General features: G+C 59.7%; 10 protein-coding genes across 10 annotated transcripts; all 10 read right to left on the minus strand.

The window, feature by feature from the left end:
* Nucleotides 1–1,674: 1,674 nt before the first annotated feature.
* Nucleotides 1,675–3,160, minus strand: LOC136140417 (metallothionein-1E-like). Its single transcript, XM_065898517.1, has 3 exons — nt 3,133–3,160; nt 2,481–2,546; nt 1,675–1,766 (listed from the first exon to the last, which is right to left on the minus strand). Exons 1-3 carry the CDS (start codon nt 3,158–3,160, stop codon nt 1,675–1,677), a joined length of 186 nt encoding a protein of 61 aa, XP_065754589.1.
* Nucleotides 3,161–7,073: 3,913 nt separating this feature from the next.
* LOC136140419 (metallothionein-1E-like) lies at nt 7,074–8,559 on the minus strand. Its single transcript, XM_065898518.1, has 3 exons — nt 8,532–8,559; nt 7,880–7,945; nt 7,074–7,165 (listed from the first exon to the last, which is right to left on the minus strand). Exons 1-3 carry the CDS (start codon nt 8,557–8,559, stop codon nt 7,074–7,076), a joined length of 186 nt encoding a protein of 61 aa, XP_065754590.1.
* A 3,906-nt stretch (nt 8,560–12,465) lies between these two features.
* Nucleotides 12,466–13,955, minus strand: LOC136140416 (metallothionein-1E-like). Its single transcript, XM_065898516.1, has 3 exons — nt 13,928–13,955; nt 13,272–13,337; nt 12,466–12,557 (listed from the first exon to the last, which is right to left on the minus strand). The coding sequence occupies exons 1-3, from the start codon at nt 13,953–13,955 to the stop codon at nt 12,466–12,468; spliced, it is 186 nt and encodes a 61-aa protein (XP_065754588.1).
* Nucleotides 13,956–17,856: 3,901 nt separating this feature from the next.
* Nucleotides 17,857–19,342, minus strand: LOC136140415 (metallothionein-1E-like). The gene is made up of 3 exons (XM_065898515.1): nt 19,315–19,342; nt 18,663–18,728; nt 17,857–17,948 (listed from the first exon to the last, which is right to left on the minus strand). Exons 1-3 carry the CDS (start codon nt 19,340–19,342, stop codon nt 17,857–17,859), a joined length of 186 nt encoding a protein of 61 aa, XP_065754587.1.
* A 3,901-nt stretch (nt 19,343–23,243) lies between these two features.
* Nucleotides 23,244–24,729, minus strand: LOC136140407 (metallothionein-1E-like). Its single transcript, XM_065898500.1, has 3 exons — nt 24,702–24,729; nt 24,050–24,115; nt 23,244–23,335 (listed from the first exon to the last, which is right to left on the minus strand). Exons 1-3 carry the CDS (start codon nt 24,727–24,729, stop codon nt 23,244–23,246), a joined length of 186 nt encoding a protein of 61 aa, XP_065754572.1.
* A 3,902-nt stretch (nt 24,730–28,631) lies between these two features.
* LOC136140485 (metallothionein-1E-like) lies at nt 28,632–30,117 on the minus strand. The gene is made up of 3 exons (XM_065898616.1): nt 30,090–30,117; nt 29,438–29,503; nt 28,632–28,723 (listed from the first exon to the last, which is right to left on the minus strand). Exons 1-3 carry the CDS (start codon nt 30,115–30,117, stop codon nt 28,632–28,634), a joined length of 186 nt encoding a protein of 61 aa, XP_065754688.1.
* A 3,901-nt stretch (nt 30,118–34,018) lies between these two features.
* On the minus strand, nt 34,019–35,504 carry LOC136140533 (metallothionein-1E-like). The gene is made up of 3 exons (XM_065898678.1): nt 35,477–35,504; nt 34,825–34,890; nt 34,019–34,110 (listed from the first exon to the last, which is right to left on the minus strand). The coding sequence occupies exons 1-3, from the start codon at nt 35,502–35,504 to the stop codon at nt 34,019–34,021; spliced, it is 186 nt and encodes a 61-aa protein (XP_065754750.1).
* Nucleotides 35,505–39,415: 3,911 nt separating this feature from the next.
* On the minus strand, nt 39,416–40,901 carry LOC136140640 (metallothionein-1E-like). The gene is made up of 3 exons (XM_065898810.1): nt 40,874–40,901; nt 40,222–40,287; nt 39,416–39,507 (listed from the first exon to the last, which is right to left on the minus strand). Exons 1-3 carry the CDS (start codon nt 40,899–40,901, stop codon nt 39,416–39,418), a joined length of 186 nt encoding a protein of 61 aa, XP_065754882.1.
* A 3,911-nt stretch (nt 40,902–44,812) lies between these two features.
* On the minus strand, nt 44,813–46,298 carry LOC136140683 (metallothionein-1E-like). Its single transcript, XM_065898854.1, has 3 exons — nt 46,271–46,298; nt 45,619–45,684; nt 44,813–44,904 (listed from the first exon to the last, which is right to left on the minus strand). Exons 1-3 carry the CDS (start codon nt 46,296–46,298, stop codon nt 44,813–44,815), a joined length of 186 nt encoding a protein of 61 aa, XP_065754926.1.
* Nucleotides 46,299–50,213: 3,915 nt separating this feature from the next.
* Nucleotides 50,214–51,699, minus strand: LOC136141054 (metallothionein-1E-like). The gene is made up of 3 exons (XM_065899196.1): nt 51,672–51,699; nt 51,020–51,085; nt 50,214–50,305 (listed from the first exon to the last, which is right to left on the minus strand). Exons 1-3 carry the CDS (start codon nt 51,697–51,699, stop codon nt 50,214–50,216), a joined length of 186 nt encoding a protein of 61 aa, XP_065755268.1.
* Between the last annotated feature and the right edge of the window lie 12,066 nt (nt 51,700–63,765).

Here is a 63,765-nt window from a genome sequence, read left to right on the forward strand (position 1 = left end):
GTTCCTATCCATCTCTGCCCTCACCGTGAGCTTGCTCGCAAACCAGGGAGCCTTTCTCCAGGAGCTTGTGGGGAGCTCAAGGATTCTCTGTGCACAAATGTCAGTGTGGAGAGGGCGATCGTACAGGACACCGTTCGGGAAGCCCGAGCTAGGAGCCAGGCCACTATCTCGCTTATTGCCCCTCCTTGAAATGAATCTTTTGTATGGAAAGGAGGAAATGAAATCTCAGAGAGTATCAGTGACTTGCCAGGTCAGGAAGTGGCATGGCGGCTGTGAACCTGAGTGCCTGACACCAACGCCCACGCACGCAGCACGGGCCGGCTCCCGAAATGCCCTCTGCACTCGGAGCACCTGTGGCCGATCTTGGTCCTGACTTCTGAGCCACGTGTCTCCTCTTTCTCTCGGAGTGCCCATCAAATAGGAGTTCCCTCCCCAGACCGCCAGGGGGCCCAACACCTGAAATACACTACCTGTTCCCTCAGCACACACTTGTTGCTAATAAACCCCAGCAGGCACCCCACCCCCCCCCCTCCCCGCACTGCAGCACCACCGTCACTCTGCAGAGGAACACATGAAGTCCTTCTTCTGAAACCAAGTCTCAGGGAAACAGCTGGGAAATTCCCACCAAATCCAAATCACTTTCTTTCGGGATGTCAGGTAGCCACGGGCTGGGTTTTGAGGGAAGGGAAGATGTCAGCCTGACCTAGGGAGGAACTTGCGAAGATTCAGAGCCAAGCCCCCGCAGGGAGCTGTCACGGGTGCCCGTAGCCCTGGGCAAGCCAAGACTGATGTTCCCTGTGGGGAGGCAGGGGGCAGAGCTGCTCCAGGCGTGTGTGGTCCACACAGTGGGGCATCTGTGAAGTGTTCCCAGGACTCGGGCGCACTTTCAATGTATGAGCAGCATAGGAGAGCGCCCAGTTTTCAGAATTGCTCCTCCACGTGTGAAGGTGGTTTTACGTGTTGCAGGGAGAACTGGGTGTCACATATCGTGTCCTTTGACACGTTTTCTTGGCGATCCTTTTTACTGACCAGGGTTAAAGCTGTGGCAGAAAATACAGAGAGGTCTTTCCAGCGTGTTTTAGACGCAAGCCCCGTGCAGAAGTCACACAAGAGGGGTGTGGGATTCCATCCCCTCTGGGTACTTTCCAGGCTCTCGTCACCGAGGACTGAGTTTGGCAGGGGCCCCCAGAGAAGGAAAACGAGAAATGGACAACTTTCTCTGCAACCCCTACTCCTAAGGGCAGTAGAGGGAGTGTGTCCCCTGTGTGTCCAATGCCCTATGTCATCGGGCGAGGGTATCCTGTGGAGCTGAGAAACGGGAGCTCCAATTAACCTAAGCGGCTAAGGGGCTCAGTGTGTGTGTGTGTGTGTGTGTGTGTGTGTGTGTGTGTGTGTGTGTTGGGGGTGTGGGGTGTGCCGGGGTACTCTCTGGTCCAGAGCCGAGGTCTCCGCACGTCCAGCCCAGTTCCCCACGCCAGCCCTGATGGGCACGGAGTCTCTTTGTCCAAGACAGACCAAGGAAGACAGAGCCAGAATAAAGTCAACAGCTTTTATTACAACTCACATATTTCATAGAAAAAGGAATGTAGCGTCAGGTCCGGTTGTGTGAAAAACGGTCCAATGCAGGTTTGTCCTGCTTGCTCTGTTGACACCCGGGGCAGGCTCTCCGCGACATCAGGCACAGCAGCTGCACTTGTCCGAGGCCCCTTTGCAGACGCAGCCCTGGGCACACTTGGCGCAGCCCACGGGGCAGCAGGAGCAGCGGCCTGGGGAGGCAAGGGCAGCGTGCAGTCGGACCACGCGTTGTCCGGAACCACCCTTCCCAGCAGCAGGCCTGGCCCCAGCCGCCCTCAGGCCCAGACCCTGAGTTTACGATGGTGTCCTCTGTCCTGAGGTAATTGCTCTCACACACTAGGTTCAGGTTGCCCGGCCCATCTGCGCCCAGGACAGGGCACACGGCGCCTTTGGAGAGGCAGTGAGCAGGGCCTCTGGGGACAAGAGAAAGCCAGCCCCCAGCACCACCAGTGATGTGAGCCAAGTCCTCAGGATCAAAGTGGAGGCAAAGCCCTCACAGAGCAGCTCCCGCTCGGGATAGGGAAGCTCTGGGCTGCTTCGACAGGAAGGGGCTGCACCAGGTCCGAGAAGCCACGCACGGCCACTGGTTCATGTCCCTAAAGTGCTTCGGTCCCTGAGAGGATTCAGAAGCGTGACTCAGGAGGCAGGAGGACTAGTTCTAGTGACAGGTCTGAGGTGGTTTGTTGGTGACCCGTCTGGGCCTCAGTCTCCCTGTTCTCTAGTGCGCGCCTGGGTCTCGGTCATGCCGAAGGTGATTCCAGCTCTGATTGTGAATCCCTTCCTGGTGAGGGGGGGTGCCGGGAAGTTTGGTCACTGTCCTGCTCCTGCCTGCCCGCTGAGCTCTGGGCTCCCTCCTCGCACTCAGCCCAGACCCCGCATTCCCAGAGAAGGCCCCGCACACTCACTCTTCTTGCAGGAGGTGCATCTGCAGGCTTTGCAGGTGCAGGAGCCAGCGCAGCCGCAGGAGCCGCCTGCCGGGAAGGGAAAGGCCAGCAGTGAGCGGGGACAGGGATGCAGGAGCTACAGCAGACGGTCAGCGATGCCTCCCTGAGCCCTCCTCCTCTGTCAGGACCCAGCCCTGGGAGCTCGTGTCCACTCAGGCGGATAGAGAAGCCCCACGTCCTCTCTTCTGGTCCAAGGAGAGTAGGTCCCCTCCTGATGGGACTCCACAGGGAAGGTCCCGGGCTCCAGACCCAGCCCAGGCCGAATGGGGCTGGGGGCTGGAGGCCGGGGCCCATGGCCTGAACCCCAAAGAGGCAGCGTCCGCTCCTCCCATCAAGTCCTGGCAGCTCCGAGGCCTCCTCCAGACACTGGGTCCCGGTCTAGCAATCCCCTGGCCTGCTGGGTGACCTCAAGAAGGACAGCCTGGAGCCTCCGTGCCCTCAGTGTCAACAGAGAGGCAAAGGGAGACTGACGTGCCCTCAGGAGCCTGGCTACCAAGAAAGCCCTGGACCCGTGACAGGAGTCCTCCCGAGCTCAAACTCAAAGCCCTCCCTTCTCGTCCTGTGCCTGGGAAGGGGGCATCCTAAGGCTCCAAGCCAGGGAGGGCTCCCTTACCAGTGGGGCAGGAGCACTTGGGGTCCATCTGGAGGAGCAGTGAGGCCCGAGGTCCAAAGCAAGGGGCGAAGCCGCTTCAGGGGTCCGGTGGGGGCCGTGTGGGAGCGAGGAGCCCGGGGGCTCAGTTATAGGCCGAGGAGGCGGCCCGGGCGCAGAGGCCCCGTCCCCGCCTTGCGCCCGCCCCGCGGATCCGCGCCGGCGCCGCCCTCCGCGCCCTGGGCCGGGCCGTGAGCAACAGGCGGGGCGGAGCGCACGATTCCACCTCGGTGCCGGCCGGAGCGGAGGGACCGGGTGCCGTGCGGTAAGCGGTGTCCCAGCCCCCTGGCCGCCCCTTCCCAATGTGCCCGACGGGAGCAGCCACCGTGTTGGCGGGTTGTGCAGGAATCCGGCTCCCGCGTCCTCCGGCCTTCCCCGCCCCAGGCCCCGCCGCCGCCGGCCTCCGGGTCGCCGTTTCCTGCAGCCTGAGAACAGCCCCCGCCTCCCTCTCGTGTCCCCTGGCTTGGCTGGAGCCGGGGAGCGCTGTCAGAGAGCGCAGGCGGATGTGACCCTCACCACCGTTTCGCCGACCCCATGTGTCCCCAGGCGTTGCCACCACGGTCCTTTGGAAGCATTTTTCCGGTACCGCCTCCTGTAACCGCAGCGCGGTGAACATTGGCTTCAGCCGCGAGTCGCCACTTGTGTTTTCCTTTCCTGGAGGGGTCCTGGCTCATTTCTCCGGGGGCTTCTTTGCCTAAACTTTCCAGGGGCGCTCCTCACTGTAGCCGGCCCACCCCCACGCCAGGGTGGAGGTTCCCTAGCCATGGGACGCTTCCCCAGGGGCGGCATCATTGTAGGTGACAGGCAGACCTGGCGTTGAATAACAAAGCGAGACGAGTGCATAGTTCCCTTTGAGTAGTCCTGACAGTTATTCACCGTGGAGTCCATGCCAAGCCTTGTTAGTCACTTTTGCTCTTTGAGTTGTCACACCAACCGGGAAGGGAGACGGCAGTCAGGAGCCCGTTTCCCAAAGGCCAAAGTACCTACGGTACAAGGAGGCTGCTGAGGCAGGCACACAGTGCTGGGGAGTGGTGCCCTGCTTCTGTGTTTTTGTCGCTTCGCAGCTGAAAGAGGGAGTCAGTGAGAAAGCTCCCCTTTGGCCCAGAGCTGTGTCCTCAGCCCGTCTCCACCACGTCCAGCTCAATCCTGGGGGCGACCAAGGTGACCCAGTAGGAGCGTATTTATGATTCTGTGGCTACCTTCTGACTCTCTCCTTCAGTAGTGTTCAAGAGGTTTTTTTTTTTATTTTTTGGTATAACGTATTTCACAAAATCACTGAAAAGAAAATGGTAAGGAAATCCTGATGCAGGTGACAGCAGAAGTGACAGGATCCTTCTGTGTCTGTGAGGAGGGCACGGACTGTGTCCCTCACGGCTTTCTATCTGTAGTGTGTCAACGGCTCTTTGCGTGAAGGCAGGATAACCCTCTCGGGGGAACTGGTCCCACGCTCACAGGGTTGATGGGGACGGCCCAGAGCACAGAGCTAAACACACCGTCCTTGCTTGCGTGTCTGGAAGGAGAACAATGTCTCCTAGGCTGATGATAGCAAATAAATAAATAGATAAATAAATGAATGGGCGATGTGGTAGATTACTCACTGAGTGCCCAGTGTATTCTGACCTTCTTTGCATGTATTCAGTTCTTTAATCCCGAGAGCCAGACACTATTACTTTGCCCTTTAGGGCACAGGAGACTGAGCCACAGACAGGTTATGTCACGTGGCTATATGTGACACAGATGGGACTGGCCCTCCTGCAGGCTGACTGCAGCCCCGCGCCCAACCGGACACCACGTCATCCCATGAAGGGTGAGAACACTGAGCACCTGGCACAGAGGCAGCAGTGGGAAAGCCCTGAGCCGGCACTCAGAACCCTCCGCACAGCTCTGTGACCTCTTTGGGCTCCAGCCGCCCACCTCTGCAGCCAGGAGCACAGCTGGACTGTCTGCGAAGACCCTTGCAGCCCTGAAAAAGGAGAGGCCGGATTCAGCCTCCCGTGATGTCATAACCGGCACCGTGTGGCCGGGAGGTGAGACAGCTGCAGTGTAGGTTTAGTCCTCTGAGTATAGGCTGTGTGCCCTCGGGTAAGTTGCTTAACCTCTCTGGAGTTGGCACCATCACTCCAGACCACGCAGGTTCACCGAGTCTGTCCAAACGCTGTGGCGGTGACTCGTTGCACGGGGCTTGTTGGAGGACATCCCCACGCCCTCTGGCACTGGATAAGCAAGGTTCCTATCCATCTCTGCCCTCACCGTGAGCTTGCTCGCAAACCAGGGAGCCTTTCTCCAGGAGCTTGTGGGGAGCTCAAGGATTCTCTGTGCACAAATGTCAGTGTGGAGAGGGCGATCGTACAGGACACCGTTCGGGAAGCCCGAGCTAGGAGCCAGGCCACTATCTCGCTTATTGCCCCTCCTTGAAATGAATCTTTTGTATGGAAAGGAGGAAATGAAATCTCAGAGAGTATCAGTGACTTGCCAGGTCAGGAAGTGGCATGGCGGCTGTGAACCTGAGTGCCTGACACCAACGCCCACGCACGCAGCACGGGCCGGCTCCCGAAATGCCCTCTGCACTCGGAGCACCTGTGGCCGATCTTGGTCCTGACTTCTGAGCCACGTGTCTCCTCTTTCTCTCGGAGTGCCCATCAAATAGGAGTTCCCTCCCCAGACCGCCAGGGGGCCCAACACCTGAAATACACTACCTGTTCCCTCAGCACACACTTGTTGCTAATAAACCCCAGCAGGCACCCCACCCCCCCCCGCCCCGCACTGCAGCACCACCGTCACTCTGCAGAGGAACACATGAAGTCCTTCTTCTGAAACCAAGTCTCAGGGAAACAGCTGGGAAATTCCCACCAAATCCAAATCACTTTCTTTCGGGATGTCAGGTAGCCACGGGCTGGGTTTTGAGGGAAGGGAAGATGTCAGCCTGACCTAGGGAGGAACTTGCGAAGATTCAGAGCCAAGCCCCCGCAGGGAGCTGTCACGGGTGCCCGTAGCCCTGGGCAAGCCAAGACTGATGTTCCCTGTGGGGAGGCAGGGGGCAGAGCTGCTCCAGGCGTGTGTGGTCCACACAGTGGGGCATCTGTGAAGTGTTCCCAGGACTCGGGCGCACTTTCAATGTATGAGCAGCATAGGAGAGCGCCCAGTTTTCAGAATTGCTCCTCCACGTGTGAAGGTGGTTTTACGTGTTGCAGGGAGAACTGGGTGTCACATATCGTGTCCTTTGACACGTTTTCTTGGCGATCCTTTTTACTGACCAGGGTTAAAGCTGTGGCAGAAAATACAGAGAGGTCTTTCCAGCGTGTTTTAGACGCAAGCCCCGTGCAGAAGTCACACAAGAGGGGTGTGGGATTCCATCCCCTCTGGGTACTTTCCAGGCTCTCGTCACCGAGGACTGAGTTTGGCAGGGGCCCCCAGAGAAGGAAAACGAGAAATGGACAACTTTCTCTGCAACCCCTACTCCTAAGGGCAGTAGAGGGAGTGTGTCCCCTGTGTGTCCAATGCCCTATGTCATCGGGCGAGGGTATCCTGTGGAGCTGAGAAACGGGAGCTCCAATTAACCTAAGCGGCTAAGGGGCTCAGTGTGTGTGTGTGTGTGTGTGTGTGTGTGTGTGTGTGTGTGTGTGTGTGTGTTGGGGGTGTGGGGTGTGCCGGGGTACTCTCTGGTCCAGAGCCGAGGTCTCCGCACGTCCAGCCCAGTTCCCCACGCCAGCCCTGATGGGCACGGAGTCTCTTTGTCCAAGACAGACCAAGGAAGACAGAGCCAGAATAAAGTCAACAGCTTTTATTACAACTCACATATTTCATAGAAAAAGGAATGTAGCGTCAGGTCCGGTTGTGTGAAAAACGGTCCAATGCAGGTTTGTCCTGCTTGCTCTGTTGACACCCGGGGCAGGCTCTCCGCGACATCAGGCACAGCAGCTGCACTTGTCCGAGGCCCCTTTGCAGACGCAGCCCTGGGCACACTTGGCGCAGCCCACGGGGCAGCAGGAGCAGCGGCCTGGGGAGGCAAGGGCAGCGTGCAGTCGGACCACGCGTTGTCCGGAACCACCCTTCCCAGCAGCAGGCCTGGCCCCAGCCGCCCTCAGGCCCAGACCCTGAGTTTACGATGGTGTCCTCTGTCCTGAGGTAATTGCTCTCACACACTAGGTTCAGGTTGCCCGGCCCATCTGCGCCCAGGACAGGGCACACGGCGCCTTTGGAGAGGCAGTGAGCAGGGCCTCTGGGGACAAGAGAAAGCCAGCCCCCAGCACCACCAGTGATGTGAGCCAAGTCCTCAGGATCAAAGTGGAGGCAAAGCCCTCACAGAGCAGCTCCCGCTCGGGATAGGGAAGCTCTGGGCTGCTTCGACAGGAAGGGGCTGCACCAGGTCCGAGAAGCCACGCACGGCCACTGGTTCATGTCCCTAAAGTGCTTCGGTCCCTGAGAGGATTCAGAAGCGTGACTCAGGAGGCAGGAGGACTAGTTCTAGTGACAGGTCTGAGGTGGTTTGTTGGTGACCCGTCTGGGCCTCAGTCTCCCTGTTCTCTAGTGCGCGCCTGGGTCTCGGTCATGCCGAAGGTGATTCCAGCTCTGATTGTGAATCCCTTCCTGGTGAGGGGGGGTGCCGGGAAGTTTGGTCACTGTCCTGCTCCTGCCTGCCCGCTGAGCTCTGGGCTCCCTCCTCGCACTCAGCCCAGACCCCGCATTCCCAGAGAAGGCCCCGCACACTCACTCTTCTTGCAGGAGGTGCATCTGCAGGCTTTGCAGGTGCAGGAGCCAGCGCAGCCGCAGGAGCCGCCTGCCGGGAAGGGAAAGGCCAGCAGTGAGCGGGGACAGGGATGCAGGAGCTACAGCAGACGGTCAGCGATGCCTCCCTGAGCCCTCCTCCTCTGTCAGGACCCAGCCCTGGGAGCTCGTGTCCACTCAGGCGGATAGAGAAGCCCCACGTCCTCTCTTCTGGTCCAAGGAGAGTAGGTCCCCTCCTGATGGGACTCCACAGGGAAGGTCCCGGGCTCCAGACCCAGCCCAGGCCGAATGGGGCTGGGGGCTGGAGGCCGGGGCCCATGGCCTGAACCCCAAAGAGGCAGCGTCCGCTCCTCCCATCAAGTCCTGGCAGCTCCGAGGCCTCCTCCAGACACTGGGTCCCGGTCTAGCAATCCCCTGGCCTGCTGGGTGACCTCAAGAAGGACAGCCTGGAGCCTCCGTGCCCTCAGTGTCAACAGAGAGGCAAAGGGAGACTGACGTGCCCTCAGGAGCCTGGCTACCAAGAAAGCCCTGGACCCGTGACAGGAGTCCTCCCGAGCTCAAACTCAAAGCCCTCCCTTCTCGTCCTGTGCCTGGGAAGGGGGCATCCTAAGGCTCCAAGCCAGGGAGGGCTCCCTTACCAGTGGGGCAGGAGCACTTGGGGTCCATCTGGAGGAGCAGTGAGGCCCGAGGTCCAAAGCAAGGGGCGAAGCCGCTTCAGGGGTCCGGTGGGGGCCGTGTGGGAGCGAGGAGCCCGGGGGCTCAGTTATAGGCCGAGGAGGCGGCCCGGGCGCAGAGGCCCCGTCCCCGCCTTGCGCCCGCCCCGCGGATCCGCGCCGGCGCCGCCCTCCGCGCCCTGGGCCGGGCCGTGAGCAACAGGCGGGGCGGAGCGCACGATTCCACCTCGGTGCCGGCCGGAGCGGAGGGACCGGGTGCCGTGCGGTAAGCGGTGTCCCAGCCCCCTGGCCGCCCCTTCCCAATGTGCCCGACGGGAGCAGCCACCGTGTTGGCGGGTTGTGCAGGAATCCGGCTCCCGCGTCCTCCGGCCTTCCCCGCCCCAGGCCCCGCCGCCGCCGGCCTCCGGGTCGCCGTTTCCTGCAGCCTGAGAACAGCCCCCGCCTCCCTCTCGTGTCCCCTGGCTTGGCTGGAGCCGGGGAGCGCTGTCAGAGAGCGCAGGCGGATGTGACCCTCACCACCGTTTCGCCGACCCCATGTGTCCCCAGGCGTTGCCACCACGGTCCTTTGGAAGCATTTTTCCGGTACCGCCTCCTGTAACCGCAGCGCGGTGAACATTGGCTTCAGCCGCGAGTCGCCACTTGTGTTTTCCTTTCCTGGAGGGGTCCTGGCTCATTTCTCCGGGGGCTTCTTTGCCTAAACTTTCCAGGGGCGCTCCTCACTGTAGCCGGCCCACCCCCACGCCAGGGTGGAGGTTCCCTAGCCATGGGACGCTTCCCCAGGGGCGGCATCATTGTAGGTGACAGGCAGACCTGGCGTTGAATAACAAAGCGAGACGAGTGCATAGTTCCCTTTGAGTAGTCCTGACAGTTATTCACCGTGGAGTCCATGCCAAGCCTTGTTAGTCACTTTTGCTCTTTGAGTTGTCACACCAACCGGGAAGGGAGACGGCAGTCAGGAGCCCGTTTCCCAAAGGCCAAAGTACCTACGGTACAAGGAGGCTGCTGAGGCAGGCACACAGTGCTGGGGAGTGGTGCCCTGCTTCTGTGTTTTTGTCGCTTCGCAGCTGAAAGAGGGAGTCAGTGAGAAAGCTCCCCTTTGGCCCAGAGCTGTGTCCTCAGCCCGTCTCCACCACGTCCAGCTCAATCCTGGGGGCGACCAAGGTGACCCAGTAGGAGCGTATTTATGATTCTGTGGCTACCTTCTGACTCTCTCCTTCAGTAGTGTTCAAGAGGTTTTTTTTTTTATTTTTTGGTATAACGTATTTCACAAAATCACTGAAAAGAAAATGGTAAGGAAATCCTGATGCAGGTGACAGCAGAAGTGACAGGATCCTTCTGTGTCTGTGAGGAGGGCACGGACTGTGTCCCTCACGGCTTTCTATCTGTAGTGTGTCAACGGCTCTTTGCGTGAAGGCAGGATAACCCTCTCGGGGGAACTGGTCCCACGCTCACAGGGTTGATGGGGACGGCCCAGAGCACAGAGCTAAACACACCGTCCTTGCTTGCGTGTCTGGAAGGAGAACAATGTCTCCTAGGCTGATGATAGCAAATAAATAAATAGATAAATAAATGAATGGGCGATGTGGTAGATTACTCACTGAGTGCCCAGTGTATTCTGACCTTCTTTGCATGTATTCAGTTCTTTAATCCCGAGAGCCAGACACTATTACTTTGCCCTTTAGGGCACAGGAGACTGAGCCACAGACAGGTTATGTCACGTGGCTATATGTGACACAGATGGGACTGGCCCTCCTGCAGGCTGACTGCAGCCCTGCGCCCAACCGGACACCACGTCATCCCATGAAGGGTGAGAACACTGAGCACCTGGCACAGAGGCAGCAGTGGGAAAGCCCTGAGCCGGCACTCAGAACCCTCCGCACAGCTCTGTGACCTCTTTGGGCTCCAGCCGCCCACCTCTGCAGCCAGGAGCACAGCTGGACTGTCTGCGAAGACCCTTGCAGCCCTGAAAAAGGAGAGGCCGGATTCAGCCTCCCGTGATGTCATAACCGGCACCGTGTGGCCGGGAGGTGAGACAGCTGCAGTGTAGGTTTAGTCCTCTGAGTATAGGCTGTGTGCCCTCGGGTAAGTTGCTTAACCTCTCTGGAGTTGGCACCATCACTCCAGACCACGCAGGTTCACCGAGTCTGTCCAAACGCTGTGGCGGTGACTCGTTGCACGGGGCTTGTTGGAGGACATCCCCACGCCCTCTGGCACTGGATAAGCAAGGTTCCTATCCATCTCTGCCCTCACCGTGAGCTTGCTCGCAAACCAGGGAGCCTTTCTCCAGGAGCTTGTGGGGAGCTCAAGGATTCTCTGTGCACAAATGTCAGTGTGGAGAGGGCGATCGTACAGGACACCGTTCGGGAAGCCCGAGCTAGGAGCCAGGCCACTATCTCGCTTATTGCCCCTCCTTGAAATGAATCTTTTGTATGGAAAGGAGGAAATGAAATCTCAGAGAGTATCAGTGACTTGCCAGGTCAGGAAGTGGCATGGCGGCTGTGAACCTGAGTGCCTGACACCAACGCCCACGCACGCAGCACGGGCCGGCTCCCGAAATGCCCTCTGCACTCGGAGCACCTGTGGCCGATCTTGGTCCTGACTTCTGAGCCACGTGTCTCCTCTTTCTCTCGGAGTGCCCATCAAATAGGAGTTCCCTCCCCAGACCGCCAGGGGGCCCAACACCTGAAATACACTACCTGTTCCCTCAGCACACACTTGTTGCTAATAAACCCCAGCAGGCACCCCACCCCCCCCCCTCCCCGCACTGCAGCACCACCGTCACTCTGCAGAGGAACACATGAAGTCCTTCTTCTGAAACCAAGTCTCAGGGAAACAGCTGGGAAATTCCCACCAAATCCAAATCACTTTCTTTCGGGATGTCAGGTAGCCACGGGCTGGGTTTTGAGGGAAGGGAAGATGTCAGCCTGACCTAGGGAGGAACTTGCGAAGATTCAGAGCCAAGCCCCCGCAGGGAGCTGTCACGGGTGCCCGTAGCCCTGGGCAAGCCAAGACTGATGTTCCCTGTGGGGAGGCAGGGGGCAGAGCTGCTCCAGGCGTGTGTGGTCCACACAGTGGGGCATCTGTGAAGTGTTCCCAGGACTCGGGCGCACTTTCAATGTATGAGCAGCATAGGAGAGCGCCCAGTTTTCAGAATTGCTCCTCCACGTGTGAAGGTGGTTTTACGTGTTGCAGGGAGAACTGGGTGTCACATATCGTGTCCTTTGACACGTTTTCTTGGCGATCCTTTTTACTGACCAGGGTTAAAGCTGTGGCAGAAAATACAGAGAGGTCTTTCCAGCGTGTTTTAGACGCAAGCCCCGTGCAGAAGTCACACAAGAGGGGTGTGGGATTCCATCCCCTCTGGGTACTTTCCAGGCTCTCGTCACCGAGGACTGAGTTTGGCAGGGGCCCCCAGAGAAGGAAAACGAGAAATGGACAACTTTCTCTGCAACCCCTACTCCTAAGGGCAGTAGAGGGAGTGTGTCCCCTGTGTGTCCAATGCCCTATGTCATCGGGCGAGGGTATCCTGTGGAGCTGAGAAACGGGAGCTCCAATTAACCTAAGCGGCTAAGGGGCTCAGTGTGTGTGTGTGTGTGTGTGTGTGTGTGTGTGTGTGTGTGTGTTGGGGGTGTGGGGTGTGCCGGGGTACTCTCTGGTCCAGAGCCGAGGTCTCCGCACGTCCAGCCCAGTTCCCCACGCCAGCCCTGATGGGCACGGAGTCTCTTTGTCCAAGACAGACCAAGGAAGACAGAGCCAGAATAAAGTCAACAGCTTTTATTACAACTCACATATTTCATAGAAAAAGGAATGTAGCGTCAGGTCCGGTTGTGTGAAAAACGGTCCAATGCAGGTTTGTCCTGCTTGCTCTGTTGACACCCGGGGCAGGCTCTCCGCGACATCAGGCACAGCAGCTGCACTTGTCCGAGGCCCCTTTGCAGACGCAGCCCTGGGCACACTTGGCGCAGCCCACGGGGCAGCAGGAGCAGCGGCCTGGGGAGGCAAGGGCAGCGTGCAGTCGGACCACGCGTTGTCCGGAACCACCCTTCCCAGCAGCAGGCCTGGCCCCAGCCGCCCTCAGGCCCAGACCCTGAGTTTACGATGGTGTCCTCTGTCCTGAGGTAATTGCTCTCACACACTAGGTTCAGGTTGCCCGGCCCATCTGCGCCCAGGACAGGGCACACGGCGCCTTTGGAGAGGCAGTGAGCAGGGCCTCTGGGGACAAGAGAAAGCCAGCCCCCAGCACCACCAGTGATGTGAGCCAAGTCCTCAGGATCAAAGTGGAGGCAAAGCCCTCACAGAGCAGCTCCCGCTCGGGATAGGGAAGCTCTGGGCTGCTTCGACAGGAAGGGGCTGCACCAGGTCCGAGAAGCCACGCACGGCCACTGGTTCATGTCCCTAAAGTGCTTCGGTCCCTGAGAGGATTCAGAAGCGTGACTCAGGAGGCAGGAGGACTAGTTCTAGTGACAGGTCTGAGGTGGTTTGTTGGTGACCCGTCTGGGCCTCAGTCTCCCTGTTCTCTAGTGCGCGCCTGGGTCTCGGTCATGCCGAAGGTGATTCCAGCTCTGATTGTGAATCCCTTCCTGGTGAGGGGGGGTGCCGGGAAGTTTGGTCACTGTCCTGCTCCTGCCTGCCCGCTGAGCTCTGGGCTCCCTCCTCGCACTCAGCCCAGACCCCGCATTCCCAGAGAAGGCCCCGCACACTCACTCTTCTTGCAGGAGGTGCATCTGCAGGCTTTGCAGGTGCAGGAGCCAGCGCAGCCGCAGGAGCCGCCTGCCGGGAAGGGAAAGGCCAGCAGTGAGCGGGGACAGGGATGCAGGAGCTACAGCAGACGGTCAGCGATGCTGACCGTCCTGAGCCCTCCTCCTCTGTCAGGACCCAGCCCTGGGAGCTCGTGTCCACTCAGGCGGATAGAGAAGCCCCAGCTCCTCTCTTCTGGTCCAAGGAGAGTAGGTCCCCTCCTGATGGGACTCCACAGGGAAGGTCCCGGGCTCCAGACCCAGCCCAGGCCGACTGGGGCTGGGGGCTGGAGGCCGGGGCCCATGGCCTGAACCCCAAAGAGGCAGCGTCCGCTCCTCCCATCAAGTCCTGGCAGCTCCGAGGCCTCCTCCAGACACTGGGTCCCGGTCTAGCAATCCCCTGGCCTGCTGGGTGACCTCAAGAAGGACAGCCTGGAGCCTCCGTGCCCTCAGTGTCAACAGAGAGGCAAAGGGAGACTGACGTGCCCTCAGGAGCCTGGCTACCAAGAAAGCCCTGGACCCGTGACAGGAGTCCTCCCGAGCTCAAACTCAAAGCCCTCCCTTCTCGTCCTGTGCCTGGGAAGGGGGCATCCTAAGGCTCCAAGCCAGGGAGGGCTCCCTTACCAGTGGGGCAGGAGCACTTGGGGTCCATCTGGAGGAGCAGTGAGGCCCGAGGTCCAAAGCAAGGGGCGAAGCCGCTTCAGGGGTCCGGTGGGGGCCGTGTGGGAGCGAGGAGCCCGGGGGCTCAGTTATAGGCCGAGGAGGCGGCCCGGGCGCAGAGGCCCCGTCCCCGCCTTGCGCCCGCCCCGCGGATCCGCGCCGGCGCCGCCCTCCGCGCCCTGGGCCGGGCCGTGAGCAACAGGCGGGGCGGAGCGCACGATTCCACCTCGGTGCCGGCCGGAGCGGAGGGACCGGGTGCCGTGCGGTAAGCGGTGTCCCAGCCCCCTGGCCGCCCCTTCCCAATGTGCCCGACGGGAGCAGCCACCGTGTTGGCGGGTTGTGCAGGAATCCGGCTCCCGCGTCCTCCGGCCTTCCCCGCCCCAGGCCCCGCCGCCGCCGGCCTCCGGGTCGCCGTTTCCTGCAGCCTGAGAACAGCCCCCGCCTCCCTCTCGTGTCCCCTGGCTTGGCTGGAGCCGGGGAGCGCTGTCAGAGAGCGCAGGCGGATGTGACCCTCACCACCGTTTCGCCGACCCCATGTGTCCCCAGGCGTTGCCACCACGGTCCTTTGGAAGCATTTTTCCGGTACCGCCTCCTGTAACCGCAGCGCGGTGAACATTGGCTTCAGCCGCGAGTCGCCACTTGTGTTTTCCTTTCCTGGAGGGGTCCTGGCTCATTTCTCCGGGGGCTTCTTTGCCTAAACTTTCCAGGGGCGCTCCTCACTGTAGCCGGCCCACCCCCACGCCAGGGTGGAGGTTCCCTAGCCATGGGACGCTTCCCCAGGGGCGGCATCATTGTAGGTGACAGGCAGACCTGGCGTTGAATAACAAAGCGAGACGAGTGCATAGTTCCCTTTGAGTAGTCCTGACAGTTATTCACCGTGGAGTCCATGCCAAGCCTTGTTAGTCACTTTTGCTCTTTGAGTTGTCACACCAACCGGGAAGGGAGACGGCAGTCAGGAGCCCGTTTCCCAAAGGCCAAAGTACCTACGGTACAAGGAGGCTGCTGAGGCAGGCACACAGTGCTGGGGAGTGGTGCCCTGCTTCTGTGTTTTTGTCGCTTCGCAGCTGAAAGAGGGAGTCAGTGAGAAAGCTCCCCTTTGGCCCAGAGCTGTGTCCTCAGCCCGTCTCCACCACGTCCAGCTCAATCCTGGGGGCGACCAAGGTGACCCAGTAGGAGCGTATTTATGATTCTGTGGCTACCTTCTGACTCTCTCCTTCAGTAGTCTTCAAGAGGTTTTTTGTTTGTTTGTTTTTTGGTATAACGTATTTCAGAAGATCACTGAAAAGAAAATGGTAAGGAAATCCTGATGCAGGTGACAGCAGAAGTGGCAGGATCCTTCTGTGTCTGTGAGGAGGGCACGGACTGTGTCCCTCACGGCTTTCTCTCTGTAGTGTCAACGGCTCTTTGCGTGAAGGCAGGATAACCCTCTCGGGGGAACTGGTCCCACGCTCACAGGGTTGATGGGGACGGCCCAGAGCACAGAGCTAAACACACCGTCCTTGCTTGCGTGTCTGGAAGGAGAACAATGTCTCCTAGGCTGATGATAGCAAATAAGTAAATAGATAAATAAATGAATGGGCGGTGTGGTAGATTACTCACTGAGTGCCCAGTGTATTCTGACCTTCTTTGCATGTATTCAGTTCTTTAATCCCGAGAGCCAGACACTATTACTTTGCCCTTTAGGGCACAGGAGACTGAGCCACAGACAGGTTATGTCACGTGGCTATATGTGACACAGATGGGACTGGCCCTCCTGCAGGCTGACTGCAGCCCTGCGCCCAACCGGACACCACGTCATTCCATGAAGGGTGAGAACACTGAGCACCTGGCACAGAGGCAGCAGTGGGAAAGCCCTGAGCCGGCACTCAGAACCCTCCGCACAGCTCTGTGACCTCTCTGGGCTTCAGCCGCCCACGTCTGCAGCCAGGAGCACAGCTGGACTCTGCGAAGACCCTTGCAGCCCTGAAAAAGGAGAGGCCGGATTCAGCCTCCCGTGATGTCGTAACCGGCACCGTGTGGCCGGGAGGTGAGACAGCTGCAGTGTAGGTTTAGTCCTCTGAGTATAGGCTGTGTGCCCTCGGGTAAGTTGCTTAACCTCTCTGGAGTTGGCACCATCACTCCAGACCACGCAGGTTCACCGAGTCTGTCCAAACGCTGTGGCGGTGACTCGTTGCACGGGGCTTGTTGGAGGACATCCCCACGCCCTCTGGCACTGGATAAGCAAGGTTCCTATCCATCTCTGCCCTCACCGTGAGCTTGCTCGCAAACCAGGGAGCCTTTCTCCAGGAGCTTGTGGGGAGCTCAAGGATTCTCTGTGCACAACTGTCAGTGTGGAGAGAGCGATCGTACAGGACACCGTTCGGGAAGCCCGAGCTAGGAGCCAGGCCACTATCTCGCTTATTGCCCCTCCTTGAAATGAATCTTTTGTATGGAAAGGAGGAAATGAAATCTCAGAGAGTATCAGTGACTTGCCAGGTCAGGAAGTGGCATGGCGGCTGTGAACCTGAGTGCCTGACACCAACGCCCACGCACGCAGCACGGGCCGGCTCCCGAAATGCCCTCTGCACTCGGAGCACCTGTGGCCGATCTTGGTCCTGACTTCTGAGCCACGTGTCTCCTCTTTCTCTCGGAGTGCCCATCAAATAGGAGTTCCCTCCCCAGACCGCCAGGGGGCCCAACTCCTGAAATACGCTACCTGTTCCCTCAGCACACACTTGTTGCTAATAAACCCCAGCAGGCACCCCACCCCCCCCCCTCCCCGCACTGCAGCACCACCGTCACTCTGCAGAGGAACACATGAAGTCCTTCTTCTGAAACCAAGTCTCAGGGAAACAGCTGGGAAATTCCCACCAAATCCAAATCACTTTCTTTCGGGATGTCAGGTAGCCACGGGCTGGGTTTTGAGGGAAGGGAAGATGTCAGCCTGACCTAGGGAGGAACTTGCGAAGATTCAGAGCCAAGCCCCCGCAGGGAGCTGTCACGGGTGCCCGTAGCCCTGGGCAAGCCAAGACTGATGTTCCCTGTGGGGAGGCAGGGGGCAGAGCTGCTCCAGGCGTGTGTGGTCCACACAGTGGGGCATCTGTGAAGTGTTCCCAGGACTCGGGCGCACTTTCAATGTATGAGCAGCATAGGAGAGCGCCCAGTTTTCAGAATTGCTCCTCCACGTGTGAAGGTGGTTTTACGTGTTGCAGGGAGAACTGGGTGTCACATATCGTGTCCTTTGACACGTTTTCTTGGCGATCCTTTTTACTGACCAGGGTTAAAGCTGTGGCAGAAAATACAGAGAGGTCTTTCCAGCGTGTTTTAGACGCAAGCCCCGTGCAGAAGTCACACAAGAGGGGTGTGGGATTCCATCCCCTCTGGGTACTTTCCAGGCTCTCGTCACCGAGGACTGAGTTTGGCAGGGGCCCCCAGAGAAGGAAAACGAGAAATGGACAACTTTCTCTGCAACCCCTACTCCTAAGGGCAGTAGAGGGAGTGTGTCCCCTGTGTGTCCAATGCCCTATGTCATCGGGCGAGGGTATCCTGTGGAGCTGAGAAACGGGAGCTCCAATTAACCTAAGCGGCTAAGGGGCTCAGTGTGTGTGTGTGTGTGTGTGTGTGTGTGTGTGTGTGTGTTGGGGGTGTGGGGTGTGCCGGGGTACTCTCTGGTCCAGAGCCGAGGTCTCCGCACGTCCAGCCCAGTTCCCCACGCCAGCCCTGATGGGCACGGAGTCTCTTTGTCCAAGACAGACCAAGGAAGACAGAGCCAGAATAAAGTCAACAGCTTTTATTACAACTCACATATTTCATAGAAAAAGGAATGTAGCGTCAGGTCCGGTTGTGTGAAAAACGGTCCAATGCAGGTTTGTCCTGCTTGCTCTGTTGACACCCGGGGCAGGCTCTCCGCGACATCAGGCACAGCAGCTGCACTTGTCCGAGGCCCCTTTGCAGACGCAGCCCTGGGCACACTTGGCGCAGCCCACGGGGCAGCAGGAGCAGCGGCCTGGGGAGGCAAGGGCAGCGTGCAGTCGGACCACGCGTTGTCCGGAACCACCCTTCCCAGCAGCAGGCCTGGCCCCAGCCGCCCTCAGGCCCAGACCCTGAGTTTACGATGGTGTCCTCTGTCCTGAGGTAATTGCTCTCACACACTAGGTTCAGGTTGCCCGGCCCATCTGCGCCCAGGACAGGGCACACGGCGCCTTTGGAGAGGCAGTGAGCAGGGCCTCTGGGGACAAGAGAAAGCCAGCCCCCAGCACCACCAGTGATGTGAGCCAAGTCCTCAGGATCAAAGTGGAGGCAAAGCCCTCACAGAGCAGCTCCCGCTCGGGATAGGGAAGCTCTGGGCTGCTTCGACAGGAAAGGGCTGCACCAGGTCCGAGAAGCCACGCACGGCCACTGGTTCATGTCCCTAAAGTGCTTCGGTCCCTGAGAGGATTCAGAAGCGTGACTCAGGAGGCAGGAGGACTAGTTCTAGTGACAGGTCTGAGGTGGTTTGTTGGTGACCCGTCTGGGCCTCAGTCTCCCTGTTCTCTAGTGCGCGCCTGGGTCTCGGTCATGCCGAAGGTGATTCCAGCTCTGATTGTGAATCCCTTCCTGGTGAGGGGGGGTGCCGGGAAGTTTGGTCACTGTCCTGCTCCTGCCTGCCCGCTGAGCTCTGGGCTCCCTCCTCGCACTCAGCCCAGACCCCGCATTCCCAGAGAAGGCCCCGCACACTCACTCTTCTTGCAGGAGGTGCATCTGCAGGCTTTGCAGGTGCAGGAGCCAGCGCAGCCGCAGGAGCCGCCTGCCGGGAAGGGAAAGGCCAGCAGTGAGCGGGGACAGGGATGCAGGAGCTACAGCAGACGGTCAGCGATGCCTCCCTGAGCCCTCCTCCTCTGTCAGGACTCAGCCCTGGGAGCTCGTGTCCACTCAGGCGGATAGAGAAGCCCCAGCTCCTCTCTTCTGGTCCAAGGAGAGTAGGTCCCCTCCTGATGGGACTCCACAGGGAAGGTCCCGGGCTCCAGACCCAGCCCAGGCCGACTGGGGCTGGGGGCTGGAGGCCGGGGCCCATGGCCTGAACCCCAAAGAGGCAGCGTCCGCTCCTCCCATCAAGTCCTGGCAGCTCCGAGGCCTCCTCCAGACACTGGGTCCCGGTCTAGCAATCCCCTGGCCTGCTGGGTGACCTCAAGAAGGACAGCCTGGAGCCTCCGTGCCCTCAGTGTCAACAGAGAGGCAAAGGGAGACTGACGTGCCCTCAGGAGCCTGGCTACCAAGAAAGCCCTGGACCCGTGACAGGAGTCCTCCCGAGCTCAAACTCAAAGCCCTCCCTTCTCGTCCTGTGCCTGGGAAGGGGGCATCCTAAGGCTCCAAGCCAGGGAGGGCTCCCTTACCAGTGGGGCAGGAGCACTTGGGGTCCATCTGGAGGAGCAGTGAGGCCCGAGGTCCAAAGCAAGGGGCGAAGCCGCTTCAGGGGTCCGGTGGGGGCCGTGTGGGAGCGAGGAGCCCGGGGGCTCAGTTATAGGCCGAGGAGGCGGCCCGGGCGCAGAGGCCCCGCCCCCGCCTTGCGCCCGCCCCGCGGATCCGCGCCGGCGCCGCCCTCCGCGCCCTGGGCCGGGCCGTGAGCAACAGGCGGGGCGGAGCGCACGATTCCACCTCGGTGCCGGCCGGAGCGGAGGGACCGGGTGCCGTGCGGTAAGCGGTGTCCCAGCCCCCTGGCCGCCCCTTCCCAATGTGCCCGACGGGAGCAGCCACCGTGTTGGCGGGTTGTGCAGGAATCCGGCTCCCGCGTCCTCCGGCCTTCCCCGCCCCAGGCCCCGCCGCCGCCGGCCTCCGGGTCGCCGTTTCCTGCAGCCTGAGAACAGCCCCCGCCTCCCTCTCGTGTCCCCTGGCTTGGCTGGAGCCGGGGAGCGCTGTCAGAGAGCGCAGGCGGATGTGACCCTCACCACCGTTTCGCCGACCCCATGTGTCCCCAGGCGTTGCCACCACGGTCCTTTGGAAGCATTTTTCCGGTACCGCCTCCTGTAACCGCAGCGCGGTGAACATTGGCTTCAGCCGCGAGTCGCCACTTGTGTTTTCCTTTCCTGGAGGGGTCCTGGCTCATTTCTCCGGGGGCTTCTTTGCCTAAACTTTCCAGGGGCGCTCCTCACTGTAGCCGGCCCACCCCCACGCCAGGGTGGAGGTTCCCTAGCCATGGGACGCTTCCCCAGGGGCGGCATCATTGTAGGTGACAGGCAGACCTGGCGTTGAATAACAAAGCGAGACGAGTGCATAGTTCCCTTTGAGTAGTCCTGACAGTTATTCACCGTGGAGTCCATGCCAAGCCTTGTTAGTCACTTTTGCTCTTTGAGTTGTCACACCAACCGGGAAGGGAGACGGCAGTCAGGAGCCCGTTTCCCAAAGGCCAAAGTACCTACGGTACAAGGAGGCTACTGAGGCAGGCACACAGTGCTGGGGAGTGGTGCCCTGCTTCTGTGTTTTTGTCGCTTCGCAGCTGAAAGAGGGAGTCAGTGAGAAAGCTCCCCTTTGGCCCAGAGCTGTGTCCTCAGCCCGTCTCCACCACGTCCAGCTCAATCCTGGGGGCGACCAAGGTGACCCAGTAGGAGCGTATTTATGATTCTGTGGCTACCTTCTGACTCTCTCCTTCAGTAGTGTTCAAGAGGTTTTTTTTTTTATTTTTTGGTATAACGTATTTCACAAAATCACTGAAAAGAAAATGGTAAGGAAATCCTGATGCAGGTGACAGCAGAAGTGACAGGATCCTTCTGTGTCTGTGAGGAGGGCACGGACTGTGTCCCTCACGGCTTTCTATCTGTAGTGTGTCAACGGCTCTTTGCGTGAAGGCAGGATAACCCTCTCGGGGGAACTGGTCCCACGCTCACAGGGTTGATGGGGACGGCCCAGAGCACAGAGCTAAACACACCGTCCTTGCTTGCGTGTCTGGAAGGAGAACAATGTCTCCTAGGCTGATGATAGCAAATAAATAAATAGATAAATAAATGAATGGGCGATGTGGTAGATTACTCACTGAGTGCCCAGTGTATTCTGACCTTCTTTGCATGTATTCAGTTCTTTAATCCCGAGAGCCAGACACTATTACTTTGCCCTTTAGGGCACAGGAGACTGAGCCACAGACAGGTTATGTCACGTGGCTATATGTGACACAGATGGGACTGGCCCTCCTGCAGGCTGACTGCAGCCCTGCGCCCAACCGGACACCACGTCATCCCATGAAGGGTGAGAACACTGAGCACCTGGCACAGAGGCAGCAGTGGGAAAGCCCTGAGCCGGCACTCAGAACCCTCCGCACAGCTCTGTGACCTCTTTGGGCTCCAGCCGCCCACCTCTGCAGCCAGGAGCACAGCTGGACTGTCTGCGAAGACCCTTGCAGCCCTGAAAAAGGAGAGGCCGGATTCAGCCTCCCGTGATGTCATAACCGGCACCGTGTGGCCGGGAGGTGAGACAGCTGCAGTGTAGGTTTAGTCCTCTGAGTATAGGCTGTGTGCCCTCGGGTAAGTTGCTTAACCTCTCTGGAGTTGGCACCATCACTCCAGACCACGCAGGTTCACCGAGTCTGTCCAAACGCTGTGGCGGTGACTCGTTGCACGGGGCTTGTTGGAGGACATCCCCACGCCCTCTGGCACTGGATAAGCAAGGTTCCTATCCATCTCTGCCCTCACCGTGAGCTTGCTCGCAAACCAGGGAGCCTTTCTCCAGGAGCTTGTGGGGAGCTCAAGGATTCTCTGTGCACAAATGTCAGTGTGGAGAGGGCGATCGTACAGGACACCGTTCGGGAAGCCCGAGCTAGGAGCCAGGCCACTATCTCGCTTATTGCCCCTCCTTGAAATGAATCTTTTGTATGGAAAGGAGGAAATGAAATCTCAGAGAGTATCAGTGACTTGCCAGGTCAGGAAGTGGCATGGCGGCTGTGAACCTGAGTGCCTGACACCAACGCCCACGCACGCAGCACGGGCCGGCTCCCGAAATGCCCTCTGCACTCGGAGCACCTGTGGCCGATCTTGGTCCTGACTTCTGAGCCACGTGTCTCCTCTTTCTCTCGGAGTGCCCATCAAATAGGAGTTCCCTCCCCAGACCGCCAGGGGGCCCAACACCTGAAATACACTACCTGTTCCCTCAGCACACACTTGTTGCTAATAAACCCCAGCAGGCACCCCCCCCCCTCCCCGCACTGCAGCACCACCGTCACTCTGCAGAGGAACACATGAAGTCCTTCTTCTGAAACCAAGTCTCAGGGAAACAGCTGGGAAATTCCCACCAAATCCAAATCACTTTCTTTCGGGATGTCAGGTAGCCACGGGCTGGGTTTTGAGGGAAGGGAAGATGTCAGCCTGACCTAGGGAGGAACTTGCGAAGATTCAGAGCCAAGCCCCCGCAGGGAGCTGTCACGGGTGCCCGTAGCCCTGGGCAAGCCAAGACTGATGTTCCCTGTGGGGAGGCAGGGGGCAGAGCTGCTCCAGGCGTGTGTGGTCCACACAGTGGGGCATCTGTGAAGTGTTCCCAGGACTCGGGCGCACTTTCAATGTATGAGCAGCATAGGAGAGCGCCCAGTTTTCAGAATTGCTCCTCCACGTGTGAAGGTGGTTTTACGTGTTGCAGGGAGAACTGGGTGTCACATATCGTGTCCTTTGACACGTTTTCTTGGCGATCCTTTTTACTGACCAGGGTTAAAGCTGTGGCAGAAAATACAGAGAGGTCTTTCCAGCGTGTTTTAGACGCAAGCCCCGTGCAGAAGTCACACAAGAGGGGTGTGGGATTCCATCCCCTCTGGGTACTTTCCAGGCTCTCGTCACCGAGGACTGAGTTTGGCAGGGGCCCCCAGAGAAGGAAAACGAGAAATGGACAACTTTCTCTGCAACCCCTACTCCTAAGGGCAGTAGAGGGAGTGTGTCCCCTGTGTGTCCAATGCCCTATGTCATCGGGCGAGGGTATCCTGTGGAGCTGAGAAACGGGAGCTCCAATTAACCTAAGCGGCTAAGGGGCTCAGTGTGTGTGTGTGTGTGTGTGTGTGTGTGTGTGTGTGTGTGTGTTGGGGGTGTGGGGTGTGCCGGGGTACTCTCTGGTCCAGAGCCGAGGTCTCCGCACGTCCAGCCCAGTTCCCCACGCCAGCCCTGATGGGCACGGAGTCTCTTTGTCCAAGACAGACCAAGGAAGACAGAGCCAGAATAAAGTCAACAGCTTTTATTACAACTCACATATTTCATAGAAAAAGGAATGTAGCGTCAGGTCCGGTTGTGTGAAAAACGGTCCAATGCAGGTTTGTCCTGCTTGCTCTGTTGACACCCGGGGCAGGCTCTCCGCGACATCAGGCACAGCAGCTGCACTTGTCCGAGGCCCCTTTGCAGACGCAGCCCTGGGCACACTTGGCGCAGCCCACGGGGCAGCAGGAGCAGCGGCCTGGGGAGGCAAGGGCAGCGTGCAGTCGGACCACGCGTTGTCCGGAACCACCCTTCCCAGCAGCAGGCCTGGCCCCAGCCGCCCTCAGGCCCAGACCCTGAGTTTACGATGGTGTCCTCTGTCCTGAGGTAATTGCTCTCACACACTAGGTTCAGGTTGCCCGGCCCATCTGCGCCCAGGACAGGGCACACGGCGCCTTTGGAGAGGCAGTGAGCAGGGCCTCTGGGGACAAGAGAAAGCCAGCCCCCAGCACCACCAGTGATGTGAGCCAAGTCCTCAGGATCAAAGTGGAGGCAAAGCCCTCACAGAGCAGCTCCCGCTCGGGATAGGGAAGCTCTGGGCTGCTTCGACAGGAAAGGGCTGCACCAGGTCCGAGAAGCCACGCACGGCCACTGGTTCATGTCCCTAAAGTGCTTCGGTCCCTGAGAGGATTCAGAAGCGTGACTCAGGAGGCAGGAGGACTAGTTCTAGTGACAGGTCTGAGGTGGTTTGTTGGTGACCCGTCTGGGCCTCAGTCTCCCTGTTCTCTAGTGCGCGCCTGGGTCTCGGTCATGCCGAAGGTGATTCCAGCTCTGATTGTGAATCCCTTCCTGGTGAGGGGGGGTGCCGGGAAGTTTGGTCACTGTCCTGCTCCTGCCTGCCCGCTGAGCTCTGGGCTCCCTCCTCGCACTCAGCCCAGACCCCGCATTCCCAGAGAAGGCCCCGCACACTCACTCTTCTTGCAGGAGGTGCATCTGCAGGCTTTGCAGGTGCAGGAGCCAGCGCAGCCGCAGGAGCCGCCTGCCGGGAAGGGAAAGGCCAGCAGTGAGCGGGGACAGGGATGCAGGAGCTACAGCAGACGGTCAGCGATGCCTCCCTGAGCCCTCCTCCTCTGTCAGGACTCAGCCCTGGGAGCTCGTGTCCACTCAGGCGGATAGAGAAGCCCCAGCTCCTCTCTTCTGGTCCAAGGAGAGTAGGTCCCCTCCTGATGGGACTCCACAGGGAAGGTCCCGGGCTCCAGACCCAGCCCAGGCCGACTGGGGCTGGGGGCTGGAGGCCGGGGCCCATGGCCTGAACCCCAAAGAGGCAGCGTCCGCTCCTCCCATCAAGTCCTGGCAGCTCCGAGGCCTCCTCCAGACACTGGGTCCCGGTCTAGCAATCCCCTGGCCTGCTGGGTGACCTCAAGAAGGACAGCCTGGAGCCTCCGTGCCCTCAGTGTCAACAGAGAGGCAAAGGGAGACTGACGTGCCCTCAGGAGCCTGGCTACCAAGAAAGCCCTGGACCCGTGACAGGAGTCCTCCCGAGCTCAAACTCAAAGCCCTCCCTTCTCGTCCTGTGCCTGGGAAGGGGGCATCCTAAGGCTCCAAGCCAGGGAGGGCTCCCTTACCAGTGGGGCAGGAGCACTTGGGGTCCATCTGGAGGAGCAGTGAGGCCCGAGGTCCAAAGCAAGGGGCGAAGCCGCTTCAGGGGTCCGGTGGGGGCCGTGTGGGAGCGAGGAGCCCGGGGGCTCAGTTATAGGCCGAGGAGGCGGCCCGGGCGCAGAGGCCCCGCCCCCGCCTTGCGCCCGCCCCGCGGATCCGCGCCGGCGCCGCCCTCCGCGCCCTGGGCCGGGCCGTGAGCAACAGGCGGGGCGGAGCGCACGATTCCACCTCGGTGCCGGCCGGAGCGGAGGGACCGGGTGCCGTGCGGTAAGCGGTGTCCCAGCCCCCTGGCCGCCCCTTCCCAATGTGCCCGACGGGAGCAGCCACCGTGTTGGCGGGTTGTGCAGGAATCCGGCTCCCGCGTCCTCCGGCCTTCCCCGCCCCAGGCCCCGCCGCCGCCGGCCTCCGGGTCGCCGTTTCCTGCAGCCTGAGAACAGCCCCCGCCTCCCTCTCGTGTCCCCTGGCTTGGCTGGAGCCGGGGAGCGCTGTCAGAGAGCGCAGGCGGATGTGACCCTCACCACCGTTTCGCCGACCCCATGTGTCCCCAGGCGTTGCCACCACGGTCCTTTGGAAGCATTTTTCCGGTACCGCCTCCTGTAACCGCAGCGCGGTGAACATTGGCTTCAGCCGCGAGTCGCCACTTGTGTTTTCCTTTCCTGGAGGGGTCCTGGCTCATTTCTCCGGGGGCTTCTTTGCCTAAACTTTCCAGGGGCGCTCCTCACTGTAGCCGGCCCACCCCCACGCCAGGGTGGAGGTTCCCTAGCCATGGGACGCTTCCCCAGGGGCGGCATCATTGTAGGTGACAGGCAGACCTGGCGTTGAATAACAAAGCGAGACGAGTGCATAGTTCCCTTTGAGTAGTCCTGACAGTTATTCACCGTGGAGTCCATGCCAAGCCTTGTTAGTCACTTTTGCTCTTTGAGTTGTCACACCAACCGGGAAGGGAGACGGCAGTCAGGAGCCCGTTTCCCAAAGGCCAAAGTACCTACGGTACAAGGAGGCTACTGAGGCAGGCACACAGTGCTGGGGAGTGGTGCCCTGCTTCTGTGTTTTTGTCGCTTCGCAGCTGAAAGAGGGAGTCAGTGAGAAAGCTCCCCTTTGGCCCAGAGCTGTGTCCTCAGCCCGTCTCCACCACGTCCAGCTCAATCCTGGGGGCGACCAAGGTGACCCAGTAGGAGCGTATTTATGATTCTGTGGCTACCTTCTGACTCTCTCCTTCAGTAGTGTTCAAGAGGTTTTTTTTTTTATTTTTTGGTATAACGTATTTCACAAAATCACTGAAAAGAAAATGGTAAGGAAATCCTGATGCAGGTGACAGCAGAAGTGACAGGATCCTTCTGTGTCTGTGAGGAGGGCACGGACTGTGTCCCTCACGGCTTTCTATCTGTAGTGTGTCAACGGCTCTTTGCGTGAAGGCAGGATAACCCTCTCGGGGGAACTGGTCCCACGCTCACAGGGTTGATGGGGACGGCCCAGAGCACAGAGCTAAACACACCGTCCTTGCTTGCGTGTCTGGAAGGAGAACAATGTCTCCTAGGCTGATGATAGCAAATAAATAAATAGATAAATAAATGAATGGGCGATGTGGTAGATTACTCACTGAGTGCCCAGTGTATTCTGACCTTCTTTGCATGTATTCAGTTCTTTAATCCCGAGAGCCAGACACTATTACTTTGCCCTTTAGGGCACAGGAGACTGAGCCACAGACAGGTTATGTCACGTGGCTATATGTGACACAGATGGGACTGGCCCTCCTGCAGGCTGACTGCAGCCCTGCGCCCAACCGGACACCACGTCATCCCATGAAGGGTGAGAACACTGAGCACCTGGCACAGAGGCAGCAGTGGGAAAGCCCTGAGCCGGCACTCAGAACCCTCCGCACAGCTCTGTGACCTCTTTGGGCTCCAGCCGCCCACCTCTGCAGCCAGGAGCACAGCTGGACTGTCTGCGAAGACCCTTGCAGCCCTGAAAAAGGAGAGGCCGGATTCAGCCTCCCGTGATGTCATAACCGGCACCGTGTGGCCGGGAGGTGAGACAGCTGCAGTGTAGGTTTAGTCCTCTGAGTATAGGCTGTGTGCCCTCGGGTAAGTTGCTTAACCTCTCTGGAGTTGGCACCATCACTCCAGACCACGCAGGTTCACCGAGTCTGTCCAAACGCTGTGGCGGTGACTCGTTGCACGGGGCTTGTTGGAGGACATCCCCACGCCCTCTGGCACTGGATAAGCAAGGTTCCTATCCATCTCTGCCCTCACCGTGAGCTTGCTCGCAAACCAGGGAGCCTTTCTCCAGGAGCTTGTGGGGAGCTCAAGGATTCTCTGTGCACAAATGTCAGTGTGGAGAGGGCGATCGTACAGGACACCGTTCGGGAAGCCCGAGCTAGGAGCCAGGCCACTATCTCGCTTATTGCCCCTCCTTGAAATGAATCTTTTGTATGGAAAGGAGGAAATGAAATCTCAGAGAGTATCAGTGACTTGCCAGGTCAGGAAGTGGCATGGCGGCTGTGAACCTGAGTGCCTGACACCAACGCCCACGCACGCAGCACGGGCCGGCTCCCGAAATGCCCTCTGCACTCGGAGCACCTGTGGCCGATCTTGGTCCTGACTTCTGAGCCACGTGTCTCCTCTTTCTCTCGGAGTGCCCATCAAATAGGAGTTCCCTCCCCAGACCGCCAGGGGGCCCAACACCTGAAATACACTACCTGTTCCCTCAGCACACACTTGTTGCTAATAAACCCCAGCAGGCACCCCCCCCCCCTCCCCGCACTGCAGCACCACCGTCACTCTGCAGAGGAACACATGAAGTCCTTCTTCTGAAACCAAGTCTCAGGGAAACAGCTGGGAAATTCCCACCAAATCCAAATCACTTTCTTTCGGGATGTCAGGTAGCCACGGGCTGGGTTTTGAGGGAAGGGAAGATGTCAGCCTGACCTAGGGAGGAACTTGCGAAGATTCAGAGCCAAGCCCCCGCAGGGAGCTGTCACGGGTGCCCGTAGCCCTGGGCAAGCCAAGACTGATGTTCCCTGTGGGGAGGCAGGGGGCAGAGCTGCTCCAGGCGTGTGTGGTCCACACAGTGGGGCATCTGTGAAGTGTTCCCAGGACTCGGGCGCACTTTCAATGTATGAGCAGCATAGGAGAGCGCCCAGTTTTCAGAATTGCTCCTCCACGTGTGAAGGTGGTTTTACGTGTTGCAGGGAGAACTGGGTGTCACATATCGTGTCCTTTGACACGTTTTCTTGGCGATCCTTTTTACTGACCAGGGTTAAAGCTGTGGCAGAAAATACAGAGAGGTCTTTCCAGCGTGTTTTAGACGCAAGCCCCGTGCAGAAGTCACACAAGAGGGGTGTGGGATTCCATCCCCTCTGGGTACTTTCCAGGCTCTCGTCACCGAGGACTGAGTTTGGCAGGGGCCCCCAGAGAAGGAAAACGAGAAATGGACAACTTTCTCTGCAACCCCTACTCCTAAGGGCAGTAGAGGGAGTGTGTCCCCTGTGTGTCCAATGCCCTATGTCATCGGGCGAGGGTATCCTGTGGAGCTGAGAAACGGGAGCTCCAATTAACCTAAGCGGCTAAGGGGCTCAGTGTGTGTGTGTGTGTGTGTGTGTGTGTGTGTGTGTGTGTGTGTTGGGGGTGTGGGGTGTGCCGGGGTACTCTCTGGTCCAGAGCCGAGGTCTCCGCACGTCCAGCCCAGTTCCCCACGCCAGCCCTGATGGGCACGGAGTCTCTTTGTCCAAGACAGACCAAGGAAGACAGAGCCAGAATAAAGTCAACAGCTTTTATTACAACTCACATATTTCATAGAAAAAGGAATGTAGCGTCAGGTCCGGTTGTGTGAAAAACGGTCCAATGCAGGTTTGTCCTGCTTGCTCTGTTGACACCCGGGGCAGGCTCTCCGCGACATCAGGCACAGCAGCTGCACTTGTCCGAGGCCCCTTTGCAGACGCAGCCCTGGGCACACTTGGCGCAGCCCACGGGGCAGCAGGAGCAGCGGCCTGGGGAGGCAAGGGCAGCGTGCAGTCGGACCACGCGTTGTCCGGAACCACCCTTCCCAGCAGCAGGCCTGGCCCCAGCCGCCCTCAGGCCCAGACCCTGAGTTTACGATGGTGTCCTCTGTCCTGAGGTAATTGCTCTCACACACTAGGTTCAGGTTGCCCGGCCCATCTGCGCCCAGGACAGGGCACACGGCGCCTTTGGAGAGGCAGTGAGCAGGGCCTCTGGGGACAAGAGAAAGCCAGCCCCCAGCACCACCAGTGATGTGAGCCAAGTCCTCAGGATCAAAGTGGAGGCAAAGCCCTCACAGAGCAGCTCCCGCTCGGGATAGGGAAGCTCTGGGCTGCTTCGACAGGAAAGGGCTGCACCAGGTCCGAGAAGCCACGCACGGCCACTGGTTCATGTCCCTAAAGTGCTTCGGTCCCTGAGAGGATTCAGAAGCGTGACTCAGGAGGCAGGAGGACTAGTTCTAGTGACAGGTCTGAGGTGGTTTGTTGGTGACCCGTCTGGGCCTCAGTCTCCCTGTTCTCTAGTGCGCGCCTGGGTCTCGGTCATGCCGAAGGTGATTCCAGCTCTGATTGTGAATCCCTTCCTGGTGAGGGGGGGTGCCGGGAAGTTTGGTCACTGTCCTGCTCCTGCCTGCCCGCTGAGCTCTGGGCTCCCTCCTCGCACTCAGCCCAGACCCCGCATTCCCAGAGAAGGCCCCGCACACTCACTCTTCTTGCAGGAGGTGCATCTGCAGGCTTTGCAGGTGCAGGAGCCAGCGCAGCCGCAGGAGCCGCCTGCCGGGAAGGGAAAGGCCAGCAGTGAGCGGGGACAGGGATGCAGGAGCTACAGCAGACGGTCAGCGATGCCTCCCTGAGCCCTCCTCCTCTGTCAGGACTCAGCCCTGGGAGCTCGTGTCCACTCAGGCGGATAGAGAAGCCCCAGCTCCTCTCTTCTGGTCCAAGGAGAGTAGGTCCCCTCCTGATGGGACTCCACAGGGAAGGTCCCGGGCTCCAGACCCAGCCCAGGCCGACTGGGGCTGGGGGCTGGAGGCCGGGGCCCATGGCCTGAACCCCAAAGAGGCAGCGTCCGCTCCTCCCATCAAGTCCTGGCAGCTCCGAGGCCTCCTCCAGACACTGGGTCCCGGTCTAGCAATCCCCTGGCCTGCTGGGTGACCTCAAGAAGGACAGCCTGGAGCCTCCGTGCCCTCAGTGTCAACAGAGAGGCAAAGGGAGACTGACGTGCCCTCAGGAGCCTGGCTACCAAGAAAGCCCTGGACCCGTGACAGGAGTCCTCCCGAGCTCAAACTCAAAGCCCTCCCTTCTCGTCCTGTGCCTGGGAAGGGGGCATCCTAAGGCTCCAAGCCAGGGAGGGCTCCCTTACCAGTGGGGCAGGAGCACTTGGGGTCCATCTGGAGGAGCAGTGAGGCCCGAGGTCCAAAGCAAGGGGCGAAGCCGCTTCAGGGGTCCGGTGGGGGCCGTGTGGGAGCGAGGAGCCCGGGGGCTCAGTTATAGGCCGAGGAGGCGGCCCGGGCGCAGAGGCCCCGCCCCCGCCTTGCGCCCGCCCCGCGGATCCGCGCCGGCGCCGCCCTCCGCGCCCTGGGCCGGGCCGTGAGCAACAGGCGGGGCGGAGCGCACGATTCCACCTCGGTGCCGGCCGGAGCGGAGGGACCGGGTGCCGTGCGGTAAGCGGTGTCCCAGCCCCCTGGCCGCCCCTTCCCAATGTGCCCGACGGGAGCAGCCACCGTGTTGGCGGGTTGTGCAGGAATCCGGCTCCCGCGTCCTCCGGCCTTCCCCGCCCCAGGCCCCGCCGCCGCCGGCCTCCGGGTCGCCGTTTCCTGCAGCCTGAGAACAGCCCCCGCCTCCCTCTCGTGTCCCCTGGCTTGGCTGGAGCCGGGGAGCGCTGTCAGAGAGCGCAGGCGGATGTGACCCTCACCACCGTTTCGCCGACCCCATGTGTCCCCAGGCGTTGCCACCACGGTCCTTTGGAAGCATTTTTCCGGTACCGCCTCCTGTAACCGCAGCGCGGTGAACATTGGCTTCAGCCGCGAGTCGCCACTTGTGTTTTCCTTTCCTGGAGGGGTCCTGGCTCATTTCTCCGGGGGCTTCTTTGCCTAAACTTTCCAGGGGCGCTCCTCACTGTAGCCGGCCCACCCCCACGCCAGGGTGGAGGTTCCCTAGCCATGGGACGCTTCCCCAGGGGCGGCATCATTGTAGGTGACAGGCAGACCTGGCGTTGAATAACAAAGCGAGACGAGTGCATAGTTCCCTTTGAGTAGTCCTGACAGTTATTCACCGTGGAGTCCATGCCAAGCCTTGTTAGTCACTTTTGCTCTTTGAGTTGTCACACCAACCGGGAAGGGAGACGGCAGTCAGGAGCCCGTTTCCCAAAGGCCAAAGTACCTACGGTACAAGGAGGCTACTGAGGCAGGCACACAGTGCTGGGGAGTGGTGCCCTGCTTCTGTGTTTTTGTCGCTTCGCAGCTGAAAGAGGGAGTCAGTGAGAAAGCTCCCCTTTGGCCCAGAGCTGTGTCCTCAGCCCGTCTCCACCACGTCCAGCTCAATCCTGGGGGCGACCAAGGTGACCCAGTAGGAGCGTATTTATGATTCTGTGGCTACCTTCTGACTCTCTCCTTCAGTAGTGTTCAAGAGGTTTTTTTTTTTATTTTTTGGTATAACGTATTTCACAAAATCACTGAAAAGAAAATGGTAAGGAAATCCTGATGCAGGTGACAGCAGAAGTGACAGGATCCTTCTGTGTCTGTGAGGAGGGCACGGACTGTGTCCCTCACGGCTTTCTATCTGTAGTGTGTCAACGGCTCTTTGCGTGAAGGCAGGATAACCCTCTCGGGGGAACTGGTCCCACGCTCACAGGGTTGATGGGGACGGCCCAGAGCACAGAGCTAAACACACCGTCCTTGCTTGCGTGTCTGGAAGGAGAACAATGTCTCCTAGGCTGATGATAGCAAATAAATAAATAGATAAATAAATGAATGGGCGATGTGGTAGATTACTCACTGAGTGCCCAGTGTATTCTGACCTTCTTTGCATGTATTCAGTTCTTTAATCCCGAGAGCCAGACACTATTACTTTGCCCTTTAGGGCACAGGAGACTGAGCCACAGACAGGTTATGTCACGTGGCTATATGTGACACAGATGGGACTGGCCCTCCTGCAGGCTGACTGCAGCCCTGCGCCCAACCGGACACCACGTCATCCCATGAAGGGTGAGAACACTGAGCACCTGGCACAGAGGCAGCAGTGGGAAAGCCCTGAGCCGGCACTCAGAACCCTCCGCACAGCTCTGTGACCTCTTTGGGCTCCAGCCGCCCACCTCTGCAGCCAGGAGCACAGCTGGACTGTCTGCGAAGACCCTTGCAGCCCTGAAAAAGGAGAGGCCGGATTCAGCCTCCCGTGATGTCATAACCGGCACCGTGTGGCCGGGAGGTGAGACAGCTGCAGTGTAGGTTTAGTCCTCTGAGTATAGGCTGTGTGCCCTCGGGTAAGTTGCTTAACCTCTCTGGAGTTGGCACCATCACTCCAGACCACGCAGGTTCACCGAGTCTGTCCAAACGCTGTGGCGGTGACTCGTTGCACGGGGCTTGTTGGAGGACATCCCCACGCCCTCTGGCACTGGATAAGCAAGGTTCCTATCCATCTCTGCCCTCACCGTGAGCTTGCTCGCAAACCAGGGAGCCTTTCTCCAGGAGCTTGTGGGGAGCTCAAGGATTCTCTGTGCACAAATGTCAGTGTGGAGAGGGCGATCGTACAGGACACCGTTCGGGAAGCCCGAGCTAGGAGCCAGGCCACTATCTCGCTTATTGCCCCTCCTTGAAATGAATCTTTTGTATGGAAAGGAGGAAATGAAATCTCAGAGAGTATCAGTGACTTGCCAGGTCAGGAAGTGGCATGGCGGCTGTGAACCTGAGTGCCTGACACCAACGCCCACGCACGCAGCACGGGCCGGCTCCCGAAATGCCCTCTGCACTCGGAGCACCTGTGGCCGATCTTGGTCCTGACTTCTGAGCCACGTGTCTCCTCTTTCTCTCGGAGTGCCCATCAAATAGGAGTTCCCTCCCCAGACCGCCAGGGGGCCCAACACCTGAAATACACTACCTGTTCCCTCAGCACACACTTGTTGCTAATAAACCCCAGCAGGCACCCCACCCCCCCCCGCCCCGCACTGCAGCACCACCGTCACTCTGCAGAGGAACACATGAAGTCCTTCTTCTGAAACCAAGTCTCAGGGAAACAGCTGGGAAATTCCCACCAAATCCAAATCACTTTCTTTCGGGGTGTCAGGTAGCCACGGGCTGGGTTTTGAGGGAAGGGAAGATGTCAGCCTGACCTAGGGAGGAACTTGCGAAGATTCAGAGCCAAGCCCCCGCAGGGAGCTGTCACGGGTGCCCGTAGCCCTGGGCAAGCCAAGACTGATGTTCCCTGTGGGGAGGCAGGGGGCAGAGCTGCTCCAGGCGTGTGTGGTCCACACAGTGGGGCATCTGTGAAGTGTTCCCAGGACTCGGGCGCACTTTCAATGTATGAGCAGCATAGGAGAGCGCCCAGTTTTCAGAATTGCTCCTCCACGTGTGAAGGTGGTTTTACGTGTTGCAGGGAGAACTGGGTGTCACATATCGTGTCCTTTGACACGTTTTCTTGGCGATCCTTTTTACTGACCAGGGTTAAAGCTGTGGCAGAAAATACAGAGAGGTCTTTCCAGCGTGTTTTAGACGCAAGCCCCGTGCAGAAGTCACACAAGAGGGGTGTGGGATTCCATCCCCTCTGGGTACTTTCCAGGCTCTCGTCACCGAGGACTGAGTTTGGCAGGGGCCCCCAGAGAAGGAAAACGAGAAATGGACAACTTTCTCTGCAACCCCTACTCCTAAGGGCAGTAGAGGGAGTGTGTCCCCTGTGTGTCCAATGCCCTATGTCATCGGGCGAGGGTATCCTGTGGAGCTGAGAAACGGGAGCTCCAATTAACCTAAGCGGCTAAGGGGCTCAGTGTGTGTGTGTGTGTGTGTGTGTGTGTGTGTGTGTGTGTTGGGGGTGTGGGGTGTGCCGGGGTACTCTCTGGTCCAGAGCCGAGGTCTCCGCACGTCCAGCCCAGTTCCCCACGCCAGCCCTGATGGGCACGGAGTCTCTTTGTCCAAGACAGACCAAGGAAGACAGAGCCAGAATAAAGTCAACAGCTTTTATTACAACTCACATATTTCATAGAAAAAGGAATGTAGCGTCAGGTCCGGTTGTGTGAAAAACGGTCCAATGCAGGTTTGTCCTGCTTGCTCTGTTGACACCCGGGGCAGGCTCTCCGCGACATCAGGCACAGCAGCTGCACTTGTCCGAGGCCCCTTTGCAGACGCAGCCCTGGGCACACTTGGCGCAGCCCACGGGGCAGCAGGAGCAGCGGCCTGGGGAGGCAAGGGCAGCGTGCAGTCGGACCACGCGTTGTCCGGAACCACCCTTCCCAGCAGCAGGCCTGGCCCCAGCCGCCCTCAGGCCCAGACCCTGAGTTTACGATGGTGTCCTCTGTCCTGAGGTAATTGCTCTCACACACTAGGTTCAGGTTGCCCGGCCCATCTGCGCCCAGGACAGGGCACACGGCGCCTTTGGAGAGGCAGTGAGCAGGGCCTCTGGGGACAAGAGAAAGCCAGCCCCCAGCACCACCAGTGATGTGAGCCAAGTCCTCAGGATCAAAGTGGAGGCAAAGCCCTCACAGAGCAGCTCCCGCTCGGGATAGGGAAGCTCTGGGCTGCTTCGACAGGAAGGGGCTGCACCAGGTCCGAGAAGCCACGCACGGCCACTGGTTCATGTCCCTAAAGTGCTTCGGTCCCTGAGAGGATTCAGAAGCGTGACTCAGGAGGCAGGAGGACTAGTTCTAGTGACAGGTCTGAGGTGGTTTGTTGGTGACCCGTCTGGGCCTCAGTCTCCCTGTTCTCTAGTGCGCGCCTGGGTCTCGGTCATGCCGAAGGTGATTCCAGCTCTGATTGTGAATCCCTTCCTGGTGAGGGGGGGTGCCGGGAAGTTTGGTCACTGTCCTGCTCCTGCCTGCCCGCTGAGCTCTGGGCTCCCTCCTCGCACTCAGCCCAGACCCCGCATTCCCAGAGAAGGCCCCGCACACTCACTCTTCTTGCAGGAGGTGCATCTGCAGGCTTTGCAGGTGCAGGAGCCAGCGCAGCCGCAGGAGCCGCCTGCCGGGAAGGGAAAGGCCAGCAGTGAGCGGGGACAGGGATGCAGGAGCTACAGCAGACGGTCAGCGATGCCTCCCTGAGCCCTCCTCCTCTGTCAGGACTCAGCCCTGGGAGCTCGTGTCCACTCAGGCGGATAGAGAAGCCCCACGTCCTCTCTTCTGGTCCAAGGAGAGTAGGTCCCCTCCTGATGGGACTCCACAGGGAAGGTCCCGGGCTCCAGACCCAGCCCAGGCCGACTGGGGCTGGGGGCTGGAGGCCGGGGCCCATGGCCTGAACCCCAAAGAGGCAGCGTCCGCTCCTCCCATCAAGTCCTGGCAGCTCCGAGGCCTCCTCCAGACACTGGGTCCCGGTCTAGCAATCCCCTGGCCTGCTGGGTGACCTCAAGAAGGACAGCCTGGAGCCTCCGTGCCCTCAGTGTCAACAGAGAGGCAAAGGGAGACTGACGTGCCCTCAGGAGCCTGGCTACCAAGAAAGCCCTGGACCCGTGACAGGAGTCCTCCCGAGCTCAAACTCAAAGCCCTCCCTTCTCGTCCTGTGCCTGGGAAGGGGGCATCCTAAGGCTCCAAGCCAGGGAGGGCTCCCTTACCAGTGGGGCAGGAGCACTTGGGGTCCATCTGGAGGAGCAGTGAGGCCCGAGGTCCAAAGCAAGGGGCGAAGCCGCTTCAGGGGTCCGGTGGGGGCCGTGTGGGAGCGAGGAGCCCGGGGGCTCAGTTATAGGCCGAGGAGGCGGCCCGGGCGCAGAGGCCCCGCCCCCGCCTTGCGCCCGCCCCGCGGATCCGCGCCGGCGCCGCCCTCCGCGCCCTGGGCCGGGCCGTGAGCAACAGGCGGGGCGGAGCGCACGATTCCACCTCGGTGCCGGCCGGAGCGGAGGGACCGGGTGCCGTGCGGTAAGCGGTGTCCCAGCCCCCTGGCCGCCCCTTCCCAATGTGCCCGACGGGAGCAGCCACCGTGTTGGCGGGTTGTGCAGGAATCCGGCTCCCGCGTCCTCCGGCCTTCCCCGCCCCAGGCCCCGCCGCCGCCGGCCTCCGGGTCGCCGTTTCCTGCAGCCTGAGAACAGCCCCCGCCTCCCTCTCGTGTCCCCTGGCTTGGCTGGAGCCGGGGAGCGCTGTCAGAGAGCGCAGGCGGATGTGACCCTCACCACCGTTTCGCCGACCCCATGTGTCCCCAGGCGTTGCCACCACGGTCCTTTGGAAGCATTTTTCCGGTACCGCCTCCTGTAACCGCAGCGCGGTGAACATTGGCTTCAGCCGCGAGTCGCCACTTGTGTTTTCCTTTCCTGGAGGGGTCCTGGCTCATTTCTCCGGGGGCTTCTTTGCCTAAACTTTCCAGGGGCGCTCCTCACTGTAGCCGGCCCACCCCCACGCCAGGGTGGAGGTTCCCTAGCCATGGGACGCTTCCCCAGGGGCGGCATCATTGTAGGTGACAGGCAGACCTGGCGTTGAATAACAAAGCGAGACGAGTGCATAGTTCCCTTTGAGTAGTCCTGACAGTTATTCACCGTGGAGTCCATGCCAAGCCTTGTTAGTCACTTTTGCTCTTTGAGTTGTCACACCAACCGGGAAGGGAGACGGCAGTCAGGAGCCCGTTTCCCAAAGGCCAAAGTACCTACGGTACAAGGAGGCTGCTGAGGCAGGCACACAGTGCTGGGGAGTGGTGCCCTGCTTCTGTGTTTTTGTCGCTTCGCAGCTGAAAGAGGGAGTCAGTGAGAAAGCTCCCCTTTGGCCCAGAGCTGTGTCCTCAGCCCGTCTCCACCACGTCCAGCTCAATCCTGGGGGCGACCAAGGTGACCCAGTAGGAGCGTATTTATGATTCTGTGGCTACCTTCTGACTCTCTCCTTCAGTAGTGTTCAAGAGGTTTTTTTTTTTATTTTTTGGTATAACGTATTTCACAAAATCACTGAAAAGAAAATGGTAAGGAAATCCTGATGCAGGTGACAGCAGAAGTGACAGGATCCTTCTGTGTCTGTGAGGAGGGCACGGACTGTGTCCCTCACGGCTTTCTATCTGTAGTGTGTCAACGGCTCTTTGCGTGAAGGCAGGATAACCCTCTCGGGGGAACTGGTCCCACGCTCACAGGGTTGATGGGGACGGCCCAGAGCACAGAGCTAAACACACCGTCCTTGCTTGCGTGTCTGGAAGGAGAACAATGTCTCCTAGGCTGATGATAGCAAATAAATAAATAGATAAATAAATGAATGGGCGATGTGGTAGATTACTCACTGAGTGCCCAGTGTATTCTGACCTTCTTTGCATGTATTCAGTTCTTTAATCCCGAGAGCCAGACACTATTACTTTGCCCTTTAGGGCACAGGAGACTGAGCCACAGACAGGTTATGTCACGTGGCTATATGTGACACAGATGGGACTGGCCCTCCTGCAGGCTGACTGCAGCCCTGCGCCCAACCGGACACCACGTCATCCCATGAAGGGTGAGAACACTGAGCACCTGGCACAGAGGCAGCAGTGGGAAAGCCCTGAGCCGGCACTCAGAACCCTCCGCACAGCTCTGTGACCTCTTTGGGCTCCAGCCGCCCACCTCTGCAGCCAGGAGCACAGCTGGACTGTCTGCGAAGACCCTTGCAGCCCTGAAAAAGGAGAGGCCGGATTCAGCCTCCCGTGATGTCATAACCGGCACCGTGTGGCCGGGAGGTGAGACAGCTGCAGTGTAGGTTTAGTCCTCTGAGTATAGGCTGTGTGCCCTCGGGTAAGTTGCTTAACCTCTCTGGAGTTGGCACCATCACTCCAGACCACGCAGGTTCACCGAGTCTGTCCAAACGCTGTGGCGGTGACTCGTTGCACGGGGCTTGTTGGAGGACATCCCCACGCCCTCTGGCACTGGATAAGCAAGGTTCCTATCCATCTCTGCCCTCACCGTGAGCTTGCTCGCAAACCAGGGAGCCTTTCTCCAGGAGCTTGTGGGGAGCTCAAGGATTCTCTGTGCACAAATGTCAGTGTGGAGAGGGCGATCGTACAGGACACCGTTCGGGAAGCCCGAGCTAGGAGCCAGGCCACTATCTCGCTTATTGCCCCTCCTTGAAATGAATCTTTTGTATGGAAAGGAGGAAATGAAATCTCAGAGAGTATCAGTGACTTGCCAGGTCAGGAAGTGGCATGGCGGCTGTGAACCTGAGTGCCTGACACCAACGCCCACGCACGCAGCACGGGCCGGCTCCCGAAATGCCCTCTGCACTCGGAGCACCTGTGGCCGATCTTGGTCCTGACTTCTGAGCCACGTGTCTCCTCTTTCTCTCGGAGTGCCCATCAAATAGGAGTTCCCTCCCCAGACCGCCAGGGGGCCCAACACCTGAAATACACTACCTGTTCCCTCAGCACACACTTGTTGCTAATAAACCCCAGCAGGCACCCCACCCCCCCCCGCCCCGCACTGCAGCACCACCGTCACTCTGCAGAGGAACACATGAAGTCCTTCTTCTGAAACCAAGTCTCAGGGAAACAGCTGGGAAATTCCCACCAAATCCAAATCACTTTCTTTCGGGATGTCAGGTAGCCACGGGCTGGGTTTTGAGGGAAGGGAAGATGTCAGCCTGACCTAGGGAGGAACTTGCGAAGATTCAGAGCCAAGCCCCCGCAGGGAGCTGTCACGGGTGCCCGTAGCCCTGGGCAAGCCAAGACTGATGTTCCCTGTGGGGAGGCAGGGGGCAGAGCTGCTCCAGGCGTGTGTGGTCCACACAGTGGGGCATCTGTGAAGTGTTCCCAGGACTCGGGCGCACTTTCAATGTATGAGCAGCATAGGAGAGCGCCCAGTTTTCAGAATTGCTCCTCCACGTGTGAAGGTGGTTTTACGTGTTGCAGGGAGAACTGGGTGTCACATATCGTGTCCTTTGACACGTTTTCTTGGCGATCCTTTTTACTGACCAGGGTTAAAGCTGTGGCAGAAAATACAGAGAGGTCTTTCCAGCGTGTTTTAGACGCAAGCCCCGTGCAGAAGTCACACAAGAGGGGTGTGGGATTCCATCCCCTCTGGGTACTTTCCAGGCTCTCGTCACCGAGGACTGAGTTTGGCAGGGGCCCCCAGAGAAGGAAAACGAGAAATGGACAACTTTCTCTGCAACCCCTACTCCTAAGGGCAGTAGAGGGAGTGTGTCCCCTGTGTGTCCAATGCCCTATGTCATCGGGCGAGGGTATCCTGTGGAGCTGAGAAACGGGAGCTCCAATTAACCTAAGCGGCTAAGGGGCTCAGTGTGTGTGTGTGTGTGTGTGTGTGTGTGTGTGTGTGTGTGTGTGTGTGTTGGGGGTGTGGGGTGTGCCGGGGTACTCTCTGGTCCAGAGCCGAGGTCTCCGCACGTCCAGCCCAGTTCCCCACGCCAGCCCTGATGGGCACGGAGTCTCTTTGTCCAAGACAGACCAAGGAAGACAGAGCCAGAATAAAGTCAACAGCTTTTATTACAACTCACATATTTCATAGAAAAAGGAATGTAGCGTCAGGTCCGGTTGTGTGAAAAACGGTCCAATGCAGGTTTGTCCTGCTTGCTCTGTTGACACCCGGGGCAGGCTCTCCGCGACATCAGGCACAGCAGCTGCACTTGTCCGAGGCCCCTTTGCAGACGCAGCCCTGGGCACACTTGGCGCAGCCCACGGGGCAGCAGGAGCAGCGGCCTGGGGAGGCAAGGGCAGCGTGCAGTCGGACCACGCGTTGTCCGGAACCACCCTTCCCAGCAGCAGGCCTGGCCCCAGCCGCCCTCAGGCCCAGACCCTGAGTTTACGATGGTGTCCTCTGTCCTGAGGTAATTGCTCTCACACACTAGGTTCAGGTTGCCCGGCCCATCTGCGCCCAGGACAGGGCACACGGCGCCTTTGGAGAGGCAGTGAGCAGGGCCTCTGGGGACAAGAGAAAGCCAGCCCCCAGCACCACCAGTGATGTGAGCCAAGTCCTCAGGATCAAAGTGGAGGCAAAGCCCTCACAGAGCAGCTCCCGCTCGGGATAGGGAAGCTCTGGGCTGCTTCGACAGGAAAGGGCTGCACCAGGTCCGAGAAGCCACGCACGGCCACTGGTTCATGTCCCTAAAGTGCTTCGGTCCCTGAGAGGATTCAGAAGCGTGACTCAGGAGGCAGGAGGACTAGTTCTAGTGACAGGTCTGAGGTGGTTTGTTGGTGACCCGTCTGGGCCTCAGTCTCCCTGTTCTCTAGTGCGCGCCTGGGTCTCGGTCATGCCGAAGGTGATTCCAGCTCTGATTGTGAATCCCTTCCTGGTGAGGGGGGGTGCCGGGAAGTTTGGTCACTGTCCTGCTCCTGCCTGCCCGCTGAGCTCTGGGCTCCCTCCTCGCACTCAGCCCAGACCCCGCATTCCCAGAGAAGGCCCCGCACACTCACTCTTCTTGCAGGAGGTGCATCTGCAGGCTTTGCAGGTGCAGGAGCCAGCGCAGCCGCAGGAGCCGCCTGCCGGGAAGGGAAAGGCCAGCAGTGAGCGGGGACAGGGATGCAGGAGCTACAGCAGACGGTCAGCGATGCCTCCCTGAGCCCTCCTCCTCTGTCAGGACCCAGCCCTGGGAGCTCGTGTCCACTCAGGCGGATAGAGAAGCCCCAGCTCCTCTCTTCTGGTCCAAGGAGAGTAGGTCCCCTCCTGATGGGACTCCACAGGGAAGGTCCCGGGCTCCAGACCCAGCCCAGGCCGACTGGGGCTGGGGGCTGGAGGCCGGGGCCCATGGCCTGAACCCCAAAGAGGCAGCGTCCGCTCCTCCCATCAAGTCCTGGCAGCTCCGAGGCCTCCTCCAGACACTGGGTCCCGGTCTAGCAATCCCCTGGCCTGCTGGGTGACCTCAAGAAGGACAGCCTGGAGCCTCCGTGCCCTCAGTGTCAACAGAGAGGCAAAGGGAGACTGACGTGCCCTCAGGAGCCTGGCTACCAAGAAAGCCCTGGACCCGTGACAGGAGTCCTCCCGAGCTCAAACTCAAAGCCCTCCCTTCTCGTCCTGTGCCTGGGAAGGGGGCATCCTAAGGCTCCAAGCCAGGGAGGGCTCCCTTACCAGTGGGGCAGGAGCACTTGGGGTCCATCTGGAGGAGCAGTGAGGCCCGAGGTCCAAAGCAAGGGGCGAAGCCGCTTCAGGGGTCCGGTGGGGGCCGTGTGGGAGCGAGGAGCCCGGGGGCTCAGTTATAGGCCGAGGAGGCGGCCCGGGCGCAGAGGCCCCGCCCCCGCCTTGCGCCCGCCCCGCGGATCCGCGCCGGCGCCGCCCTCCGCGCCCTGGGCCGGGCCGTGAGCAACAGGCGGGGCGGAGCGCACGATTCCACCTCGGTGCCGGCCGGAGCGGAGGGACCGGGTGCCGTGCGGTAAGCGGTGTCCCAGCCCCCTGGCCGCCCCTTCCCAATGTGCCCGACGGGAGCAGCCACCGTGTTGGCGGGTTGTGCAGGAATCCGGCTCCCGCGTCCTCCGGCCTTCCCCGCCCCAGGCCCCGCCGCCGCCGGCCTCCGGGTCGCCGTTTCCTGCAGCCTGAGAACAGCCCCCGCCTCCCTCTCGTGTCCCCTGGCTTGGCTGGAGCCGGGGAGCGCTGTCAGAGAGCGCAGGCGGATGTGACCCTCACCACCGTTTCGCCGACCCCATGTGTCCCCAGGCGTTGCCACCACGGTCCTTTGGAAGCATTTTTCCGGTACCGCCTCCTGTAACCGCAGCGCGGTGAACATTGGCTTCAGCCGCGAGTCGCCACTTGTGTTTTCCTTTCCTGGAGGGGTCCTGGCTCATTTCTCCGGGGGCTTCTTTGCCTAAACTTTCCAGGGGCGCTCCTCACTGTAGCCGGCCCACCCCCACGCCAGGGTGGAGGTTCCCTAGCCATGGGACGCTTCCCCAGGGGCGGCATCATTGTAGGTGACAGGCAGACCTGGCGTTGAATAACAAAGCGAGACGAGTGCATAGTTCCCTTTGAGTAGTCCTGACAGTTATTCACCGTGGAGTCCATGCCAAGCCTTGTTAGTCACTTTTGCTCTTTGAGTTGTCACACCAACCGGGAAGGGAGACGGCAGTCAGGAGCCCGTTTCCCAAAGGCCAAAGTACCTACGGTACAAGGAGGCTGCTGAGGCAGGCACACAGTGCTGGGGAGTGGTGCCCTGCTTCTGTGTTTTTGTCGCTTCGCAGCTGAAAGAGGGAGTCAGTGAGAAAGCTCCCCTTTGGCCCAGAGCTGTGTCCTCAGCCCGTCTCCACCACGTCCAGCTCAATCCTGGGGGCGACCAAGGTGACCCAGTAGGAGCGTATTTATGATTCTGTGGCTACCTTCTGACTCTCTCCTTCAGTAGTGTTCAAGAGGTTTTTTTTTTTATTTTTTGGTATAACGTATTTCACAAAATCACTGAAAAGAAAATGGTAAGGAAATCCTGATGCAGGTGACAGCAGAAGTGACAGGATCCTTCTGTGTCTGTGAGGAGGGCACGGACTGTGTCCCTCACGGCTTTCTATCTGTAGTGTGTCAACGGCTCTTTGCGTGAAGGCAGGATAACCCTCTCGGGGGAACTGGTCCCACGCTCACAGGGTTGATGGGGACGGCCCAGAGCACAGAGCTAAACACACCGTCCTTGCTTGCGTGTCTGGAAGGAGAACAATGTCTCCTAGGCTGATGATAGCAAATAAATAAATAGATAAATAAATGAATGGGCGATGTGGTAGATTACTCACTGAGTGCCCAGTGTATTCTGACCTTCTTTGCATGTATTCAGTTCTTTAATCCCGAGAGCCAGACACTATTACTTTGCCCTTTAGGGCACAGGAGACTGAGCCACAGACAGGTTATGTCACGTGGCTATATGTGACACAGATGGGACTGGCCCTCCTGCAGGCTGACTGCAGCCCTGCGCCCAACCGGACACCACGTCATCCCATGAAGGGTGAGAACACTGAGCACCTGGCACAGAGGCAGCAGTGGGAAAGCCCTGAGCCGGCACTCAGAACCCTCCGCACAGCTCTGTGACCTCTTTGGGCTCCAGCCGCCCACCTCTGCAGCCAGGAGCACAGCTGGACTGTCTGCGAAGACCCTTGCAGCCCTGAAAAAGGAGAGGCCGGATTCAGCCTCCCGTGATGTCATAACCGGCACCGTGTGGCCGGGAGGTGAGACAGCTGCAGTGTAGGTTTAGTCCTCTGAGTATAGGCTGTGTGCCCTCGGGTAAGTTGCTTAACCTCTCTGGAGTTGGCACCATCACTCCAGACCACGCAGGTTCACCGAGTCTGTCCAAACGCTGTGGCGGTGACTCGTTGCACGGGGCTTGTTGGAGGACATCCCCACGCCCTCTGGCACTGGATAAGCAAGGTTCCTATCCATCTCTGCCCTCACCGTGAGCTTGCTCGCAAACCAGGGAGCCTTTCTCCAGGAGCTTGTGGGGAGCTCAAGGATTCTCTGTGCACAAATGTCAGTGTGGAGAGGGCGATCGTACAGGACACCGTTCGGGAAGCCCGAGCTAGGAGCCAGGCCACTATCTCGCTTATTGCCCCTCCTTGAAATGAATCTTTTGTATGGAAAGGAGGAAATGAAATCTCAGAGAGTATCAGTGACTTGCCAGGTCAGGAAGTGGCATGGCGGCTGTGAACCTGAGTGCCTGACACCAACGCCCACGCACGCAGCACGGGCCGGCTCCCGAAATGCCCTCTGCACTCGGAGCACCTGTGGCCGATCTTGGTCCTGACTTCTGAGCCACGTGTCTCCTCTTTCTCTCGGAGTGCCCATCAAATAGGAGTTCCCTCCCCAGACCGCCAGGGGGCCCAACACCTGAAATACACTACCTGTTCCCTCAGCACACACTTGTTGCTAATAAACCCCAGCAGGCACCCCACCCCCCCCCGCCCCGCACTGCAGCACCACCGTCACTCTGCAGAGGAACACATGAAGTCCTTCTTCTGAAACCAAGTCTCAGGGAAACAGCTGGGAAATTCCCACCAAATCCAAATCACTTTCTTTCGGGATGTCAGGTAGCCACGGGCTGGGTTTTGAGGGAAGGGAAGATGTCAGCCTGACCTAGGGAGGAACTTGCGAAGATTCAGAGCCAAGCCCCCGCAGGGAGCTGTCACGGGTGCCCGTAGCCCTGGGCAAGCCAAGACTGATGTTCCCTGTGGGGAGGCAGGGGGCAGAGCTGCTCCAGGCGTGTGTGGTCCACACAGTGGGGCATCTGTGAAGTGTTCCCAGGACTCGGGCGCACTTTCAATGTATGAGCAGCATAGGAGAGCGCCCAGTTTTCAGAATTGCTCCTCCACGTGTGAAGGTGGTTTTACGTGTTGCAGGGAGAACTGGGTGTCACATATCGTGTCCTTTGACACGTTTTCTTGGCGATCCTTTTTACTGACCAGGGTTAAAGCTGTGGCAGAAAATACAGAGAGGTCTTTCCAGCGTGTTTTAGACGCAAGCCCCGTGCAGAAGTCACACAAGAGGGGTGTGGGATTCCATCCCCTCTGGGTACTTTCCAGGCTCTCGTCACCGAGGACTGAGTTTGGCAGGGGCCCCCAGAGAAGGAAAACGAGAAATGGACAACTTTCTCTGCAACCCCTACTCCTAAGGGCAGTAGAGGGAGTGTGTCCCCTGTGTGTCCAATGCCCTATGTCATCGGGCGAGGGTATCCTGTGGAGCTGAGAAACGGGAGCTCCAATTAACCTAAGCGGCTAAGGGGCTCAGTGTGTGTGTGTGTGTGTGTGTGTGTGTGTGTGTGTGTGTGTGTGTGTGTTGGGGGTGTGGGGTGTGCCGGGGTACTCTCTGGTCCAGAGCCGAGGTCTCCGCACGTCCAGCCCAGTTCCCCACGCCAGCCCTGATGGGCACGGAGTCTCTTTGTCCAAGACAGACCAAGGAAGACAGAGCCAGAATAAAGTCAACAGCTTTTATTACAACTCACATATTTCATAGAAAAAGGAATGTAGCGTCAGGTCCGGTTGTGTGAAAAACGGTCCAATGCAGGTTTGTCCTGCTTGCTCTGTTGACACCCGGGGCAGGCTCTCCGCGACATCAGGCACAGCAGCTGCACTTGTCCGAGGCCCCTTTGCAGACGCAGCCCTGGGCACACTTGGCGCAGCCCACGGGGCAGCAGGAGCAGCGGCCTGGGGAGGCAAGGGCAGCGTGCAGTCGGACCACGCGTTGTCCGGAACCACCCTTCCCAGCAGCAGGCCTGGCCCCAGCCGCCCTCAGGCCCAGACCCTGAGTTTACGATGGTGTCCTCTGTCCTGAGGTAATTGCTCTCACACACTAGGTTCAGGTTGCCCGGCCCATCTGCGCCCAGGACAGGGCACACGGCGCCTTTGGAGAGGCAGTGAGCAGGGCCTCTGGGGACAAGAGAAAGCCAGCCCCCAGCACCACCAGTGATGTGAGCCAAGTCCTCAGGATCAAAGTGGAGGCAAAGCCCTCACAGAGCAGCTCCCGCTCGGGATAGGGAAGCTCTGGGCTGCTTCGACAGGAAGGGGCTGCACCAGGTCCGAGAAGCCACGCACGGCCACTGGTTCATGTCCCTAAAGTGCTTCGGTCCCTGAGAGGATTCAGAAGCGTGACTCAGGAGGCAGGAGGACTAGTTCTAGTGACAGGTCTGAGGTGGTTTGTTGGTGACCCGTCTGGGCCTCAGTCTCCCTGTTCTCTAGTGCGCGCCTGGGTCTCGGTCATGCCGAAGGTGATTCCAGCTCTGATTGTGAATCCCTTCCTGGTGAGGGGGGGTGCCGGGAAGTTTGGTCACTGTCCTGCTCCTGCCTGCCCGCTGAGCTCTGGGCTCCCTCCTCGCACTCAGCCCAGACCCCGCATTCCCAGAGAAGGCCCCGCACACTCACTCTTCTTGCAGGAGGTGCATCTGCAGGCTTTGCAGGTGCAGGAGCCAGCGCAGCCGCAGGAGCCGCCTGCCGGGAAGGGAAAGGCCAGCAGTGAGCGGGGACAGGGATGCAGGAGCTACAGCAGACGGTCAGCGATGCCTCCCTGAGCCCTCCTCCTCTGTCAGGACCCAGCCCTGGGAGCTCGTGTCCACTCAGGCGGATAGAGAAGCCCCACGTCCTCTCTTCTGGTCCAAGGAGAGTAGGTCCCCTCCTGATGGGACTCCACAGGGAAGGTCCCGGGCTCCAGACCCAGCCCAGGCCGAATGGGGCTGGGGGCTGGAGGCCGGGGCCCATGGCCTGAACCCCAAAGAGGCAGCGTCCGCTCCTCCCATCAAGTCCTGGCAGCTCCGAGGCCTCCTCCAGACACTGGGTCCCGGTCTAGCAATCCCCTGGCCTGCTGGGTGACCTCAAGAAGGACAGCCTGGAGCCTCCGTGCCCTCAGTGTCAACAGAGAGGCAAAGGGAGACTGACGTGCCCTCAGGAGCCTGGCTACCAAGAAAGCCCTGGACCCGTGACAGGAGTCCTCCCGAGCTCAAACTCAAAGCCCTCCCTTCTCGTCCTGTGCCTGGGAAGGGGGCATCCTAAGGCTCCAAGCCAGGGAGGGCTCCCTTACCAGTGGGGCAGGAGCACTTGGGGTCCATCTGGAGGAGCAGTGAGGCCCGAGGTCCAAAGCAAGGGGCGAAGCCGCTTCAGGGGTCCGGTGGGGGCCGTGTGGGAGCGAGGAGCCCGGGGGCTCAGTTATAGGCCGAGGAGGCGGCCCGGGCGCAGAGGCCCCGCCCCCGCCTTGCGCCCGCCCCGCGGATCCGCGCCGGCGCCGCCCTCCGCGCCCTGGGCCGGGCCGTGAGCAACAGGCGGGGCGGAGCGCACGATTCCACCTCGGTGCCGGCCGGAGCGGAGGGACCGGGTGCCGTGCGGTAAGCGGTGTCCCAGCCCCCTGGCCGCCCCTTCCCAATGTGCCCGACGGGAGCAGCCACCGTGTTGGCGGGTTGTGCAGGAATCCGGCTCCCGCGTCCTCCGGCCTTCCCCGCCCCAGGCCCCGCCGCCGCCGGCCTCCGGGTCGCCGTTTCCTGCAGCCTGAGAACAGCCCCCGCCTCCCTCTCGTGTCCCCTGGCTTGGCTGGAGCCGGGGAGCGCTGTCAGAGAGCGCAGGCGGATGTGACCCTCACCACCGTTTCGCCGACCCCATGTGTCCCCAGGCGTTGCCACCACGGTCCTTTGGAAGCATTTTTCCGGTACCGCCTCCTGTAACCGCAGCGCGGTGAACATTGGCTTCAGCCGCGAGTCGCCACTTGTGTTTTCCTTTCCTGGAGGGGTCCTGGCTCATTTCTCCGGGGGCTTCTTTGCCTAAACTTTCCAGGGGCGCTCCTCACTGTAGCCGGCCCACCCCCACGCCAGGGTGGAGGTTCCCTAGCCATGGGACGCTTCCCCAGGGGCGGCATCATTGTAGGTGACAGGCAGACCTGGCGTTGAATAACAAAGCGAGACGAGTGCATAGTTCCCTTTGAGTAGTCCTGACAGTTATTCACCGTGGAGTCCATGCCAAGCCTTGTTAGTCACTTTTGCTCTTTGAGTTGTCACACCAACCGGGAAGGGAGACGGCAGTCAGGAGCCCGTTTCCCAAAGGCCAAAGTACCTACGGTACAAGGAGGCTGCTGAGGCAGGCACACAGTGCTGGGGAGTGGTGCCCTGCTTCTGTGTTTTTGTCGCTTCGCAGCTGAAAGAGGGAGTCAGTGAGAAAGCTCCCCTTTGGCCCAGAGCTGTGTCCTCAGCCCGTCTCCACCACGTCCAGCTCAATCCTGGGGGCGACCAAGGTGACCCAGTAGGAGCGTATTTATGATTCTGTGGCTACCTTCTGACTCTCTCCTTCAGTAGTGTTCAAGAGGTTTTTTTTTTTATTTTTTGGTATAACGTATTTCACAAAATCACTGAAAAGAAAATGGTAAGGAAATCCTGATGCAGGTGACAGCAGAAGTGACAGGATCCTTCTGTGTCTGTGAGGAGGGCACGGACTGTGTCCCTCACGGCTTTCTATCTGTAGTGTGTCAACGGCTCTTTGCGTGAAGGCAGGATAACCCTCTCGGGGGAACTGGTCCCACGCTCACAGGGTTGATGGGGACGGCCCAGAGCACAGAGCTAAACACACCGTCCTTGCTTGCGTGTCTGGAAGGAGAACAATGTCTCCTAGGCTGATGATAGCAAATAAGTAAATAGATAAATAAATGAATGGGCGATGTGGTAGATTACTCACTGAGTGCCCAGTGTATTCTGACCTTCTTTGCATGTATTCAGTTCTTTAATCCCGAGAGCCAGACACTATTACTTTGCCCTTTAGGGCACAGGAGACTGAGCCACAGACAGGTTATGTCACGTGGCTATATGTGACACAGATGGGACTGGCCCTCCTGCAGGCTGACTGCAGCCCCGCGCCCAACCGGACACCACGTCATCCCATGAAGGGTGAGAACACTGAGCACCTGGCACAGAGGCAGCAGTGGGAAAGCCCTGAGCCGGCACTCAGAACCCTCCGCACAGCTCTGTGACCTCTTTGGGCTCCAGCCGCCCACCTCTGCAGCCAGGAGCACAGCTGGACTGTCTGCGAAGACCCTTGCAGCCCTGAAAAAGGAGAGGCCGGATTCAGCCTCCCGTGATGTCATAACCGGCACCGTGTGGCCGGGAGGTGAGACAGCTGCAGTGTAGGTTTAGTCCTCTGAGTATAGGCTGTGTGCCCTCGGGTAAGTTGCTTAACCTCTCTGGAGTTGGCACCATCACTCCAGACCACGCAGGTTCACCGAGTCTGTCCAAACGCTGTGGCGGTGACTCGTTGCACGGGGCTTGTTGGAGGACATCCCCACGCCCTCTGGCACTGGATAAGCAAGGTTCCTATCCATCTCTGCCCTCACCGTGAGCTTGCTCGCAAACCAGGGAGCCTTTCTCCAGGAGCTTGTGGGGAGCTCAAGGATTCTCTGTGCACAAATGTCAGTGTGGAGAGGGCGATCGTACAGGACACCGTTCGGGAAGCCCGAGCTAGGAGCCAGGCCACTATCTCGCTTATTGCCCCTCCTTGAAATGAATCTTTTGTATGGAAAGGAGGAAATGAAATCTCAGAGAGTATCAGTGACTTGCCAGGTCAGGAAGTGGCATGGCGGCTGTGAACCTGAGTGCCTGACACCAACGCCCACGCACGCAGCACGGGCCGGCTCCCGAAATGCCCTCTGCACTCGGAGCACCTGTGGCCGATCTTGGTCCTGACTTCTGAGCCACGTGTCTCCTCTTTCTCTCGGAGTGCCCATCAAATAGGAGTTCCCTCCCCAGACCGCCAGGGGGCCCAACACCTGAAATACACTACCTGTTCCCTCAGCACACACTTGTTGCTAATAAACCCCAGCAGGCACCCCACCCCCCCCCGCCCCGCACTGCAGCACCACCGTCACTCTGCAGAGGAACACATGAAGTCCTTCTTCTGAAACCAAGTCTCAGGGAAACAGCTGGGAAATTCCCACCAAATCCAAATCACTTTCTTTCGGGATGTCAGGTAGCCACGGGCTGGGTTTTGAGGGAAGGGAAGATGTCAGCCTGACCTAGGGAGGAACTTGCGAAGATTCAGAGCCAAGCCCCCGCAGGGAGCTGTCACGGGTGCCCGTAGCCCTGGGCAAGCCAAGACTGATGTTCCCTGTGGGGAGGCAGGGGGCAGAGCTGCTCCAGGCGTGTGTGGTCCACACAGTGGGGCATCTGTGAAGTGTTCCCAGGACTCGGGCGCACTTTCAATGTATGAGCAGCATAGGAGAGCGCCCAGTTTTCAGAATTGCTCCTCCACGTGTGAAGGTGGTTTTACGTGTTGCAGGGAGAACTGGGTGTCACATATCGTGTCCTTTGACACGTTTTCTTGGCGATCCTTTTTACTGACCAGGGTTAAAGCTGTGGCAGAAAATACAGAGAGGTCTTTCCAGCGTGTTTTAGACGCAAGCCCCGTGCAGAAGTCACACAAGAGGGGTGTGGGATTCCATCCCCTCTGGGTACTTTCCAGGCTCTCGTCACCGAGGACTGAGTTTGGCAGGGGCCCCCAGAGAAGGAAAACGAGAAATGGACAACTTTCTCTGCAACCCCTACTCCTAAGGGCAGTAGAGGGAGTGTGTCCCCTGTGTGTCCAATGCCCTATGTCATCGGGCGAGGGTATCCTGTGGAGCTGAGAAACGGGAGCTCCAATTAACCTAAGCGGCTAAGGGGCTCAGTGTGTGTGTGTGTGTGTGTGTGTGTGTGTGTGTGTGTGTGTGTGTGTGTGTGTTGGGGGTGTGGGGTGTGCCGGGGTACTCTCTGGTCCAGAGCCGAGGTCTCCGCACGTCCAGCCCAGTTCCCCACGCCAGCCCTGATGGGCACGGAGTCTCTTTGTCCAAGACAGACCAAGGAAGACAGAGCCAGAATAAAGTCAACAGCTTTTATTACAACTCACATATTTCATAGAAAAAGGAATGTAGCGTCAGGTCCGGTTGTGTGAAAAACGGTCCAATGCAGGTTTGTCCTGCTTGCTCTGTTGACACCCGGGGCAGGCTCTCCGCGACATCAGGCACAGCAGCTGCACTTGTCCGAGGCCCCTTTGCAGACGCAGCCCTGGGCACACTTGGCGCAGCCCACGGGGCAGCAGGAGCAGCGGCCTGGGGAGGCAAGGGCAGCGTGCAGTCGGACCACGCGTTGTCCGGAACCACCCTTCCCAGCAGCAGGCCTGGCCCCAGCCGCCCTCAGGCCCAGACCCTGAGTTTACGATGGTGTCCTCTGTCCTGAGGTAATTGCTCTCACACACTAGGTTCAGGTTGCCCGGCCCATCTGCGCCCAGGACAGGGCACACGGCGCCTTTGGAGAGGCAGTGAGCAGGGCCTCTGGGGACAAGAGAAAGCCAGCCCCCAGCACCACCAGTGATGTGAGCCAAGTCCTCAGGATCAAAGTGGAGGCAAAGCCCTCACAGAGCAGCTCCCGCTCGGGATAGGGAAGCTCTGGGCTGCTTCGACAGGAAGGGGCTGCACCAGGTCCGAGAAGCCACGCACGGCCACTGGTTCATGTCCCTAAAGTGCTTCGGTCCCTGAGAGGATTCAGAAGCGTGACTCAGGAGGCAGGAGGACTAGTTCTAGTGACAGGTCTGAGGTGGTTTGTTGGTGACCCGTCTGGGCCTCAGTCTCCCTGTTCTCTAGTGCGCGCCTGGGTCTCGGTCATGCCGAAGGTGATTCCAGCTCTGATTGTGAATCCCTTCCTGGTGAGGGGGGGTGCCGGGAAGTTTGGTCACTGTCCTGCTCCTGCCTGCCCGCTGAGCTCTGGGCTCCCTCCTCGCACTCAGCCCAGACCCCGCATTCCCAGAGAAGGCCCCGCACACTCACTCTTCTTGCAGGAGGTGCATCTGCAGGCTTTGCAGGTGCAGGAGCCAGCGCAGCCGCAGGAGCCGCCTGCCGGGAAGGGAAAGGCCAGCAGTGAGCGGGGACAGGGATGCAGGAGCTACAGCAGACGGTCAGCGATGCCTCCCTGAGCCCTCCTCCTCTGTCAGGACCCAGCCCTGGGAGCTCGTGTCCACTCAGGCGGATAGAGAAGCCCCAGCTCCTCTCTTCTGGTCCAAGGAGAGTAGGTCCCCTCCTGATGGGACTCCACAGGGAAGGTCCCGGGCTCCAGACCCAGCCCAGGCCGACTGGGGCTGGGGGCTGGAGGCCGGGGCCCATGGCCTGAACCCCAAAGAGGCAGCGTCCGCTCCTCCCATCAAGTCCTGGCAGCTCCGAGGCCTCCTCCAGACACTGGGTCCCGGTCTAGCAATCCCCTGGCCTGCTGGGTGACCTCAAGAAGGACAGCCTGGAGCCTCCGTGCCCTCAGTGTCAACAGAGAGGCAAAGGGAGACTGACGTGCCCTCAGGAGCCTGGCTACCAAGAAAGCCCTGGACCCGTGACAGGAGTCCTCCCGAGCTCAAACTCAAAGCCCTCCCTTCTCGTCCTGTGCCTGGGAAGGGGGCATCCTAAGGCTCCAAGCCAGGGAGGGCTCCCTTACCAGTGGGGCAGGAGCACTTGGGGTCCATCTGGAGGAGCAGTGAGGCCCGAGGTCCAAAGCAAGGGGCGAAGCCGCTTCAGGGGTCCGGTGGGGGCCGTGTGGGAGCGAGGAGCCCGGGGGCTCAGTTATAGGCCGAGGAGGCGGCCCGGGCGCAGAGGCCCCGTCCCCGCCTTGCGCCCGCCCCGCGGATCCGCGCCGGCGCCGCCCTCCGCGCCCTGGGCCGGGCCGTGAGCAACAGGCGGGGCGGAGCGCACGATTCCACCTCGGTGCCGGCCGGAGCGGAGGGACCGGGTGCCGTGCGGTAAGCGGTGTCCCAGCCCCCTGGCCGCCCCTTCCCAATGTGCCCGACGGGAGCAGCCACCGTGTTGGCGGGTTGTGCAGGAATCCGGCTCCCGCGTCCTCCGGCCTTCCCCGCCCCAGGCCCCGCCGCCGCCGGCCTCCGGGTCGCCGTTTCCTGCAGCCTGAGAACAGCCCCCGCCTCCCTCTCGTGTCCCCTGGCTTGGCTGGAGCCGGGGAGCGCTGTCAGAGAGCGCAGGCGGATGTGACCCTCACCACCGTTTCGCCGACCCCATGTGTCCCCAGGCGTTGCCACCACGGTCCTTTGGAAGCATTTTTCCGGTACCGCCTCCTGTAACCGCAGCGCGGTGAACATTGGCTTCAGCCGCGAGTCGCCACTTGTGTTTTCCTTTCCTGGAGGGGTCCTGGCTCATTTCTCCGGGGGCTTCTTTGCCTAAACTTTCCAGGGGCGCTCCTCACTGTAGCCGGCCCACCCCCACGCCAGGGTGGAGGTTCCCTAGCCATGGGACGCTTCCCCAGGGGCGGCATCATTGTAGGTGACAGGCAGACCTGGCGTTGAATAACAAAGCGAGACGAGTGCATAGTTCCCTTTGAGTAGTCCTGACAGTTATTCACCGTGGAGTCCATGCCAAGCCTTGTTAGTCACTTTTGCTCTTTGAGTTGTCACACCAACCGGGAAGGGAGACGGCAGTCAGGAGCCCGTTTCCCAAAGGCCAAAGTACCTACGGTACAAGGAGGCTGCTGAGGCAGGCACACAGTGCTGGGGAGTGGTGCCCTGCTTCTGTGTTTTTGTCGCTTCGCAGCTGAAAGAGGGAGTCAGTGAGAAAGCTCCCCTTTGGCCCAGAGCTGTGTCCTCAGCCCGTCTCCACCACGTCCAGCTCAATCCTGGGGGCGACCAAGGTGACCCAGTAGGAGCGTATTTATGATTCTGTGGCTACCTTCTGACTCTCTCCTTCAGTAGTCTTCAAGAGGTTTTTTGTTTGTTTGTTTTTTGGTATAACGTATTTCAGAAGATCACTGAAAAGAAAATGGTAAGGAAATCCTGATGCAGGTGACAGCAGAAGTGGCAGGATCCTTCTGTGTCTGTGAGGAGGGCACGGACTGTGTCCCTCACGGCTTTCTCTCTGTAGTGTCAACGGCTCTTTGCGTGAAGGCAGGATAACCCTCTCGGGGGAACTGGTCCCACGCTCACAGGGTTGATGGGGACGGCCCAGAGCACAGAGCTAAACACACCGTCCTTGCTTGCGTGTCTGGAAGGAGAACAATGTCTCCTAGGCTGATGATAGCAAATAAGTAAATAGATAAATAAATGAATGGGCGGTGTGGTAGATTACTCACTGAGTGCCCAGTGTATTCTGACCTTCTTTGCATGTATTCAGTTCTTTAATCCCGAGAGCCAGACACTATTACTTTGCCCTTTAGGGCACAGGAGACTGAGCCACAGACAGGTTATGTCACGTGGCTATATGTGACACAGATGGGACTGGCCCTCCTGCAGGCTGACTGCAGCCCTGCGCCCAACCGGACACCACGTCATTCCATGAAGGGTGAGAACACTGAGCACCTGGCACAGAGGCAGCAGTGGGAAAGCCCTGAGCCGGCACTCAGAACCCTCCGCACAGCTCTGTGACCTCTCTGGGCTTCAGCCGCCCACGTCTGCAGCCAGGAGCACAGCTGGACTCTGCGAAGACCCTTGCAGCCCTGAAAAAGGAGAGGCCGGATTCAGCCTCCCGTGATGTCGTAACCGGCACCGTGTGGCCGGGAGGTGAGACAGCTGCAGTGTAGGTTTAGTCCTCTGAGTATAGGCTGTGTGCCCTCGGGTAAGTTGCTTAACCTCTCTGGAGTTGGCACCATCACTCCAGACCACGCAGGTTCACCGAGTCTGTCCAAACGCTGTGGCGGTGACTCGTTGCACGGGGCTTGTTGGAGGACATCCCCACGCCCTCTGGCACTGGATAAGCAAGGTTCCTATCCATCTCTGCCCTCACCGTGAGCTTGCTCGCAAACCAGGGAGCCTTTCTCCAGGAGCTTGTGGGGAGCTCAAGGATTCTCTGTGCACAACTGTCAGTGTGGAGAGAGCGATCGTACAGGACACCGTTCGGGAAGCCCGAGCTAGGAGCCAGGCCACTATCTCGCTTATTGCCCCTCCTTGAAATGAATCTTTTGTATGGAAAGGAGGAAATGAAATCTCAGAGAGTATCAGTGACTTGCCAGGTCAGGAAGTGGCATGGCGGCTGTGAACCTGAGTGCCTGACACCAACGCCCACGCACGCAGCACGGGCCGGCTCCCGAAATGCCCTCTGCACTCGGAGCACCTGTGGCCGATCTTGGTCCTGACTTCTGAGCCACGTGTCTCCTCTTTCTCTCGGAGTGCCCATCAAATAGGAGTTCCCTCCCCAGACCGCCAGGGGGCCCAACTCCTGAAATACGCTACCTGTTCCCTCAGCACACACTTGTTGCTAATAAACCCCAGCAGGCACCCCACCCCCCCCCGCCCCGCACTGCAGCACCACCGTCACTCTGCAGAGGAACACGTGAAGTCCTTCTTCTGAAACCAAGTCTCAGGGAAACAGCTGGGAAATTCCCACCAAATCCAAATCACTTTCTTTCGGGATGTCAGGTAGCCACGGGCTGGGTTTTGAGGGAAGGGAAGATGTCAGCCTGACCTAGGGAGGAACTTGCGAAGATTCAGAGCCAAGCCCCCGCAGGGAGCTGTCACGGGTGCCCGTAGCCCTGGGCAAGCCAAGACTGATGTTCCCTGTGGGGAGGCAGGGGGCAGAGCTGCTCCAGGCGTGTGTGGTCCACACAGTGGGGCATCTGTGAAGTGTTCCCAGGACTCGGGCGCACTTTCAATGTATGAGCAGCATAGGAGAGCGCCCAGTTTTCAGAATTGCTCCTCCACGTGTGAAGGTGGTTTTACGTGTTGCAGGGAGAACTGGGTGTCACATATCGTGTCCTTTGACACGTTTTCTTGGCGATCCTTTTTACTGACCAGGGTTAAAGCTGTGGCAGAAAATACAGAGAGGTCTTTCCAGCGTGTTTTAGACGCAAGCCCCGTGCAGAAGTCACACAAGAGGGGTGTGGGATTCCATCCCCTCTGGGTACTTTCCAGGCTCTCGTCACCGAGGACTGAGTTTGGCAGGGGCCCCCAGAGAAGGAAAACGAGAAATGGACAACTTTCTCTGCAACCCCTACTCCTAAGGGCAGTAGAGGGAGTGTGTCCCCTGTGTGTCCAATGCCCTATGTCATCGGGCGAGGGTATCCTGTGGAGCTGAGAAACGGGAGCTCCAATTAACCTAAGCGGCTAAGGGGCTCAGTGTGTGTGTGTGTGTGTGTGTGTGTGTGTGTGTGTGTGTGTGTGTGTGTTGGGGGTGTGGGGTGTGCCGGGGTACTCTCTGGTCCAGAGCCGAGGTCTCCGCACGTCCAGCCCAGTTCCCCACGCCAGCCCTGATGGGCACGGAGTCTCTTTGTCCAAGACAGACCAAGGAAGACAGAGCCAGAATAAAGTCAACAGCTTTTATTACAACTCACATATTTCATAGAAAAAGGAATGTAGCGTCAGGTCCGGTTGTGTGAAAAACGGTCCAATGCAGGTTTGTCCTGCTTGCTCTGTTGACACCCGGGGCAGGCTCTCCGCGACATCAGGCACAGCAGCTGCACTTGTCCGAGGCCCCTTTGCAGACGCAGCCCTGGGCACACTTGGCGCAGCCCACGGGGCAGCAGGAGCAGCGGCCTGGGGAGGCAAGGGCAGCGTGCAGTCGGACCACGCGTTGTCCGGAACCACCCTTCCCAGCAGCAGGCCTGGCCCCAGCCGCCCTCAGGCCCAGACCCTGAGTTTACGATGGTGTCCTCTGTCCTGAGGTAATTGCTCTCACACACTAGGTTCAGGTTGCCCGGCCCATCTGCGCCCAGGACAGGGCACACGGCGCCTTTGGAGAGGCAGTGAGCAGGGCCTCTGGGGACAAGAGAAAGCCAGCCCCCAGCACCACCAGTGATGTGAGCCAAGTCCTCAGGATCAAAGTGGAGGCAAAGCCCTCACAGAGCAGCTCCCGCTCGGGATAGGGAAGCTCTGGGCTGCTTCGACAGGAAAGGGCTGCACCAGGTCCGAGAAGCCACGCACGGCCACTGGTTCATGTCCCTAAAGTGCTTCGGTCCCTGAGAGGATTCAGAAGCGTGACTCAGGAGGCAGGAGGACTAGTTCTAGTGACAGGTCTGAGGTGGTTTGTTGGTGACCCGTCTGGGCCTCAGTCTCCCTGTTCTCTAGTGCGCGCCTGGGTCTCGGTCATGCCGAAGGTGATTCCAGCTCTGATTGTGAATCCCTTCCTGGTGAGGGGGGGTGCCGGGAAGTTTGGTCACTGTCCTGCTCCTGCCTGCCCGCTGAGCTCTGGGCTCCCTCCTCGCACTCAGCCCAGACCCCGCATTCCCAGAGAAGGCCCCGCACACTCACTCTTCTTGCAGGAGGTGCATCTGCAGGCTTTGCAGGTGCAGGAGCCAGCGCAGCCGCAGGAGCCGCCTGCCGGGAAGGGAAAGGCCAGCAGTGAGCGGGGACAGGGATGCAGGAGCTACAGCAGACGGTCAGCGATGCCTCCCTGAGCCCTCCTCCTCTGTCAGGACTCAGCCCTGGGAGCTCGTGTCCACTCAGGCGGATAGAGAAGCCCCAGCTCCTCTCTTCTGGTCCAAGGAGAGTAGGTCCCCTCCTGATGGGACTCCACAGGGAAGGTCCCGGGCTCCAGACCCAGCCCAGGCCGACTGGGGCTGGGGGCTGGAGGCCGGGGCCCATGGCCTGAACCCCAAAGAGGCAGCGTCCGCTCCTCCCATCAAGTCCTGGCAGCTCCGAGGCCTCCTCCAGACACTGGGTCCCGGTCTAGCAATCCCCTGGCCTGCTGGGTGACCTCAAGAAGGACAGCCTGGAGCCTCCGTGCCCTCAGTGTCAACAGAGAGGCAAAGGGAGACTGACGTGCCCTCAGGAGCCTGGCTACCAAGAAAGCCCTGGACCCGTGACAGGAGTCCTCCCGAGCTCAAACTCAAAGCCCTCCCTTCTCGTCCTGTGCCTGGGAAGGGGGCATCCTAAGGCTCCAAGCCAGGGAGGGCTCCCTTACCAGTGGGGCAGGAGCACTTGGGGTCCATCTGGAGGAGCAGTGAGGCCCGAGGTCCAAAGCAAGGGGCGAAGCCGCTTCAGGGGTCCGGTGGGGGCCGTGTGGGAGCGAGGAGCCCGGGGGCTCAGTTATAGGCCGAGGAGGCGGCCCGGGCGCAGAGGCCCCGCCCCCGCCTTGCGCCCGCCCCGCGGATCCGCGCCGGCGCCGCCCTCCGCGCCCTGGGCCGGGCCGTGAGCAACAGGCGGGGCGGAGCGCACGATTCCACCTCGGTGCCGGCCGGAGCGGAGGGACCGGGTGCCGTGCGGTAAGCGGTGTCCCAGCCCCCTGGCCGCCCCTTCCCAATGTGCCCGACGGGAGCAGCCACCGTGTTGGCGGGTTGTGCAGGAATCCGGCTCCCGCGTCCTCCGGCCTTCCCCGCCCCAGGCCCCGCCGCCGCCGGCCTCCGGGTCGCCGTTTCCTGCAGCCTGAGAACAGCCCCCGCCTCCCTCTCGTGTCCCCTGGCTTGGCTGGAGCCGGGGAGCGCTGTCAGAGAGCGCAGGCGGATGTGACCCTCACCACCGTTTCGCCGACCCCATGTGTCCCCAGGCGTTGCCACCACGGTCCTTTGGAAGCATTTTTCCGGTACCGCCTCCTGTAACCGCAGCGCGGTGAACATTGGCTTCAGCCGCGAGTCGCCACTTGTGTTTTCCTTTCCTGGAGGGGTCCTGGCTCATTTCTCCGGGGGCTTCTTTGCCTAAACTTTCCAGGGGCGCTCCTCACTGTAGCCGGCCCACCCCCACGCCAGGGTGGAGGTTCCCTAGCCATGGGACGCTTCCCCAGGGGCGGCATCATTGTAGGTGACAGGCAGACCTGGCGTTGAATAACAAAGCGAGACGAGTGCATAGTTCCCTTTGAGTAGTCCTGACAGTTATTCACCGTGGAGTCCATGCCAAGCCTTGTTAGTCACTTTTGCTCTTTGAGTTGTCACACCAACCGGGAAGGGAGACGGCAGTCAGGAGCCCGTTTCCCAAAGGCCAAAGTACCTACGGTACAAGGAGGCTACTGAGGCAGGCACACAGTGCTGGGGAGTGGTGCCCTGCTTCTGTGTTTTTGTCGCTTCGCAGCTGAAAGAGGGAGTCAGTGAGAAAGCTCCCCTTTGGCCCAGAGCTGTGTCCTCAGCCCGTCTCCACCACGTCCAGCTCAATCCTGGGGGCGACCAAGGTGACCCAGTAGGAGCGTATTTATGATTCTGTGGCTACCTTCTGACTCTCTCCTTCAGTAGTGTTCAAGAGGTTTTTTTTTTTATTTTTTGGTATAACGTATTTCACAAAATCACTGAAAAGAAAATGGTAAGGAAATCCTGATGCAGGTGACAGCAGAAGTGACAGGATCCTTCTGTGTCTGTGAGGAGGGCACGGACTGTGTCCCTCACGGCTTTCTATCTGTAGTGTGTCAACGGCTCTTTGCGTGAAGGCAGGATAACCCTCTCGGGGGAACTGGTCCCACGCTCACAGGGTTGATGGGGACGGCCCAGAGCACAGAGCTAAACACACCGTCCTTGCTTGCGTGTCTGGAAGGAGAACAATGTCTCCTAGGCTGATGATAGCAAATAAATAAATAGATAAATAAATGAATGGGCGATGTGGTAGATTACTCACTGAGTGCCCAGTGTATTCTGACCTTCTTTGCATGTATTCAGTTCTTTAATCCCGAGAGCCAGACACTATTACTTTGCCCTTTAGGGCACAGGAGACTGAGCCACAGACAGGTTATGTCACGTGGCTATATGTGACACAGATGGGACTGGCCCTCCTGCAGGCTGACTGCAGCCCTGCGCCCAACCGGACACCACGTCATCCCATGAAGGGTGAGAACACTGAGCACCTGGCACAGAGGCAGCAGTGGGAAAGCCCTGAGCCGGCACTCAGAACCCTCCGCACAGCTCTGTGACCTCTTTGGGCTCCAGCCGCCCACCTCTGCAGCCAGGAGCACAGCTGGACTGTCTGCGAAGACCCTTGCAGCCCTGAAAAAGGAGAGGCCGGATTCAGCCTCCCGTGATGTCATAACCGGCACCGTGTGGCCGGGAGGTGAGACAGCTGCAGTGTAGGTTTAGTCCTCTGAGTATAGGCTGTGTGCCCTCGGGTAAGTTGCTTAACCTCTCTGGAGTTGGCACCATCACTCCAGACCACGCAGGTTCACCGAGTCTGTCCAAACGCTGTGGCGGTGACTCGTTGCACGGGGCTTGTTGGAGGACATCCCCACGCCCTCTGGCACTGGATAAGCAAGGTTCCTATCCATCTCTGCCCTCACCGTGAGCTTGCTCGCAAACCAGGGAGCCTTTCTCCAGGAGCTTGTGGGGAGCTCAAGGATTCTCTGTGCACAAATGTCAGTGTGGAGAGGGCGATCGTACAGGACACCGTTCGGGAAGCCCGAGCTAGGAGCCAGGCCACTATCTCGCTTATTGCCCCTCCTTGAAATGAATCTTTTGTATGGAAAGGAGGAAATGAAATCTCAGAGAGTATCAGTGACTTGCCAGGTCAGGAAGTGGCATGGCGGCTGTGAACCTGAGTGCCTGACACCAACGCCCACGCACGCAGCACGGGCCGGCTCCCGAAATGCCCTCTGCACTCGGAGCACCTGTGGCCGATCTTGGTCCTGACTTCTGAGCCACGTGTCTCCTCTTTCTCTCGGAGTGCCCATCAAATAGGAGTTCCCTCCCCAGACCGCCAGGGGGCCCAACACCTGAAATACACTACCTGTTCCCTCAGCACACACTTGTTGCTAATAAACCCCAGCAGGCACCCCCCCCCCCCCCTCGCACTGCAGCACCACCGTCATTCTGCAGAGGAACACGTGAAGTCCTTCTTCTGAAACCAAGTCTCAGGGAAACAGCTGGGAAATTCCCACCAAATCCAAATCACTTTCTTTCGGGATGTCAGGTAGCCACGGGCTGGGTTTTGAGGGAAGGGAAGATGTCAGCCTGACCTAGGGAGGAACTTGCGAAGATTCAGAGCCAAGCCCCCGCAGGGAGCTGTCACGGGTGCCCGTAGCCCTGGGCAAGCCAAGACTGATGTTCCCTGTGGGGAGGCAGGGGGCAGAGCTGCTCCAGGCGTGTGTGGTCCCCACAGTGGGGCATCTGTGAAGTGTTCCCAGGACTCGGGCGCACTTTCAATGTATGAGCAGCATAGGAGAGCGCCCAGTTTTCAGAATTGCTCCTCCACGTGTGAAGGTGGTTTTACGTGTTGCAGGGAGAACTGGGTGTCACATATCGTGTCCTTTGACACGTTTTCTTGGCGATCCTTTTTACTGACCAGGGTTAAAGCTGTGGCAGAAAATACAGAGAGGTCTTTCCAGCGTGTTTTAGACGCAAGCCCCGTGCAGAAGTCACACAAGAGGGGTGTGGGATTCCATCCCCTCTGGGTACTTTCCAGGCTCTCGTCACCGAGGACTGAGTTTGGCAGGGGCCCCCAGAGAAGGAAAACGAGAAATGGACAACTTTCTCTGCAACCCCTACTCCTAAGGGCAGTAGAGGGAGTGTGTCCCCTGTGTGTCCAATGCCCTATGTCATCGGGCGAGGGTATCCTGTGGAGCTGAGAAACGGGAGCTCCAATTAACCTAAGCGGCTAAGGGGCTCAGTGTGTGTGTGTGTGTGTGTGTGTGTGTGTGTGTGTGTGTGTGTTGGGGGTGTGGGGTGTGCCGGGGTACTCTCTGGTCCAGAGCCGAGGTCTCCGCACGTCCAGCCCAGTTCCCCACGCCAGCCCTGATGGGCACGGAGTCTCTTTGTCCAAGACAGACCAAGGAAGACAGAGCCAGAATAAAGTCAACAGCTTTTATTAGAACTCACATATTTCATAGAAAAAGGAATGTAGCGTCAGGTCCGGTTGTGTGGAAAACGGTCCAATGCAGGTTTGTCCTGCTTGCTCTGTTGACACCCGGGGAAGGCTCTCCGCGACATCAGGCACAGCAGCTGCACTTGTCCGAGGCCCCTTTGCAGACGCAGCCCTGGGCACACTTGGCGCAGCCCACGGGGCAGCAGGAGCAGCGGCCTGGGGAGGCAAGGGCAGCGTGCAGTCGGACCACGCGTTGTCCGGAACCACCCTTCCCAGCAGCAGGCCTGGCCCCAGCCGCCCTCAGGCCCAGACCCTGAGTTTACGATGGTGTCCTCTGTCCTGAGGTAATTGCTCTCACACACTAGGTTCAGGTTGCCCGGCCCATCTGCGCCCAGGACAGGGCACACGGCGCCTTTGGAGAGGCAGTGAGCAGGGCCTCTGGGGACAAGAGAAAGCCAGCCCCCAGCACCACCAGTGATGTGAGCCAAGTCCTCAGGATCAAAGTGGAGGCAAAGCCCTCACAGAGCAGCTCCCGCTCGGGATAGGGAAGCTCTGGGCTGCTTCGACAGGAAGGGGCTGCACCAGGTCCGAGAAGCCACGCACGGCCACTGGTTCATGTCCCTAAAGTGCTTCGGTCCCTGAGAGGATTCAGAAGCGTGACTCAGGAGGCAGGAGGACTAGTTCTAGTGACAGGTCTGAGGTGGTTTGTTGGTGACCCGTCTGGGCCTCAGTCTCCCTGTTCTCTAGTGCGCGCCTGGGTCTCGGTCATGCCGAAGGTGATTCCAGCTCTGATTGTGAATCCCTTCCTGGTGAGGGGGGGTGCCGGGAAGTTTGGTCACTGTCCTGCTCCTGCCTGCCCGCTGAGCTCTGGGCTCCCTCCTCGCACTCAGCCCAGACCCCGCATTCCCAGAGAAGGCCCCGCACACTCACTCTTCTTGCAGGAGGTGCATCTGCAGGCTTTGCAGGTGCAGGAGCCAGCGCAGCCGCAGGAGCCGCCTGCCGGGAAGGGAAAGGCCAGCAGTGAGCGGGGACAGGGATGCAGGAGCTACAGCAGACGGTCAGCGATGCCTCCCTGAGCCCTCCTCCTCTGTCAGGACTCAGCCCTGGGAGCTCGTGTCCACTCAGGCGGATAGAGAAGCCCCAGCTCCTCTCTTCTGGTCCAAGGAGAGTAGGTCCCCTCCTGATGGGACTCCACAGGGAAGGTCCCGGGCTCCAGACCCAGCCCAGGCCGACTGGGGCTGGGGGCTGGAGGCCGGGGCCCATGGCCTGAACCCCAAAGAGGCAGCGTCCGCTCCTCCCATCAAGTCCTGGCAGCTCCGAGGCCTCCTCCAGACACTGGGTCCCGGTCTAGCAATCCCCTGGCCTGCTGGGTGACCTCAAGAAGGACAGCCTGGAGCCTCCGTGCCCTCAGTGTCAACAGAGAGGCAAAGGGAGACTGACGTGCCCTCAGGAGCCTGGCTACCAAGAAAGCCCTGGACCCGTGACAGGAGTCCTCCCGAGCTCAAACTCAAAGCCCTCCCTTCTCGTCCTGTGCCTGGGAAGGGGGCATCCTAAGGCTCCAAGCCAGGGAGGGCTCCCTTACCAGTGGGGCAGGAGCACTTGGGGTCCATCTGGAGGAGCAGTGAGGCCCGAGGTCCAAAGCAAGGGGCGAAGCCGCTTCAGGGGTCCGGTGGGGGCCGTGTGGGAGCGAGGAGCCCGGGGGCTCAGTTATAGGCCGAGGAGGCGGCCCGGGCGCAGAGGCCCCGCCCCCGCCTTGCACCCGCCCCGCGGATCCGCGCCGGCGCCGCCCTCCGCGCCCTGGGCCGGGCCGTGAGCAACAGGCGGGGCGGAGCGCGCGATTCCACCTCGGTGCCGGCCGGAGCGGAGGGACCGGGTGCCGTGCGGTAAGCGGTGTCCCAGCCCCCTGGCCGCCCCTTCCCAACGTGCCCGACGGGAGCAGCCACCGTGTTGGCGGGTTGTGCAGGAATCCGGCTCCCGCGTCCTCCGGCCTTCCCCGCCCCAGGCCCCGCCGCCGCCGCCGCCGCCGCCGCCGCCGCCGCCGCCGCCGGCCTCCGGGTCGCCGTTTCCTGCAGCCTGAGAACAGCCCCCGCCTCCCTCTCGTGTCCCCTGGCTTGGCTGGAGCCGGGGAGCGCTGTCAGAGAGCGCAGGCGGATGTGACCCTCACCACCGTTTCGCCGACCCCATGTGTCCCCAGGCGTTGCCAGCCCCGGTCCCCACCACGGTCCTTTGGAAGCATTTTTCCGGTACCGCCTCCTGTAACCGCAGCGCGGTGAACATTGGCTTCAGCCGCGAGTCGCCACTTGTGTTTTCCTTTCCTGGAGGGGTCCTGGCTCATTTCTCCGGGGGCTTCTTTGCCTAAACTTTCCAGGGGCGCTCCTCACTGTAGCCGGCCCACCCCCACGCCAGGGTGGAGGTTCCCTAGCCATGGGACGCTTCCCCAGGGGCGGCATCATTGTAGGTGACAGGCAGACCTGGCGTTGAATAACAAAGCGAGACGAGTGCATAGTTCCCTTTGAGTAGTCCTGACAGTTACTCACCGTGGAGTCCATGCCAAGCCTTGTTAGTCACTTTTGCTCTTTGAGTTGTCACACCAACCGGGAAGGGAGACGGCAGTCAGGAGCCCGTTTCCCAAAGGCCAAAGTACCTACGGTACAAGGAGGCTACTGAGGCAGGCACACAGTGCTGGGGAGTGGTGCCCTGCTTCTGTGTTTTTGTCGCTTCGCAGCTGAAAGAGGGAGTCAGTGAGAAAGCTCCCCTTTGGCCCAGAGCTGTGTCCTCAGCCCGTCTCCACCACGTCCAGCTCAATCCTGGGGGCGACCAAGGTGACCCAGTAGGAGCGTATTTATGATTCTGTGGCTACCTTCTGACTCTCTCCTTCAGTAGTGTTCAAGA

The sequence above is a fragment of the Phocoena phocoena genome, chromosome 20, assembly GCF_963924675.1.
Source record: "Phocoena phocoena chromosome 20, mPhoPho1.1, whole genome shotgun sequence".
Taxonomy (NCBI): Eukaryota; Metazoa; Chordata; class Mammalia; order Artiodactyla; family Phocoenidae; genus Phocoena; species Phocoena phocoena.

Coding starts and splice junctions, on each gene's coding strand:
- LOC136140416 (XM_065898516.1), bottom strand. CDS start 13,955: ATGGACCCCAAGTGCTCCTGCCCCACTG. Junction 13,338..13,927: donor CAAGTGCTCCTGCCCCACTG/GTAAGGGAGCCC, acceptor CCTTCCCGGCAG/GCGGCTCCTGCGGCTGCGCT. Junction 12,558..13,271: donor ATGCACCTCCTGCAAGAAGA/GTGAGTGTGCGG, acceptor TTGCCTCCCCAG/GCCGCTGCTCCTGCTGCCCC.
- LOC136140415 (XM_065898515.1), bottom strand. CDS start 19,342: ATGGACCCCAAGTGCTCCTGCCCCACTG. Junction 18,729..19,314: donor CAAGTGCTCCTGCCCCACTG/GTAAGGGAGCCC, acceptor CCTTCCCGGCAG/GCGGCTCCTGCGGCTGCGCT. Junction 17,949..18,662: donor ATGCACCTCCTGCAAGAAGA/GTGAGTGTGCGG, acceptor TTGCCTCCCCAG/GCCGCTGCTCCTGCTGCCCC.
- LOC136140407 (XM_065898500.1), bottom strand. CDS start 24,729: ATGGACCCCAAGTGCTCCTGCCCCACTG. Junction 24,116..24,701: donor CAAGTGCTCCTGCCCCACTG/GTAAGGGAGCCC, acceptor CCTTCCCGGCAG/GCGGCTCCTGCGGCTGCGCT. Junction 23,336..24,049: donor ATGCACCTCCTGCAAGAAGA/GTGAGTGTGCGG, acceptor TTGCCTCCCCAG/GCCGCTGCTCCTGCTGCCCC.
- LOC136140683 (XM_065898854.1), bottom strand. CDS start 46,298: ATGGACCCCAAGTGCTCCTGCCCCACTG. Junction 45,685..46,270: donor CAAGTGCTCCTGCCCCACTG/GTAAGGGAGCCC, acceptor CCTTCCCGGCAG/GCGGCTCCTGCGGCTGCGCT. Junction 44,905..45,618: donor ATGCACCTCCTGCAAGAAGA/GTGAGTGTGCGG, acceptor TTGCCTCCCCAG/GCCGCTGCTCCTGCTGCCCC.
- LOC136141054 (XM_065899196.1), bottom strand. CDS start 51,699: ATGGACCCCAAGTGCTCCTGCCCCACTG. Junction 51,086..51,671: donor CAAGTGCTCCTGCCCCACTG/GTAAGGGAGCCC, acceptor CCTTCCCGGCAG/GCGGCTCCTGCGGCTGCGCT. Junction 50,306..51,019: donor ATGCACCTCCTGCAAGAAGA/GTGAGTGTGCGG, acceptor TTGCCTCCCCAG/GCCGCTGCTCCTGCTGCCCC.
- LOC136140417 (XM_065898517.1), bottom strand. CDS start 3,160: ATGGACCCCAAGTGCTCCTGCCCCACTG. Junction 2,547..3,132: donor CAAGTGCTCCTGCCCCACTG/GTAAGGGAGCCC, acceptor CCTTCCCGGCAG/GCGGCTCCTGCGGCTGCGCT. Junction 1,767..2,480: donor ATGCACCTCCTGCAAGAAGA/GTGAGTGTGCGG, acceptor TTGCCTCCCCAG/GCCGCTGCTCCTGCTGCCCC.
- LOC136140485 (XM_065898616.1), bottom strand. CDS start 30,117: ATGGACCCCAAGTGCTCCTGCCCCACTG. Junction 29,504..30,089: donor CAAGTGCTCCTGCCCCACTG/GTAAGGGAGCCC, acceptor CCTTCCCGGCAG/GCGGCTCCTGCGGCTGCGCT. Junction 28,724..29,437: donor ATGCACCTCCTGCAAGAAGA/GTGAGTGTGCGG, acceptor TTGCCTCCCCAG/GCCGCTGCTCCTGCTGCCCC.
- LOC136140533 (XM_065898678.1), bottom strand. CDS start 35,504: ATGGACCCCAAGTGCTCCTGCCCCACTG. Junction 34,891..35,476: donor CAAGTGCTCCTGCCCCACTG/GTAAGGGAGCCC, acceptor CCTTCCCGGCAG/GCGGCTCCTGCGGCTGCGCT. Junction 34,111..34,824: donor ATGCACCTCCTGCAAGAAGA/GTGAGTGTGCGG, acceptor TTGCCTCCCCAG/GCCGCTGCTCCTGCTGCCCC.
- LOC136140640 (XM_065898810.1), bottom strand. CDS start 40,901: ATGGACCCCAAGTGCTCCTGCCCCACTG. Junction 40,288..40,873: donor CAAGTGCTCCTGCCCCACTG/GTAAGGGAGCCC, acceptor CCTTCCCGGCAG/GCGGCTCCTGCGGCTGCGCT. Junction 39,508..40,221: donor ATGCACCTCCTGCAAGAAGA/GTGAGTGTGCGG, acceptor TTGCCTCCCCAG/GCCGCTGCTCCTGCTGCCCC.
- LOC136140419 (XM_065898518.1), bottom strand. CDS start 8,559: ATGGACCCCAAGTGCTCCTGCCCCACTG. Junction 7,946..8,531: donor CAAGTGCTCCTGCCCCACTG/GTAAGGGAGCCC, acceptor CCTTCCCGGCAG/GCGGCTCCTGCGGCTGCGCT. Junction 7,166..7,879: donor ATGCACCTCCTGCAAGAAGA/GTGAGTGTGCGG, acceptor TTGCCTCCCCAG/GCCGCTGCTCCTGCTGCCCC.